This window comes from Nicotiana tabacum, chromosome 13, assembly GCF_000715075.1.
Source record: "Nicotiana tabacum cultivar K326 chromosome 13, ASM71507v2, whole genome shotgun sequence".
In the NCBI taxonomy this organism is placed as follows: Eukaryota; Viridiplantae; Streptophyta; class Magnoliopsida; order Solanales; family Solanaceae; genus Nicotiana; species Nicotiana tabacum.
Genome location: NC_134092.1, coordinates 30,158,330 through 30,230,418, shown reverse-complemented (window position 1 = coordinate 30,230,418; position 72,089 = coordinate 30,158,330). Strand labels below are relative to the sequence as shown.

Here is a 72,089-nt window from a genome sequence, read left to right as displayed (position 1 = left end):
AAATGAAAAAAGAAACATAAAAGTCAAGTGTTTGAAACAAATATTTATTTTACTTGGTTACTTTGGTAGGCCTATCGGAGGGGTTTAGGAACAAGATATACTGAAAAAGATCTTCTAAAATTCCGCTTCATCTCAATTGTCAAAGTTCTAACTTCTAAGCAATGAAAAGGAGTTAAATACACAAGGTATTTGTCCAATTTGACGTCTTTTTCCTTCTACTTTACTGAATACATAATGGTAATTGGTAAGTTCCACCTTGAAAGCAAATAAGAAGAATACCAAGTGAAGTGAGATAGGTATAATGTATTATTTTTTGTTTCCCTTTTAATTGAAGAGCGTGACTGCAGGACGGTTCCAAGAAATAGTATCTTTCGGTGGAGCTCTTTCGCACTAGTTAATATTAGCTATGAGTTTAACCTCTAATTTTCTTCAACAATAATCTTGTGGGATGTGATTTATGGGTACATATACTAGTACATAAGCTTTTCTTTTCCTCTAGCATATTTCGTTGAGATCTATATGTCACGATCCGGAATTTCCACCGTCGGGCCGTGATGACGCCTAACATTTCACTTGCTAGGCAAGCCAACGTTAGAGAATCATTAAGTCACTTCTTACACATTTCAGTAAATAACAGCAAATAAGCTAAAACGAGTTTAAAAATGAGTGCGAAAATATATAATAGCCTCAATATATATATATACACTACTACCCGGATCTGGAGTCACAATTCACGAACTTCTAAGATTTTTTTACAAATAAATGTCTGAAAGAAATATAATTATTTTCGAAAGGAAAGAAACAGTAAAATGCAATGTCTAGAAGAGGACTCCAGGGTCTGCGTATGCCGGCAGATCTACCTTGGGTCTCCTGTCGGATAAATCCAGCAACTAACCTCACGATCAACTAGGACCAGTACCAAAATCTCCACAAGAAGTGCAAAGTGCAGTATCAGTACAACCGACCCCATGTACTGGTAAGTGCCGAGCCTAACCTCGACGAAATAATGACGAGGCTAAGGCGGGTCACTCACACTACAACCTGTACGCAGTATATATAATAAAAGCAGAATAGGAAATGCAGCATAGAAAAAAGCAGTAAATTGCAAGAAATACAATAACTCCCGGAGATATATCAACAATGTTCAGAAATTTCTGATCCTTACGTACAAAAGATAATACCGTAAGGCTAACACAGCTCAGGGAAACATAAACACATAGGTTGTTGCGGCGCCGAACCGATCTCACCGTATCACAATAACACAATCATAGTTCACCCTTATTCCACCAAACAATCTACCCTTATTACACTTGTTGCGGTGTGCAACCCGTTCCCACCGTATCACAATAACACAATCATAGTTCACCCTTATTCCACCAAACAATCCACCCTTATTACACCTGTTGCGGTGTGCAACCCGTTCCTACCGTACAATATAAATTCACCCTTATTCTACCTCAATATATCACCCTTATTCCTCCTGTTGCGGCGTGCAACTCGATCCTACCATATCAACATTAATTACTCAGTATGTACAGAAATTTCACAATTTAAATCACAAAAACCCTTCACAATACTTAAACTCCAAACCGAAGCAAATAGAAAACCTGTACACCATGAAAATCCACATAAATAATACTACACAGCGAGACCAATTCAGAACCTACAACAGAAGGGTACTGGTAAACCACCTTAAGCAAATAACAGAAGATAATGAAACTATGGAAGAACTAATATCATTAACTGGAGGAAACAATGTCTGACACGTAGCAATTAGGCATGGGAACACAAGTAGAGTATGTAACAATTAAGACAGAGAGAGATACAATATGAGAAAATCGAGAGAAACAGGGAAAAAGATAAATTGGCGGCGCATAAGTACTCGTCACCTCACATATACGCCGCTCACATGAATTTCACATAGTAAATAGTCCAAGGGTTCCTAATTCCCCCAAGTCAAGGTTAGACACAACACTTACCTCGCTCCAAAGGTCACTCAATGCTCAATTACCGCTTTTCCTCTCTATCCACAAACGACTCAATAATATCAAATATTGCTAAAAAAATCAATTACAATGCATAAATTTATATTTCCCAAACTTTTCCCCAAAAAGTCAAAAATCGACCCCGGGCCCGCTTGGTCAAAATTCGAGGTTCAGACTAAAATTCATTCACCCATTCACCCCCGAGCCCGATTATATAATTTATTTTGAAATCCGACCTCAATTTGAGGTTTAAATTTTAATTATGCAAAAATCTCTAATTCTACCCAAACCTCCAATTTCCACCGTAAAAAACCTAGATTATTGGTTGAAATCTTAGAAAAAGTAGTGAAAGATTGAAAGAAACTAGTTTAGAATAACTTACCAATGATTTGGGGAAGAAAAGTTCTTTGGAAAATCGCCTCTAGGGTTCTTGAGTTTGAAAATTTAAAGAATGAACCAAAAATCCCATCTAAGTCATATTTGATCAGGTGCAGATGTCGCATTTGCGACCTTGCGAACCCCGCAAATGCGAAGAAACCATCGCAAATGCGAAGCTCTCCACACTTCAGTTTTCTTTGCAAATGCGAAGAATGGTTCGCAATTGCGAACAATGATCTCTGCAAATGTGACTATTTGATCGCATTTGCGATCACTGTCTCCCCCTGTCCTCTTCGCAAATGCGAACTCAGGCCTTCCCAACTATTCTTTGCAAATGCAATGTGTAGCTCGCAAATGCGAACTCGTCAGTGGTCGCAATTGCGATGATTGACCTCGTAATTGCGAGGACTGAGGCCTGCAATAAAACTGAAGCACACCAGCAATGCTCTAAGTTCAATTGATTTCACTCCGTAGCCTATCCGAAACTCACCCGAGCCATCGGGGCTCTAAATCAAAAGTGCACACAAGTCTAAAAATATCATACAAACTTGCTCGCGCGATCAAATCACCAAAATAACACCTAGAACTATGAATCGGACACCAAATCAAAGAAAACTTTCAAGAAGACTTTAAATCTTCTATTTTCACAACTGAACGTCCGAATCACGTCAAATCAATTCTGTTTCTCTTCAAATTCGACAAACAAGTCATAAATATTATAGTGGACCTGTACCGGACTCCAAAACTAAAATACGGACCCGATGTCAATAAATCCAAACATCAGTTAATTCTTAAAAACCATTAAACTTTCAGATTTTTAATTTTCAACAAAAAATTCATAACTCGAGTTAGGGACCTCTGAATTAGATTCTGGGCATACGTCCACGTCCCATATTTCGATACGGACCCACCAGGACCGTCAAAATATGGATCCGGATTCGTTTACTCAAAACGTTGACCGAAGTCAACTCAAATTAAGTTTTAAGGCAAGAATTTTTATTTTTATCAGTTTTTAACATATAAGCCTTCCGGAAGAACACTCGGACTGCGTACGTAAATCGAGAAAGGCTAAAATGAGGTTTTTGAGACCTCAAAATACAGAATTAGGTTCTAAAATATAAGATGACCTATCGGGTCATCACATTCTCCACGTCTAAAATAACCGTTCGTCCTCGAACGGACATAGAAAAATACTTGAACTGGTGAAAAGATGTGGATATCTACTCCGTATATCTGACTCGAACTCCCAAGTAACTGCCTCAGCAGGCTGACCTCTCCACTGCACTCGAACGGAATGATAACTCTTAGACCTCAGCTGTCGAACCTACCGAGATAGAATAACCACCGGCTCCTCCTCGTAAGTCAAATCCTTGTCCAACTGGAGAGAATTGAAATCTAACACGTGGGACAGATCGCTATGATACTTCCGAAGCATGGACACGTGGAACACCGGATGAACTGCTGATAACCCCGGTGGCAACACAATCGTGTAAGCCACCTCTCCCACTATCTCCAGAATTTCAAAAGGTCTGATATACCTAGGGCTAAACTTGCCCTTCTTTCCGAACCTCATTACACCCTTCATGGGTGATATCCAGAGCAACACTCTCTCCCCGACCATGAATGCAACATCACAAACTTTGCGGTCAGCATAACTTGTCTGCCTGGACTGAGCTGTGCAAAGTCAATCCTGAATAATCTTGACCTTATCCAAGGCATCCTATACTAGATCTGTACCCAACAACCAAGCCTCCTCCAGCTCGAACCACCTAACTGGCGACCGGCACCGCCTACCGTATAATGCCTCATAGAGAGCCATCTGAATGCTCGACTGGTAGCTGTTATTGTAGGCGAACTATGCAAGGGGCAAGAACTGATCCCACGATCCTCCAAAGTCTATAACACATGCGCGGAGCATATCCTCCAAGATCTGAATAGTGCGCTCGGACTGTCCGTCCGTGTGAGGATGAAATGTTGTGCTCGACTCAACCCACATGCCCAACTCACGCTGTACTGCCCTCCAGAAATGCGAGGTGAACTGCGTACCTCGATCAGAAATGATAGACACGGGCACACCATGAAGACGGACGACCTCGCGGATGTAAATCTCTGCCAACTACTCTGAAGAATAGGTAACTGCCACAGGTGAAATGCACTGACTTAGTCAGCCTGTCCATAATGACCCAAATGTCATCGAACTTCCTCTGAGTCCTTGGGAGTCCAACAACGAAATCCATAGTGATACGCTCCTACTTCCACTCAGGAATCTCTATATGCTGAAGCAAACCATCGAGTCTCCGATGCTCATACTTTACTTGCTGACAATTTAGACACCGAGCTACATAAGCAACTATATCCTTCTTCATCCTCCTCTACCAATAATGTTGTCGCAAGTCCTGATACATGTTGGCGGCGCCTGGATGAATAGAATACCAGAAACTGTGGGCCTCCTCAAGAATCAACTCACGAAGTCCATCCACATTAGGCACACAAACACGACCATGCATCCTCAAGACTCTGTCATCTCCAACAATAACCTGTTTGGCACCACCGTGCCGCACTGTCCCCCTAAGGAGCACTGTGTCCCTAAGGACTAACAAATGAGGGTCGTTATACTGCCGATCACTGATACACTTAAACAAGGAAGACTGAGCGATTGTACAAGCTAGAACACAATTGGGCTCTGAAATATCCAACCTCACAAACTGGTTGGCCAAAGTCTGAACATCTGATGCAAGCGGCCTCTCACTGACTGGAATGAACGCAAGGCTACCCATACTCGCTGCCTTTCTACTCAAGGCATCGTCCACCACATTGGCCTTCCCCGGGTGGTACAAAATAGTGATATCATAGTATTTCAATAGCTCCAACCACCTCCTCTGCCTCAAATTGAGATCCTTTTTCTTGAACAAATACTGAAGGCTCCGATGATCCGTGAAGACCTCACACGACAAGCCGTAAAGATAGTGCCTCCAAATCTTCAGCGCATGAACAATGGCTACCAAATCTAAGTCATGGACAGGGTAATTCTTCTCATGAACCTTTAACTGTCGCGACGCATATGCAATCACGCTGCCCTCCTACATCAATACTGCACCGAGCCCAACACGGGACGCATCACAATATACCATATAAGATCCTGAACCTGTGGGCAACACCAACACCGGCGTTGTAGTCAAAGCAGTCTTGAGTTTCTGAAAGCTCGCCTCACACTCGTTTGACCATCTGAACGGGGCACCCTTCTGGTTCAACCTGGTCAACGGGGCTGCTATAGATGAAACCCCCCCACAAATCGACGATAATAGCCCGCCAAACCCAAGAAACTCCTCATCTCCATAGCTGAAGTGGGTCTAGTCCAGTTCTAAACTGCCTCAATCTTCTTAGGATCTACTCGAATTCCCTCTGCTGATACAACGTGCCTCAAGAAAGCGACTGAATCCAACCAAAACTCGCACTTTGAAAACTTAGCATACAACTGGCTAGCTCTCAGAGTCTGAAGTACAACCCTGAGATGTTGCTCATGCTCCTCTCGACTACGGGAGTAGATCAAGATATCATCAATAAACATGATCATAAAGGAGTCCAAATAAGGCTTGAACACTCGGTTCATCAAATCCATGAATGCTGCTAGGGTTTTTGTCAACCCAAAGGACATCACCAGAAACTTATAATGCCTGTACCGAGTCCGAAAAGTTGTCTTAGGGACATCGGATGCCCTAATCCTCAACTGATGGTAGCCAGATCTCAAATCAATCTTCGAAAATACCTTGGCACCCTGAAGCTGATCAAATAAATCATCAATCCTCGGCAATGGATACTTGTTCTTGATGGTGACTTTGTTCAACTGCCGATAATCTATACACATCCTCATCGATCCATCTTTCTTCTTCACAAACAACACAGGTGCACCCTGATCACGCCCAGCTATGCCTTATAAAAAGGACTAAGCGATCGTTGCAAATATAATCCGGTTTATAAGTCCGGAGTCGAATCCCACGGAGAACTAAGGCTTAGCTACAGTTGTTCAATATTGCAAAGAAACACAAGTTCAAATAATTTTCTAGTTATAAAGATTTGATTTTTATTTCTACTAATTAACTAAAAAATATTATAAAGCAGTAAAATTATCAACTAACATGGATGAAATTCTATACAAGACTAAGGAGGTCTAGAGTTGTGATTTTCCCTATTGTCAGAATCCTTTCCGCTACGTTTTCTATAAATTTGCCTAAGTCTTCTCTATCGACCATGAGCACTCTAACTGTCGTAGCTCTCTCCCAAGTAATTACCACAATTTACTAGGCATATTCTCCCGAATTAGGCTAGCTGGCATTAAGTACAGCTCACTCAGATCGCATCAAGGTTTCGTTATCCCTAAACCCACCTTTAAACCTCCGTATTGATCCCTCATATACGTTTAGGAGTAATGTTGTTCAACAACTACCTAAATATGTACTCTCTCCCGAGTAATACATACTAAATAGGCACAGCTAATTGAGGGCCCTTCAATCAACCACAAGAATAATATAGTTGAACAAATAGAGAAAATACTACGGCAAATCTATATTAACGTAACAAGAAAATCATCCTTCAATAGGTTCCATCAAAACCCTAGATTAGGAAGTTAGCTACTCATACTCATAGTAACAATATCCCAAATATTTTGCATAATTAAAATACAGAGTAAAGATGAAAAGATATAGAAATAGATGATTCTAACTCCCAAGAGGTGATTCCACCAGCTCTCCTTGCCTCCAGCTGCCCAAAAACGTGGCTGCTGAAAAACCCTCCCTTCCAAGTGGTGTTTTAGGTCTATTTATATGTGTAGAAGAAACCCTAAACGTGTGGGCCGGGTCCTAGTCAAACCCGGAATGAATTAAGTCTTCAAAACTCGGATTGGACCTGGCGTTAGGCCTGGCGTCGCCAACCTAACGCCTGGAATTTGGCTGGCCTCGCCAGGCTAAAGCCTGGTCCAGCCTGGCCTTAGGTTGGCCTCGCCAGGCTAAAGCTTGGTCTCTCTTTTTCACTGATCTCGATCACACTTTCAACGTTTAAGTATCCCTTTTGCTCTACTTTCATCTCCAATTCACCTACACATAAAATAGACTCCATTATGCACAAATAAAGTGTAATGTATCATTAAAGCATGTAAAATGCAAGGCACATAATGTACAAAACTATGGAATTATAGCCACACATCAAATACCCCACACTTAAAAATTACTCGTCCTCGAGCAATCAAACTACACTTATAGATAAGGCCTTTTTAAGCAATTCTCCTAGCTCATTACACCAAGAATTTTTAAAATAGTTTAAGCACACAAGTGTGACATCCTCGCCTTAAGATTCGACTCACAAATACCATGTATTATTCACAATTCACTTACTTACTCCAATATGGATGTCAACAACATTACCTTTCCTTCATGAATCATGTGCCCTCACCCAATCAAAGAGCTTAGTTCCACACATAATGAATTTTAAGAACATAGGAACTCAAGATAGACAAAATTCACTCGCTCTCAGAAATAACATTCATATGCCACAAATGATGCACCATAGGCTTGCCCGTAGTGTAATACTCTACTAATCGAGTTCATTCAGTCTAAGATCAAGTAGGACTTTTATTGGTTGTAATGTAGGCTGCGGGTCGGGTAGGATACATTTGGATATGAGTGACTACACCTCCCTTAAGAACTTTAATACATATACTTTAACACATATCCCATACTTATGTCAAACCATAACTCCACCTTCACCTCAATATATATTAACTCCATATTTCTTTAAGCACAATTACATCAAGAGTCACCACTATCAAGGGATATTTTTCACAATAATACAACTAATTTTTTGTTTCTTTCTTTTTCAATTCAAGTGGCTCTTACTTTTTCAAACAGTGCACCTTTCTCCTTATTTCATTAGTTCCACACCAAAGCCGAATCAACCACCCCACACTTTAACTTTTACAAAGTTCATAACAATTCAAGTGCTCATGAGAGGTGAAAAGGTTCAAATATTTGGTCGATTAAAACAAAGGGGTACGACTTGTAATGTGGTTACCAAAGAAACAAGATTATAGGCCCAACGAGGTTAACTACGGTACATAACATTTAGGTGGGTAAACTTTTTATATCTGGCTTAACAAAGAAACGCCTATATCACTTCCTAGACTGAATAATACAACTATTTCGCTTTGCAAACACACGGGGTAAGTTCTAGACATCAAATGCAATGCATAGTATAAATACAAAACCGCACACATACATGGCACATAACTCACTCAAGATTGGTTTCATCGCGACATTCCAGTCAAAGCAGTTAAGCAAATTAGGAATCTACGATTTAAGGTACTTATGCGAGAGTCAAAACCCGAGCCTAAGCGTCACAACCATAGTACTAACTATTCTCAAGGCATAACAAATCTAAGAGATATTGCTTCAATTCAATTCATGGCACAATAGTTCCTATTCCTAAAAACAAATAAAACTAACTACACTCGGTTCAAACAAAACCCTTGGAAAAGAACCGCGGTACAAAGAAAAATCAAGGGAGAATTGCTACACTACCTAACAAAATAAAATCTTTTTGTCTTTTTCCTTTTGACTTAAATCCCTCAAGAAAATTGTCTAATAGATCCATCGTCGGGAAAAGTCCAATCTTTTCTATTTTTGTTATCTAAAAAAAAAATTCAATTAAACTAACATAATTAAAATAGCATAGAAAGTCACCTAGACAATCTCCTCACCCCACACTTAAAATTGTGCATTGTCCCCAATGCACACCATAACTAATAAGAGGGTAAAAGAGACTCCCTGGTAGGCCAAAGGCCGAAGCACTAGCAACTCATGGGGTACTCAGACTTCTCCCACGCTTGGTCCTTCGTGCGGGTACCTCACACTTAGTTCTAACCATCTGGTTTGCTGTTGCATCCTTCCAATAGCTTTACTTTCTATGCTCCTAGAAAAGCAAAAATTGACACTATAAAAATAATAAATAAAATAAAGCAGTAAAGCTGGGTTTACTCCCAACAAGCGCTTGATTTAACGTCGCGGCACGACACGAATCACTTTCTGCCTCCACTTTGAACATATAAATTGGACCCCAAGTTTTGATTCTGCTCTATGATCATGCTCCTGGGGTGGTGGAATGAATCTGACTGGCCCCATAAAACAATGTAGTATTCTGCACTTCTTAGCCTTTAGATGAGATGTGCATTCCCGACTTTCTGGCAAGAAGCATTTCAGAATGTAGGCGCCTTGTTCCTTATTCCTTGACTCCTCAAGTGGCTCGGATGACTCTATTTCTATATCATCATCCAAATACAATGTGGAAAAATGCTTGGAGTGTGGACCAATGCGTTCAACTACATGAACATTGGGACTGTCTACATCCTCAAAACTAATGACACTAGAGTCAACTAAATATGTATCATCAATGTCCTTACTTGACTCTAGTATCTCTTCTACAATATCGGCATCATCAAATTCTAGTTGGTTGGTTTGGTCAAATTCTACTCTCAACTCCTCCATTATAATGGCAATTTCTGCAGCCCATTCATGCTCTTCTTGGCTATTATCCACAATGTAAGCTTGTTGCACTTTACAAGGTTCAATTAGTTTATTAGCTTGAACCTCCAAGTTGTGAATAGTTGCCTCTTGCCTTTGTATCTGCAGTAATTTCTCATCGTATTGTTCCATGAGGCCCTTTAATATATCTTTGATCTCCTTCAGGTCAGCTTCCCAAGATTCTTTGTTCTTATTCACTTCACATGAAAATATAGAACCATCAAAGTAAGGGGTTGGGGAAGGATAAGACATATAAGCACAACCATAAAAGTGACCATCTTGACCACCACACATATTACACACATTCCACACATAAGATTGAGTTGGTGCACATAACTCGCTCTCAAGAATATTTTGATAATTTTGCCATGGGTGGTTTCCTCCACAATATGCATAAGGAGGATCAATAGTAGAATTACCAACATCAAAACTGTCATAATTCCAAGATGCCATGTTTCTAAAATCAACAAGTAAAACAAAAAAAAAAAATCAAATACAAGAAAAAAAAAATCAAACTTGCAACCTAGCAATATGTACACCTACATCTATAAGTGTTTCTTTATCAACCTAGCAATGTATTTCTTTGCAATATAAACACCTACAACTAAACCGTTAGTTCCCCGACAACGGCGCCAAAAGGACTAAGCGGTCGTTGCAAATATAATCCGGTTTATAAGTCCGGAGTCGAATCCCACGGAGAACTAAGGCTTAGCTACAGTTGTTCAATATTGCAAAGAAACACAAGTTCAAATAATTTTCTAGTTATAAAGATTTGATTTTTATTTCTACTAATTAACTAAAAAATATTATAAAGCAGTAAAATTATCAACTAACATGGATGAAATTCTATACAAGACTAAGGAGGTCTAGAGTTGTGATTTCCCCTATTGTCGGAATCCTTTCCGCTACGTTTCCTATAAATTTGCCTAAGTCTTCTCTATCGACCATGAGCACTCTAACTGTCGTAACTCTCTCCTGAGTAATTACCACAATTTACTAGGCATATTCTCCCGAATTAGGCTAGCTGGCATTAAGTACAGCTCACTCAGATTGCATCAAGGTTTCTTTATCCCTAAACCTACCTTTAAACCTCCGTATTGATCCCTCATATACGTTTAGGAGTAATGTTGTTCAACAACTACCTAAATATGTACTCTCTCCCGAGTAATACATACTAAATAGGCACAGATAATTGAGGGCCCTTTAATCAACCACAAGAATAATATAGTTGAACAAATAGAGAAAATACTACGGCAAATCTATATTAACGAAACAAGAAAATTATCCTTCAATAGGTTCCATCAAAACCCTAGATTAGGAAGTTAGCTACTCATACTCATAGTAACAATATCCCAAATATTTTGCATAATTAAAATACAGAGTAAAGATGAAAAGATATAGAAATAGATGATTCTAACTCCCAAGAGGTGATTCCACCAGCTCTCCTTGCCTTTAGCTACCCAAAAACGTGGCTACTGAAAAACCCTCCCTTCCAAGTGGTATTTTAGGTCTATTTATATGTGTAGAAGAAACCCTAAATGTGTGGGCCGGGTCCTAGTCAAACCCGGAACGAATTAAGTCTTCAAAACTCAGATTGGACCTGGCGTTAGGCCTGGTGTCGCCAGCCTAACGCCTGGAATTTGGCTGGCCTCGCCAGGCTAAAGCCTGGTTCAGCCTGGCCTTAGGCTGGCCTCGCCAGGCTAAAGCTTGGTCCAGCCTGGCCTTAGGCTGGCCTCGCCAGGCTATTTCACTGTTCTCGAGCACACTTTCAACGTTTAATTATCCCTTTTCTCTCCTTTTCACTGGTCTCGAGCACACTTTCAACGTTTAAGTATCCCTTTTGCTCTACTTTCATCTCCAATTCACCTACACATAAAATAGACTCCATTATACACAAATAAAGTGTAATTTATCATTAAAGCATGTAAAATGCAAGGCACATAATGTACGAAACTATGGAATTATAGCCATACATCACACCCCATGGCGAGACACTAGGTCTAATGAAGCCCTTATCAAGCAAATCTTGTAACTGTTCCTTCAATTCTTTCAACTCTGGCGGGGCTATACGGTATGGCAGAACGAAAATGGGCTGGGTGCTCGGAGCTAAGTCAATACAGAAATCGATATCCCTGTCGGGTGGCATACCTGATAGGTCTGCAAGAAAAACCTCTAGAAACTCACAAACAACTGGCACTGAATCCATGGAAGGAACCTCCGCATTGGAATCACAGACATAAGCCAAATACGCTAGACACCCCTTCTCAACCATACACCGAGCCTTCATATAAGAGATAACTGTGCTGGTAGAATGACGACGAGTCCCTCTCCACTCTAATCGAGGCAACCCCGGCAAGGCTAAGGTCACCGTCTTAGCGTGACAATCCAATATAGCATGATAAGGTTAATGCCAATCCATACCCAAAATGACATCAAAATCGACCATATCGAGAAGTAGAAGATCTACACGAGTCTCAAGACCCCTAATGGTGACCACACACGAACGATAAACACGATCTACAGCAATAGCATCCCCCACAGGTGTGCACACATACACAGGAGCACTCAAAGTATCATGAGGCACAACCAAATATGAAGCAAAATAGGATGACACATATCAGTAAGTAGATCCCGGATCAAATAGAACTGAAGCATCTCTACTGTAAACTGAAACAATACCTGTAATAACAACATCAGATGACTCAACCTCAGGCCTGGCTGGAAAAGCATAACATCGGGGTTGGGGCCCACCACTCTGAACCACATCCCTGGGACGGCCTCTAGCTGGCTGGCCTCCACCTCTAACGACCTGACCTCCACCTCTAACAGTCTGGCCTCTACCTCTGGCTGCATGACCTCTGCCTCTGGCTGTCTGAGCAGGTGGTGTAACAACTGGTGCCGGAACCATGGCACGAGAACCCTGATGCTGTGGCGGGACACCCACCACTCTAAGGACATGTCCTCCTGATATGCCCATAACCACCACACTCGAAACATCCATCTTGGTACTGTGGCTGTGGAAACTGAGACAGACCCGAACGGGCCGGATGACCATGGTAATAACTCTAAATAGGAGGTGCACTGATAGGAGCTGGTGGTGCACTGTAGGCTGGCTGTCCAGAATGAGGCACATAAGGACCACGATTCCCTGAAGCACTGTGGGATGCCTGAAGCGCTAAATGAAACGGCTTGGGAGGATGGCCCCTACCAAAAGTACCTCTGCCTCCAGATAAGGCACCGCTGAACCCACCGGAATGACGAGGTCTCTTGTCGGACCCCTGACCTCCCTGTGCAAGAACCACCTCGACTCGCCTGGCAACATTGGCAGCCGCCTAAAAAGAAATCTCACTCCCAGTCTCCTTAGCCATCTACAATCTGATAGGCTCAGCAAGTCCGTCAATAAACCTCCTCACCATCTCTCTCTTGGTAGGAAGCAGAAGAAGAGCATGGCGGGCCAAATCCACAAAATGGGTCTCATACTGGGTAACAGTCATACTGCCCTACTGGAGACGCTTGAACTGACGACAGTGCTCCTCTCTCAATGTGATAGGGAGAAACTTCTCTAGAAAGAGCTGAGAGAACTGGTCCCAAGTAAGAGCAGGCGACCCAGCTGGTCTGGTCAACAAATAATCCCTCCACCATTTCTTGGCGAAACCAGTCATCTGGAATGTAACAAAGTCGACCCCATTTGTCTCCACTATACCCATGTTCCGTAGTATATCTTGACAGCTGTCAAGATACTCCTGGAGATCCTCTGAAGTAGCACCACTGAAGTGAACTGGGAAGAGCTTGGTAAACCTGTCCAATCTCCACAAAGCCTCAGAAGACATAGCTGACCCATCATCGGTCTGTGCCGCAATAACCGGCTGAACTACTCCGACTGGATGAGCGGCTGGAGTCTGATACTGGGGAGCCATCTGCTCCGGAGTGTGAGTAGCAGGGGTCTGGGCTCCTCCTCTAGCCTGAGAGACGGCTGGTATCATGGGAAATGCGCCAGTCTAGGCCACACTCTCCATAAGGCCCACCAAACGGACCAAAGCGTCCTAAAGCACTAGGGTGGCAATGAAACCCTCCGGAACCTGAGCTGGTCCGGCAGGAATAGTCTGGGTTGGAACTTCCTCGTCAAACTCTACCTGAGGCTCCGCTGATCGGGCTCTGGGCTGAGCCTTGCCCCTGCCTCAGCCTCTGACACGACCTCGGCCTCGACCTCTAGCACGGCCTCGGCCTCGACCTCTGCCCCTCGTAGGAGCTGCTACTGGAGGCTCTGGCTGCTCAACTGAAGAAGCGGTACGTGTTCTCGCCATCTGCGAGAGAATAAGAATAGAAGAGTTCAAGCAGTATTGAGGAAACAAAATCGCACGACAGAGAAGAATAGAAGTGATATTTGTTCCTAAACTTCATAGCCTCTGGGGATTAAGTACAGATGTCTCCGTACCGATCCCCAAAACTCTACTAAGCTCGCTCGTGAATTGTGAGACTTAGGCAACCTAGTGCTATGATACCAACTTGTCACGACCCGAAATTTCTACCGTCGGGGCAGTGATGGCGCCTAACATTTCACTTGCTAGGCAAGCCAATGTTAGAAAATCATTAAGCCGTTTCTTATACATTTCAGTAAATAACAGCAAATCAGCTAAAACGAGTTTAAAAATGAGTGCGAAAATATATAATAGCCTCAATATATGTATATATATATATATATATATATATATATATATATATATATATATATATATATATATATATATATATATATATATATATATATATATATATATACTACTATTACCCGGATCTGGAGTCACAATTTACGAACTTCTAAAAAATTTCTACAAGTAACTGTCTGAAAGAAATACAATTGTTTTCAAAAGGAAAGAAACAGTAAAATGCAATGGCTAGAAGGGGACTCCAGGGTCTGTGGACGCCGGCAGATCTACCTTGGGTCTCCTGTCGGATGAATCCAGCAGCTAACCTCACGATCAACTTGGACCAGCACCAAAATCTGCACAAGCAGTGCAGAGTGCAGTATCAGTACAATCGACCTCATGTACTGGTAAGTGCCGAGTCTAACCTCGGCGAAGTAGTGACGAGGCTAAGGCGGGTCACTCACACTACAACTTGTACGCAGTATATATAATAAAAGCAGAATAGGAAATGCAGCATAGAAAAAAGCAGTAAATTGCAAGAAATACAACAACTCCCGGAGATATATCAACAATGTTCAGAAATTTCCGATCCTTAAGTGCAAAAGAGAATACCGTAAGGCTAACACAACTCAGGGAAACATAAACACATAGGTTATTGCGGCGCGCAACCCGATCCCACCGTATCACAATAACACAATTATAGTTCACCTTTATTCCACCAAACAATCCACCTTTATTATACATGTTGCACGAGTGCAAAAGAGAATACCGTAAGGCTAACACAACTCAGGGAAACATAAACACATAGGTTGTTGCAGCGCGCAACCCGATCCCACCGTATCACAATAACACAATTATAGTTCACCCTTATTCCACCAAACAATCCACCCTTATTACATCTGTTGCGGCGTGCAACCCGTTCCCACCATATCACAATAACACAATCATAGTTCACCCTTATTCCACCAAACAATCCACCCTTATTACACCTGTTGCGGCGTGCAACCCGTTCCCACCGTGTCACAATAACACAATCATAGTTCACCCTTATTCTACCAAACAATCCACCCTTATTACACCTGTTGCGGCGTGCAACCTGTTCCCACCGTATAGTATAAATTCACCCTTATTCCACCTCAATATATCACCCTTATTCCTCCTGTTGCGGCGTGTAACCTGATCCCACTATATCAACATTAATTACTCAGTATGTACAGAAATTTCACAATTTAAATCACAGAAACCCTTCACAATACTTAAACTCCAAACCGAAGCAAATAGATAACTTGTACACCATGAAAATCCACATAAATAATACTACACAGCGAGACCAATTCAGAACCTACAACAGAAGGGTACCGGTAAACCAGCTTAAGCAAATAGCAGAAGATAATGAAACTATTGAAGAACTAATATCATTAACCGGAGGAAACAATGGCTGACACGTAGCAATTAGGCATGGGAACACAAGTAGAGTATGTAACAATTAAGATAGGGAGAGAGACAATATGAGAAAATCGGGAGAAACAGGGAAAACAGATAAATTGGCGGCGCATAAGTACTCGTCACCTCACATATACGCCGCTCACATGAATTTCACATAGCAAATAGTCTGAGGGTTCCTAATTCCCTCAAGTCAAGGTTAGACACAACACTTACCTCGCTCCAAAGGCCACTCAATGCTCAATTATCGTTTTTCCTCTAGAATCCACCTCCAAACCACTCGTATCTATCCACAAACGACTCAATAATATCAAATATTGCTAAAGAAATCAATTACAATACATAAATATAGATTCCCCAAACTTTTCCCCAAAAAGTCAAAAATCGACCCGGGCCCGCTTGGTCAAAACCCGAGGTTCAGACCAAAATTCATTCACCCATTTACTCCCGAGCCCGATTATATAATTTATTTCGAAATCCGACCTCAATTCGAGGTCTAAATTTCAATTATGCAAAAATCCCTAATTCTACCCAAACCCCCAATTTCCACCATGAAAAACCTAGATTTTAGGTTGAAATCTTAGAAAAAATAGTGAAAGATTGAAAGAAACTAGTTTAGAATCACATACCAATTATTTGGGGAAGAAAAGTTCTTTGGAAAATCGCCTCTAGGGTTCTTGAGTTTGAAAATTTGAAGAATGAACCAGAAATTCCATCTAAGTCATATTTGATCAGGTGCAGATGTCGCATTTGTGACTTGGGGTTCGCAAATGCGATGAGTAGCTCGCAAATGCGAACCCATCAGTGGTCGCAATTGCGATGATTGACCTCGCAATTGCGAGGTGTAAGGCCTGCAATAAAACTGAAGCACGCCAACAATGCTCAAGTCCAATTTTTTCACTCCGTAGCCTTTCTGAATTTCACATGAGCCCTCGGGGCTCTAAACCAAAAGTGCACACAAGTCTAAAAACATCATACGAATTTACTCGCGCGATCAAATCGTCAAAATAACACCTAGAACTACGAATCGGACACCAAATCAAAGGAAATTTTCAAGAAGACTTTAAAACTTCTATTTTCACAACTGAACGTCTGAATCATGTCAAAGTAACTCCGTTTCTCACCAAATTCGACATACAAGTCATAATTATTATAGTGGACACATACCAGACTCCGAAACCAAAATACGGATCCGGTATCAATAAATCCAAACATCAGTTAATTCTTAAAAACCATTAAACTTACTGATTTTTAATTTTCAACAAAAAATTCATAGCTCGAGTTAGGGACCTCCGAATTCGATTCCAGGCATACGTCCAGGTCCCATATTTCGATACAGACCCACCGGGACCGTCAAAACACGGATCTGGGTCCGTTTACTCAAAACGTTGACCGAAGTCAACTCAAATTAATTTTTAAGGCAAAAATTCTTATTTTTATCAGTTTTTAACATATAAGCCTTCCGGAAGAACACCCGGACTGCGCACGCAAATCGAGGAAGGCTAAAATGAGGTTTTTGAAACCTCGAAACACAGAATTAGATTCTAAAATATAAGATGACCTATCAGGTCATCACACTATATCTAAGTAAGCTTATCTAATCGGCTATAGTTCTAAAGTACTTGAGAAGGTGAAGATATGATGGTAGACAAGGTAGGAAGGAGAGCCAAGGCAATCCAACCTTAACGACAGAACGTCCTGAATAATCAATTCATTTGTCAAGACAAAACATTCTCTCTTTGCCTTCGATCACATAAAAGAATAACTTTTACAGGCCTTTGTTTGTTAGACTAGATTACTAGTCACTGTAATGCGTCATGCCGACTTGGAGAGTGATAAAACATATTTTTGTTGCGTATAACCATGGAAGTTGATAAGATCTATCATCCGACACCACAGAAAGGCTAATAAATATCACTGCAAACAGAAGGTTACAATTGCTGCAGCCAGTCAAAATTTTCCAGTGTTTTTAGATTTATTGTATTAGAATGTAAAATGATTTTCTTGGGTTCATTAAAAACACAAACTGCAGCTGAAATAACGTTATCACTATTCTTTCCTTTGTCACCTATCAAAACGAAGCTTATTCCTGTAGTAAATTACATCTCCAGTGACCGTGCGAGAAGCGGCTTCTTTAATTGTCAGAGACCTTAAAAAATGTGTATGATAGGATTATATTGTTGATGCCATCCATTTTGGGGTCGGTTTCAAACTCAGGATCAATGTAAAAGAAAACCTACAAATGAAAGTTGATTATTTGTTAAATGGTAGGAACACAGGGATTGAAGTAATAATCTTCAGGCCAATGAAAGCTGATAGGTTACTTACAGGCATGTCAATCTGCTCCCCAGGAAGCAATTTCTGTTCCTCAAAGCAAAAACACTGTATTTTATTGAAATACACAGCAGCCTGAAGAGACAAAGATTATGTTTCCCATTAGAAACTTTGATGTAAGTGCCCTTATGGATACATAGTACTGCCCTGCACCTACTTATCGAAAAAATATAACTTGCACCTTGCAGCACCATAGAAAACCAAACAAGTATTATGCCAATGTGTAGTGGAAGCAACTAGATTTTTATAAAAAAAACTCCTTTCTAAAATGGCTAAAACATTTTGCAAACAGCGAGTTGATTGTTAAGAAAAATTGACACTAATTCCTCTTTAGGCATGGCGACAAATACCAAAAGAATCTAGTTGACCAATAGCAGAAGAATTTAATTACCATATACTGACGATAAAAGGTGACATTGTGAGACTAAAACCTAGACTGGAGAGAAGGTTCATAGAAGAATAAGCACCTTACTGATGAAAGTAACTTATCATATAATCTACAAAAAGTTCAAGAATACAATGATGAGAAACTTTTTTGATTTTGTACAATGATGAGAAACTTCCACTGAGCGAAAGACGAAATTCCAAGTTGTATCTCATATTAATCATTTCCGTTTTTGGGCCACTAGGAGGAGATGACAATAATGTCCTGCAAAGGCGCAAACCCCTTTCAGATTGACAGCTTTTACTTTTATCTCATTCTTCAAAAGAAATATGAGTTGAACCAATGTTCCTAGGTGGTACAGGAACTGCATGCTCAATAAGAGGAGGTCAAGGGAGTAACGGACTTGATAAGCGTGGTTGCAAGTAAAATTAATGTTGGATAGGGAACACACTAAGCCTTGTTCCTTTAGAACCTATGACTGCTGTTACCTTCTCCTTTTTTTCCCCAAATCTGAAGGAAGTTAGACACAATTTCAAGTTCTCAGTGGCTTGAGGGGAGCAGAAACACTATTAAATCCATTCAATAAGAGATGCGGCTATTTTTGGGAAGTTCATGTTAGTGGTCCAATTTTCTGATGAGCAGGGATTAAGACGGGTATTATTTCAATTATATAAGAAGTCAATGTAAAAATTAAATTGTCTGGACAGTTATGTCATGAGAAGCCATCCACATGCTGAAGAATTTTTACAGCGACCAAACTACAAACTTTCGTCTCTGCTTAATTCCTAAATGGGGCTTCCAGAACTAAGAGCTTTAGCATAATCCATCAGCTATTTAATAATACAATTCAAAGGTATCAGCCTCTTGACTTCTCAAATAAAATCAGCTCAGGTCTTTTTTTTTATAAGGTAAAATTTATTAAAAACCAGTACCAAGATACTACTGCAACAAGTACGAAAGGAGCATGACTTGTTTTACATTAAAGATTCAGAGATACTAACAAGTCCAGCAAATCAGCCATATTCAATACAATATTTCCCTTCTGACCAATAATACAGAAGCTGAACGCATTTATGTTTAGCTACTGATATAGATTCCATTATATCTTCAAAGCACCTCCTGTTTCTTTCACCCATACAGTCCAGATAATGCATGAAGGTATTCACATCCACAGCTTCTTCTGGTATCAACCAACTTTAAGTGATTACCAGCAACCTAATAAGCTTTTGAAATCCGTGGCACCACCTATTGCACTCCCCGCATATTTGAAAATATAACCCAGATCCGCCATGTGTAATTGCAATGAAGGAATAAATGTTCAGCAGACTCAAAGGCCCCTTCACAAAAATAACATTTACTGCATAACTTAAAACCTCTCCTCTGCAGATTCTCTTGGGTCAAACACGCCCCATGTGATACCAGCCATCCAAAACAAACCACTTTGAGCAAGGCTTTTCCAGATCATCTTCCAAGGCCAGGTTGCATCAAAGTCCCCAGACTGTTTCTGTAACATTCTGTAAAAAGAATTTACAGTATAGATAGCATCTCTGTTGCCCACCCAGCGCAGAGAGTCTTCTTTATTCTTATCCAAACAAAGAGCATCCAACTTCTGCAGGAATAAGCTAACCTCTGCCATTTCTCAATCACAGAAGTTTCTCCTAAAATGGAAATTTTCATTCAGCCTCATCAAAGCACTCAGCCATCAGAGCATCAGAATTGATGACCAAGCTGTACAAGCCCGAGTATTGATCCTTAAGCAGTCCTTCTCCAGACCAATTATCACTCCATAACTTGATTCTTCTTCCATTGCCCACATTTTTTTAATAAGGTAAACGTTTATTAATAAGGTACCAAGATGGTACAAAATGGTACAAGAGGCAGCCCAGATAACAACATTCTCATACTGTCCTCTCCTTCCTAACATCTCCAGAAAGTCCATACACCAATTCTGATCTACTAAATTACTACAATTTTTTTCTGGTCAAAACTAAATTACTACAGATTATGAAGACGTATTTTAAATTCTAACAATGTGATTCCTATGCCCTTCAAAGCAAGCCTTGTTCCTTTCCAGCCATAAGGTCCATAGAATGTACAATGGAATGGTTCTCCATATCTGTTTCAGCCTTCTAGATACTCTTTGAGATTGCCAAGCTTCTATTAGACCCCTTACAGTTTGAGGCATTAGCCAAGATATGCCACAAATGCTGAAAAATAGATCCCAGCATTGCCTAGATACACTACAATGGAGGAGAAGATGATTTACTGATTCCTGTTCTTCTTCACACAAGTAATATCTATTGCACAACCTTGAAACCTCTTTTCCGCAAGTCCACAAGAAATCTTTACTGGTTTGGAGTCCAATGAACTTCTCTACCATACTTAATCTCAACAACAGCTTTCCATAAAGCCTCTTTGCCATCACTGAATCTCCAGAGACATTTACATAGCAAACTCTTGTTGTGAAGCTTAAGGTTTCTCACCCCAAAGTCCACCTCCTTCCTCATCTCTTCTCACTGTATCCAATTTCCCTAAGTGAGTCCTTCTATTCATTGTATTGCCATCCCAGAGAAAGTCTCTTCTTATTTTGTCAAGCTGTTTCTCCACCTTGGCAGGAATGGGGAGTAAAGACATACGATAAGTAGGAATACCATCCAATATAGTATTGATAGTATTGACTAAAGGCAACCTTCCACCAATGGAAAGATATTGTTTTTTCCTAGGAACCAGCTTTCTTTCACATTATTCAATAACATCCTGCCATATCCTGCTGTCCTTCAACTTTGAACCCACTGGTAACCCACAAGATAGGTGGTAAGCAGCTTCTCAGTTTTGCACCCGAGTATGTCTGCCAGGTCTTCAATGTCATTTTCCAGCATTAATGGAGAGAATGAAGCTCCTGGACAGATTAATTTTAAGGCCTGACACAGCCTCGAAAGCCAGCAAAACAACTCTCAAATGCAGAAACTGTTCTTTTCCTGCACCGTACAGCAAAAGTGTGTCATCGGCATATAGTATATGTGAAATTTCCACCTTTCTTCCATCAGATCCCTCTATGCTAAAACCCTTAATCCATCCCTTTTCTGTAGCATTTTAAGCATAACGCTTAGAATTTCCATCACAAGCAGAAACAGATGAGGGCAGAGGGATGCTTCAAACCCCTCTGTGACTTAAAAAAAGCCTTCCCAACTACCATCACTTAATACTGAAAATCTTCCTTTGGAGATGAGGTTTTCATCCATTTATCTCCAAAGTTCAACTATAAAATCTCCAGAAGACATGACCAACTCACGTGATTGTAAGCTTTTTCTAGGTCAAGCTTACAAACCACCCGAGCCAAACCTTAAGGTCTATAATTTTTTTTTAATTTTAAAAAGATCACCTGAAGGTGGTAGGAGTAATTCGAACAACCATGCCTTCTGCCACCTAATGTGTGAACTAGACAATTAAATATGGCTCTACTAGGGTGACTATGCTATGAAATTGAAAAGGCATATCACCATTTTTGTTGCCATTTCATGCATTTCTCACAACAATGTGATTTTGAGCAAAGGAACAGAACTACAAAATATATAACATTCAACTGTTAACAAAAAGGTAGACAAACAATCTCTACAAAGTTCCAAATAGGGCAGTGACATGGGATCTCATCCTTCACTTCTTACTTTCAGGCAGAAGCCTAGTAGCTAGGAGTGTCAAATGTGGCCCAAAAATTGAACGACCTGCCCAGAGTTTCATGGGTTGGGCATAAGATTATTTAGTAATGGGCTGATTCTTAACCCACCCAATATAACCCGTTTTAAAATGATACCCCAGTACTATGCCAATTGAAACCGTTTACTAACCTGAATGTCTCCCACTTCTTCACGCTTTTTTTCCCAAAATCAATTTCTCTTCGGCACTCCTCAGAGTTACCTCTCATGCCATCTCTCTCTCTCTTTCTCTCACTCTCTCCTCAGTACTACTCAGTGGACACGCCGAAGAGACTGAACACCAAAGGCTTTGTTGATTCCTCCATTTTCTTCAACAAAGTAAAGTGTGCCCTATTTTTTCTCCTTCTTTGCACTTTGTTCCCATTTTTCCACTGTTCCCAATTCGAAAAAGTAGGAAAAAATGCCAGCATTTATACAGGATAATCACAAGTCAGTTATAAATCTACTCTTTTTTTAATATTATAAATCTGCTCGATAATCAATTCCATGGAAAGTTCAAATAAAAGGGTAATTTCATGTCTTATCCTAATAGGTCCTAAGAGTCATGCTCTCTATTAATCAAAACATCAGTACAATTAACTTTACATATGCAGAATCACATGTGAAGACAGAACTATAGAGGATGCAGTCAGGGATTCTTGCACTCATATGGTAAAAGAAAGAAAAGAGGCAATAATAAGAGATTGTCTTCATGCGCTTTGGCCTACGACTTAGAATGGGGTCAGAGTCACCAAGATTTCTCTTGGACTTGGTGAGACCTTGTCTGGTCTCTGAAGATTGGCGTGCTAAAAGCACGAATTGGGAGCCCTTGCACAAAGATGGAATGTGCATCCATCTGTTCTTGGTGGTGACATTCAGGGACTTTCTCCAAAGAAGGAATATGAGATAGAGAGAGAGAGAGAGAGGCGCCGCATGTGGCAGAGTAATGAGCAACACGTGATGTGTGTTCTTGTTAAAGTGTGTGACCATCTCATCTAAAAGCTTAGGCTGTTAGAGAGACATTTTATCAGTTCTGTTCATCCACAGTTATACAGAGAAGCATAAAATGAGAGAAACTAGTTTGGTCTCATGATGTGTGTTGCATTCATTCACAGTTATCTGAGAGTATAAAATGTGAGAAGCATAATAAACTTGATAAAGTTTCAGGTTTCATATATACAAAATATCGTTTTGGTTTAGGGCTTAGGAATAGTTATGTTGACAAAGAACCAAGATAATATGGATCATGACAGGCAATCTAAAGTTTTCAAAAAAAATTGTGAAACTTGATATTAACATGAGTAGAAGCTTTAGACCAATGACCTAAACTGGAATGACTACCACAACTTTTATTGTTTACATTCACTAACAAATTCGATTGGTCTCGTGATGTTTGTTCTGTTCATACACAGTTCTTAGAAGCACAATATGTGAGAAACACATTAACTAATAAGAATCGAATAAGATTTGTAACTGTTTTGGAAAATATTGTATTCAAAACAATTTTTTTTTAAAAATAGTTCTCAATATATAGCATAAGCGGCATTGATGATAAAAGTAGTCATAAACGATTAAAATGTGAGAAATATCAATGTGTAACATTTTTTCAATTTGACTTAACTTTGTGATCTATGCCGTTCAAGAATTGGAAAATGTGGATTCCAATGGATTTATATTGTTTGAGATGCCTCTGGACTTGAGAGTTGAAGATATAACTTTCAGTGCAATTGTTGCAGACGACTTCCACCAAAGTTTTCAAATTAGAGAAGCTGGTGAGTTCTTCGTAGCAACCTAAGAACCTATGTTGCTCAGACTCTCTGAAAATGTCACTAGATGCGCGTCAAATCCTGCAAAAGTAGTGTATGTTTGGAGGATCCGACACGGGTACGGCATCAGGAGAGTCCGTGCAATGTAGCTCAGAACGTGCGACGCACACATATACATACAATAGACAGATGCCTCAGATGCATATTGCTCATTTTCCTTCCATATGCGGTGCCTCTATCTCTCATATTCTTTCGTTAGCAAAAGTTGTCGACTGTCACCACCAAGGACAAATGACTTCCATTCCATCCTTGTGCAAGAGCTCCCAATCGTACTTTTAGCATGTCAATCTTCAGAGCCCATATAAGGTCTCACCAAGTCCAAAGAAAATCTTGGTGATTTTGACCCCATTTTTTTTTAGGCCAAAACGCACAAAGAGAATTCTCGCTTTTGCCTCTTTTCTTTCTTTTACGACTTGAGTGCAAGAATCCCTGACTGCATCCTATAGTTTTCAAATTAGAGAAGCTGGTGAGTTCTTCGTAGCAGCCTAAGAACCTATGTTGCTCAGGCTCTCTGAAAATGTCGCTAGATGCGAGTCAAATCCTGCAAAAGTAGTGTATTTTTAGAGGATCTGACACGGGTACGGCATCAGAAGAGTCCGTGCAATGTAGCTCAGAACGTGCGACACACACATATACATACAATAGACACATGCCTCAGATGCATATTGCTCATTTCCCTGCCATATGCGGTGCCTCTATCTCTCATATTCTTTCATTAGCGAAAGTTGTCGTCTGTGACCACCAAGGACAAATGACTTCCATTCCATCTTTGTGCAAGAGCTCCCAATCGTACTTTTAGTATGTCAATCTTCGGAGCCCATATAAGGTCTCACCAAGTCCAAAGAAAATCTTGGCGATTTTGACCCCATTTTTTTTAGGCCAAAACGCACAAAGAGAATTCTCGCTTTTGCCTCTTTTCTTTCTTTTACGACTTGAGTGCAAGAATCCCTGACCGCATCCTATAGTATTCAAATTAGAGAAGCTGGTGAGTTCTTCGTAGCAGCCTAAGAACCTATGTTGCTCAGGCTCTCTGAAAATATCGCTAGATGCGAGTCAAATCCTGCAAAAGTAGTGTATTTTTAGAGGATCTGACACGGGTACGGCATCAGGAGAGTCCGTGCAATGTAGCTCAGAACGTGCGACACACGCATATACATACAATAGACACATGCCTCAGATGCATATTGCTCATTTCCCTGCCATATGCGGTGCCTCTATCTCTCATATTCTTTCGTTAGAGAAAGTTGTCGTCTGTGACCACCAAGGACAAATGACTTCCATTCCATCTTTGTGCAAGAGCTCCCAATCGTACTTTTAGTATGCCAATTTTCGGAGCCCATATAAGGTCTCACCAAGTCCAAAGAAAATCTTGGTGATTTTGACCCCATTTTTTTTAGGCCAAAACGCACAAAGACAATTCTCGCTTTTGCCTCTTTTCTTTCTTTTACGACTTGAGTGCAAGAATTCCTGACTGCATCCTATAGTTTTCAAATTAGAGAAGCTGGTGAGTTCTTCGTAGCAGCCTAAGAACCTATGTTGCTCAGGCTCTCTGAAAATGTCGCTAGATGCGAGTCAAATCCTACAAAAGTAGTGTATTTTTGGAGGATCCGACACGGGTACCGCATCAGGAGAGTCCGTGCAATGTAGCTCAGAACGTGCGACACACGCATATACATACAATAGACACATGCCACAGATGCATATTGCTCATTTCCCTGCCATATGCGGTGCCTCTATCTCTCATATTCTTTCGTTAGCGAAAGTTGTCGACTGTCACCACCAAGGACAAATGACTTCCATTCCATCCTTGTGCAAGAGCTCTCAATCGTACTTTTAACATGTCAATCTTCATAGCCCACATAAGGTCTCACCAAGTCCAAAGAAAATCTTGATGATTTTGACCCCATTTTTTTTTAGGCCAAAACGCACAAAGACAATTCTCACTTTTGCCTCTTTTCTTTCTTTTACGACTTGAATGCAAGAATCCCTGACTGCATCCTATAGTTTTCAAATTAGAGAAGCTGGTGAGTTCTTCGTAGCAGCCTAACGCTGGCAAGTGGGCCGGTCCAGGCCCGGGACCGGCCCGGGACCGCGGGCCAGGACCGTTAGGATCGGTTTTAATGGGCCTGGGCCGGTCCTATGCTTTGGGCCCGGCAGGGACCGAACCGGTCCCTTCGCGGGCCAAACGATCCCAACGGTCAACTTTTGTAAAAAAAAAAAAAAAAAAAATTGTTCTATAAGATGTAGTACTATATATATTAATATTTAAATTTTAGCAACATATGAATATAGCATATATTAATATAGTATATGTAAATATAGCATTAATATGTATACATATGTTGTTGTTGCTACAACTTAAGTATTATCTTTAATTAGCTTTTAACTTTCTGACTGTGTAAATATTTCATGTAATGGCAGTTTTCGAATTCAAACTCTTCTTAAATACAATATCTATAGGTGATTTAAATAGGAGTACTAAACTTGGAAATGGTTGCAGGCTAACTGAATTTAAGTGAATCATTTCATATCTTTTCTTAAAAGCATCCAAAGAAGTAGAGATTTTCTAAAAAGAATAAGATGTTAAAAAAATAGTAAAAATAAGGAAAAAGTAAGTTAAAAAAGGTTACTTTACTTAATTGTTGTCTAATTGTTTGCTGAAGTGTGAACAATTGCAACCATTACCTCGTAAGTCTCATCCTTAGCATGTGTTAATTAAAGTCTCACAGGGCTCTAAACATTATTATAAAATAATTTGCAAAGCACAAAAATTTTCTTGATTGCTCGATAAGATTCTCAAGATTATTGTTAATTATTCGATAAATGTCTTTTGTCCACCAACCAGCAAACATGATATAATTTAGCATTAATATGTATATGTTAATATAGCATATGTATACATATGTTGTTGTTGCTACAACTTAAGTATTAATATAGCACTACATCTTATAGAACTATATATAATTTTAACATCCTTTTCTCTATAATTTCTATTTAATTTTTTTTAAAAATCCGTTGGGCCCACTTAGCCCATTCAGCCCGCGGGCCGGGACCGTTTAACCCGGGACCAAACAGTCCCGGGCCGATCCCTACAAAAAGACCGTTTGGCCTGGGACCGTTTGGGACCGGCCCACTTGGCCCGTTTAGGCCCAGGACCGGCCCACTTGTCACCCTTATAGCAGCCTAAGAACCTATGTTGCTCAGGCTCTCTGAAAATGTCGCTAGATGCGAGTCAAATCCTGCAAAAGTAGTGTATTTTTGGAGGATCTGACACGGGTACGGCATCAGGAGAGTCCGTGCAATGTAGCTCAGAACGTGCGACACACACATATACATACAATAGACACATGCCTCAGATGCATATTGCTCATTTCCCTGCCATATGCGGTGCCTCTATCTCTCATATTCTTTCGTTAGCGAAAGTTGTCGTCTGTCACCACCAAGGACAAATGACTTCCATTCCATCTTTGTGCAAGAGCTCCCAATCGTACTTTTAGTATGTCAATCTTCGGAGCCCATATAAGGTCTCACCAAGTCCAAAAAAAATCTTGGTGATTTTGACCCCATTTTTTTTAGGCCAAAACGCACAAAGACAATTCTCGCTTTTGCCTCTTTTCTTTCTTTTACGACTTGAGTGCAAGAATCTCTGACTGCATCCTATAGTTTTCAAATTAGAGAAGCTGGTGAGTTCTTCGTAGCAGCCTAAGAACCTATGTTGCTCAGGCTCTCTGAAAATGTCGCTAGATGCGAGTCAAATCCTGCAAAAGTAGTGTATTTTTGGAGGATCCGACACGGGTACCGCATCAGGAGAGTCCGTGCAATGTAGCTCAGAACGTGCGACACACACATATACATACAATAGACACATGCCTCAAATGCATATTGCTCATTTCCCTGCCATATGCGGTGCCTCTATCTCTCATATTCTTTCGTTAGCGAAAGTTGTCGACTGTCACCACCAAGGACGAATGACTTCCATTCCATCTTTGTGCAAGAGCTCTCAATTGTACTTTTAGCATGTCAATCTTCAGAGCCCACATAAGGTCTCACCAAGTCCAAAGAAAATCTTTGTGATTTTGACCCCATTTTTTTTAGGCCAAAACGCACAAAGACAATTCTTGCTTTTGCTTCTTTTCTTTCTTTTACGACTTGAGTGCAAGAATCCCTGACTGCATCCTCTATAGTTCTTTATGTACATGTGCTTCTGTATATGTTAAGTTAATTGTACTGATGTTTTGATTCATTAGTTTGAGAGCATGACCCTTAGGACATATACGTTTTACATATTATGCCTATGGGATTTGAAAATGTTCAATCTGAAGTTATTGTTGTATTAACACAGTACTGTATATGTAATTAAATGTTGGTAAGTGCCTCTGCTTTCCCATTTAGAGATCCTAGATGTTCGTCGGAATTAACACCCCCTCCCCCCTGGTGATTCATCTGAATATTACTTAGAGAAGCATAGTAGTATGTTTTAATTATCTTGATTGTGTGATGATTGTTCTGCATAGTTCAAAATTTATCTGAGCGTATAGCCTTCTGTATTAATTGTTAATAAGTTCCGTCATTACTGTTTTTATGTAATTTTAGCTTGATCCAAGTAGTCTGATATCCATGTTGAAAAAATTGTAGTCTGATTAAGCCATTACCAAGGAGCTAATTCGTTCAGAACTCAGTTGACTACTTCTATAGAGAAGGCAGAGCGTTCTTGGCTCAGCATTATAGCACATAGGGCTTCGACGCTACTACAGCGCTTCGCTAACTCGAAGCGCCTCGCTATAAGAATCTAGCTTTGCTAATGCTCGGCTAAGTCATGATTTCTGTGTTGAAAAAAATTATAGTATGATATCTAGAGAAAAGGCATAAATACCCTCTTGCACATCTAATCTTCATGGGGGTCTTACTATCCCCCTGAACTATTTCAAAGTGGATTTAATTCCACCCTGAAAAGTCACAACCAGTAATCTATCTAGTGGAGAAGTACACACGCTTGAAATGTGTATTTCACCCATTAATTTTTTTTTCCCTCCTTCCTTTTTTCCTCCACTATTCACATTTGTCGGAGATTGGTCGGAGGTGTCATTTCCGGGTTGTCGCATCTTCATTTAACATTTTGAGACGCACCCTATTGAAAAAGAGAACATAATATCCTCTAATTACACTCGTATCTTCTTCATCTTCATCATTTTCTCCATCCTCTATAATAAAAAGAAACATTCAAAAATTCCATTCATAACACACCGCCTGTGATAATACATCCACAGCCACGCAAGACCCTTTGTTTCAATCTAGGCACGCTGTAAACCACACCCTCCAAAGAAATCCTTAAGGTCATAACAAAGATAACGACCCTTTTTTTGTACTCATAATTTATTTTAAATATTTTGTGAAAAAACACAAATGCTTGGATAAATCTAGTGCTCGCCACTCCACTTTGAAGTATAGTGGAAACAAAGATTCTTCAAACCGGAGACCGATGGCCAGAATAAATGTCGGAAACGTGTGATTAGGTTATCTGGCAAATGGATCTTTGATAATAGTTCACATCCACCGTATAAAGAGAAGAGAATGACTCTGTCCCAATTTATATCGCACCATTCGGATTTCAAAAGTCAAACGAGTTTTTTTTACCGTGATTTTTTCATATAGCTTTTAAATATTTTGAATTGTTAATTGTGGTGCTTGTAGTACTTTTTACTTAGTTTTCAAATATGTAAATTTTATTTCAAGAAACTTAAAAATTCTATGTCCGTATTCACGGTCAAAATTAAGAAATTTGTCTCTTAAAATCCCAACGGTGCCATATAAATTGGGACATAAGGAGTAGGAAATATATATTTACTATAGAAAATGTTAAAAAATAATTCTTTACATTTTTATTGCATCTCACTCTCTCAAAGAGAGTGAATTTCACTTACTGCCACATTAGCGCCTAGGGTGGAATTAATTCCATTTCGAAATAGTTCAGGAGGGTAATAGGACCCCTACAAAGATTAGGTGTAGCTGGAAATCCAACCTTAGTTCAGGGGGTTCTTATGCCTATTCCACTGATAGCTATGTTAAAAATAAGTAGTGCGATAATTTCATTTTTGTATTTCTTATCTCAAGATACTATAGTACTTTTTTAGTTTTGTGGAATGAGTGAGTAATTAATTTGTTCGAAAAAAAGGACAAAAATTGGGTCAAGTTGGATGGGTCACGACCCAACGCATTTCAGCCCAACCCCTTTTAGCCCAAGTAACCTTGGGGCGGGTTAATGACCCTTCCATTTATTGGTTTGACCCATTTTGAACAGCTTCAGCCCAACCAACCCATTTGACACCCCTAGTCCTAGTAGTCATTCTATCTTTTCTACTCTTTTTCCTTTCCTTTTTATTGGTGGTCGGGGTAGGCGAGAGAGGGAAGGACGGCGGTTATGTTACTTATGGTATAGTTAAAACCCTAGTGTTGGTAAATGTTTTTGAACAAAAGTGAGTAGCACCATGTTGGTGCCAACATCAATGAAAGATCACTCTCACACGGTGGCATCATAGCTCAATACTTAAAAAAAAAATTGTTTATGACTTATAATACGTTCTTTTGAGAGTAGACTCATAACTAGAAGACTAGTTTAACAGAAAAACTATCAGTATGATAAGAAGAACCTAGAGTTTTTAGATGTTCCAAAGAGGAAACATTGAAAATATAACAATAGGTGGAGGGACTAGGAAGTTCTATCTTCAAGTTCACATAAAATGTCTAAAGTTTGCATTGGATGGTGGAGAACTAGGAGGGAGTGGGGAAAACACGTTGACATCTGATTATATAAATGTATACCTTCATGGGGGTAACATTGTATGTTGATACGCCTGTAATAGGAGTCGAGCTTCGATTTTCAGCCGTGTAAAAGGCAAGAGCGCTCTCTCCCGGTTTTACTCTTACCTGCATAGCAAGACAAGGAGAAGGACATCAAGTGGAAATAGAAAGCATGCCAAACAATAAGTACGTTGACTAACTATTTACGAACATAGCACATGCCTATAACAGAAAAGGCACCTCTCGCTGTGTCGGAATAAACTTCCAAGGCATTCCATCTGCTACATCAGCATTAAATTGTACAGCAATCTCCCTATGGCCATATACAAGAGCTAGATAAAAAATGTGATGCAGAACAACAAAAAAGAATCTTCCTTTAAAAATATATGATACTAGAAATCCCATTAGTGTCAAAATTTGACCCCAAAAGAAAAGATAAATAGATATTCGGAACTCGAATACTTCTATAATGATATTGGCCGCACAACTGCATGCATGAGATGCAAGAGAGAAAACGCATTGCAGCAAACTGGTATTTCAACTTCAAAAAAGCAGATTCTCGAATGAAAAGATTGCACTTCTAGTTGAAAGTTAGAATAACTAAAAAGATGGCAAAAAAGCTATGGAACTGTTATCTGACAGTTTTACAAGTTCTCTGTAGTATTTGCTTCACTAAAAAGCACTATCTATTAGGCAAGACGACATAAAGAATTGGGAGGAAAAAGGTTTCAAATAAGCCTGTTCCCTATACCTGCTTCCGTGGCCAAAAGACTAGATAAACTACGTAGAGAGTTCTTGTGGAAAGGGAACAAAAAAACATAGAACTTTCAATTTGGTAAGATGGGAGAAAGCTACTACAGACAGGAAAATGGGTTGCCTTAAAGAGTAAAGAATTTTTGAAGATTCAAACTCCAGTTTATTACAACAATGGCTCTGGAGATTCAGCAAGGAGGAAGAAGCACTTCGGGGAACCATTATTGCAGTTAAATACAGACTACTAAACCCGTGGACTACTAAACAATCTCATAATCACGGTCCCTATGGTTTATGGAGACACATCAGAAATTACATTCATTTTTGATAACCCAGAAATCACTGGAGTTCATTTCATTCCAACTCCTCACTGCAAGCTGGAAATGGCATGAAGATAGCTTTCTTGAAGGATCTTTGACTTGGGGAATCAAGTTTAACGGAGCAATTTCCTCTTCTTTTCGGTATTGAAAGAAATCAGAATGCTACTATCTCTGATTACTGGAATGAGCACTGCTGGAACTTCATTTTCAGACAGCATCAATGATCGGAAAATGGACAGTGTCACCTCCCTATGCTCCAGCTACAGAACTGCATGCTATTGCCAACCAAACCTGACTCTCTACTGTGGAAAGGTGACTCTAAAGTAAGGTTCACTGTTAGAGGTTGTTCTGAGGCAACTCTAATGTTACCATCCCTAACTGGCCATGGAAGCATATTTGCAAGATCAAAGCCCCTCAGAAGGTGGAATGTTTCACATGGTTGGTGGCCCAATGAGTGTGTCTAACTCAAGGAAATCTACAGAGAAGAGGGGTTAACGTTTGCAGCAGATGTTCACTGTGCGAAAGGCAAACTGAGGGTGTCAACCACCTTTTTATTCACTGCTCCTTCAACACACAGATATGGGACTTTATTCTGAATATTGTTGGGGTTAACTGGTCAATATCGAGGACAACTAAAGAGTTACTGCAATGCTAGTCAAGGAAAAGGCTGGGAAAGGTAAAGATGAAGACTTCAAACCAACTTCCTGCAACAGTCTGGTGGACCATTTGGGAGGAAAGGAATGCAAGAATTTTTTAACGCGAACCCGAATCTGTGAGTAGCACTAAGTGCATATTTTTTTCTCTACTTTTTTTGTGTAATGTAGCAATTGCAAATGTATTTCTCAGTTTCTCTACTCAGTTGTTATATCAATAATACTTATCTTAACAACTAAAAAAACTTTCAAATGTTTCATAAACCAAAAATAGTTGCAAATTACAATTTAAAGGATCTTCAGTCAAGCACCATATGAAAATACCTGGAAGTAACTCTTCCATCTTTCGCATGCCGTGCAATCTTTTCTTCAACACTCTGTAAGGTGGTAATTTTCATTACTTTCAAGAGAACTCCGACAGCCTATCTACAACCAGATCAATAAAGAATAACTTACCTCCCGACGTTGAACTGTACCTCCATATCCTGTGGCTTGACAGAATCTCCTGTACAGAGGAACTGCAGCATAACTAGCCCCCACCATCGCAAAAACTAAACCTGTCAAGTAAAAGAGCATCTTCTTTGATTTCTTCTCTGTTGCAGTAGCCTGAGTTGCATAATGATGATGAAGATTCAACATTGGCCAAGCCCTAACTGTACTCTGCCCTCTTAAAAAAGGCAACCCTTTACAGTTATGAAGTGTAGATCTTTTAAACTCACACCTTGATGTGAAACCTCGACATCCAAGACCAAAGAGTTGTCCATGTCTGATGTCAATTGGCCCACGGTTTCTATCTTTTGACACTACAATTCCAAGATAGTCCCTGAATCAAAGAGGAATAGATTGAGCAACTTGGGACACAATCGACGACCATTATTAACTCGTTGCTATGCAAACTTGCAAAGAAGCAACCATATATGCCATTACAAAAGAACAATCAAGTGAAAAACGAAATAGCTCATCACTCACCTGGATGCGGAAAGTGGATAATAATGAGTCCTGTTTAAAGAAAGAAAAAGATTGAGTCTTCCAGAAAGCCTAGAAAGTGACATCTTCCGAGAAATTGGAAGCTACCCCGTAATCAAAATACATTCAACAGCATCTGTAGGAAAAGATATTACACCCCAATTAATAGAACTGCATATTATGTTGCTTTGCTGCTGAAGACGGTAGACAAAATAACATAAAGTATCTACAGTAAGAGGTGGCAAATGGGTGGGCTGGGTCTAACTTGGGGTCAAAGCAGGTCAAATCAATAAATGGTTCATAACCCAACTAGCCCAAAGTTTGCTTGGGTCAAAACGGGTTGGTCAAAGATGGGGCAAATAATATTATAACCCAACCCAACATTGAAAAAACTTCCTTCCTTATAAATATGAGAACCTTACCAAGTATAAAAGCTAACCCCAGTGCAACGTAAGACTTGAAACATAATATATGGTTTTAGAACACCTATAAACAAGGTGCTTCAATGTTTTCAGAGTGTTCTGAAAGAAAATGTACTCCCTTGATTTTATATTGTCACTTTTGTTTACCGGTAATTGAAAATAGGTTTGTTCATTTTCTAAAAGTAAAGTATCGATATTTGTAAACTAACTGATAAGTATTCTAAGCTGTACGTTATATTAAAATAATGAAATAATACATCTAAATATCACTAAAAGCTTATAAATATGATTGCCGAAAAATGAGAAGTGATAATTCAAGCAGTATCTATTTTCATTAGAATGCTTTTCTTTTTCTTTTTGTTATTGCCTCTAAAACTTTAGACAGTGAAACAAGAAATCAACACACTTCATTCAATTCACCAAGTGTTCTAGAACCACACATTATCAAATGCATAAAAACTTTACATGACTAATTGATATCATCAGAATTCACAATATTACATTAATCAAAGTTAACTCCAACACGGAAAAGAAAAGAAAATAAAAGAAAAACATCACTTTTGATGAAGAAAAAATACAAATCAAATCCAGCATCAGATATACCAGCATAAAATCCAGTACCTTAATCCGTTGGGTCTCTTTGAGAAACCGATAGAGGAAGTCAGAAGAGCTTGATCTCTATGAGATATCAGTAAATGAGAAACTAAACCTGTTGGGTTGTGTGGAATTTCAACCCGCCGGGTTACATGATTTAATCCCAATTCTGACCCACTATGTTCATGGGTCATGTTGGGTCAACCCATTAGCTGTTTTAATAATAACACAACCCATTTAAGTTCAGGCAGGTTCGGCCGATTACACAATAATGATCTATTTTCGCCACATCTAATCTACACTTTCACACATAAAAAAGCAGGTCGGGTGTTAGATACTCATAAAGAGACTTCTCACTCATTTACATGAGCTCATAATACAGGAAAAGAGCTATCTTTGCACCTTCTTAAGCTTCTTACTCCTAAATTAAAGACCAAATAAAGCTCCACTTTACAACAAAGTTTAAAGTGCAATAAAAAGTATTCAAGGTCCATATATAGAAGCAGAAGAATAAAAATCTCCTGATAACACGATAAGCACTTTTTCTTTTCAGAATCACCTATATTACTAATAATAAGAGGCACATTACACCATCACATACTTGTTATCACATGAGATAAATTCACATTTTACCATTAAAGAATAATTGGAAATGGGGTTTAGGGAACTTACAACAGAGCTTCACCGTAGAAAGAGTTGGGTGAGGAAATTACAGAGATGAAGAGGAGTGTATTGGCTGACAAAGGGAGAGTCGTGGCGGGTCATTAGACCAGACGACATTTGGGCTTTTTGCGAGTCCACGGGCCCAATTTATCTGTTTGTTTTCGGGAAGTGAACAGCTAGCTAGTAATAAGACATCTTATTTACTTTTAAGTTACTGTTTAAAATGTCTTTAGTCACTCCCATAATAAACTTTTACTCGCCCGAATGAAAATACACTTTTTTTAAGCTACTGTTTAAAATGTCTTTAGTCACTCCTATAATAAACTTTTACTCGCCCGAATAAAAATACACTTCTGCTTATAATAACTTATGAGTTTATTACTGTAAGTTCAGGACTAGTTATCCTTAATTTATGAGCTTGTAAGTCTAAGTTTAAGACTACCTGTCTCCTTAATTTATGTGCTTTAACTCTAAGTTAAGGACCAAGTATCCTTAATTTTTGAACTTCCAACTCTAAGTTTAGGACCAAGTATCCTTAAATTATGAACTTGTTACTGTAAGTTCAAGACTAGCTGTCTTTAATTTATGAACTTGTATGTCTAAGTTTTTATTCTTGTAACTCTAAGTTTAGGACTATCTGTCCTTAATTTCTGTGATTGTAACTCTAAGTAACGGAGGGAGTACACTTTACAAAATAAAAGGTTTTCCCAAATATTCGACATTCCACTTCCTTGCCTTTACCTTTTCTCTTTACTCAATTTACGAAAAAAACGTTCTGAACATAATCAGTACAACAAAGAGAACTGCTTTACACTTTCCACTGCAATTCATATGATATTATTGAGACTTTTTTCTAAAAACCAACATTAGACAATGGCTACCGCCCAAAGTTAACCATATTCTGAAAATGAAACACCACAATCCTACAACAGTTAACCAGGGGATGAAAAAGACCCAAGGATTCGCTTTTCATTGCTAAGCGCATTATATTTAGCACCTAAGCATATCAGTTGCCCTCATATTCTCATCACTATCCTCCAAAGGAAAATAGTGGAACCTTCAAACATGAAATAAACGTCTCACTCGAACTACAACGCGAAGCCCTTCAAATATTCTGGATCTCGCTTTGCTCGTTCCTGGAATTTCTTGAACCAGCGATCCAATATATCCATAGGCACCACCAGCTTACTGCCATCCACCCCACAAAACGACTGCATAAAATTGAACAAGTTTTCACCAACTTTCAATGCCAACCTCTCGATTTTCTTCTCTGCAGTGACATCAAGGGAGGGAAGTGCTGCAAGGTCCTCAACTGAGACACCTATCTTGGCAGAGACTGGAGTTGCATCGGCAGTGAGCTGCAGTTGGCCACCGGGCTCTGGCCAAGGGAGCGACAGCACGGCAGAGGGTCGTGTCAGCGTGACTGCACCACAAAAGAGGAAAGGTGAGCCAGGGGATTGGATATACACAGCGAGGGCCTTGTCTGGTGGCAGCGTGAAGTTGTTGATGAGGAATATGCAGACTTCCCGAATTGAATCGTATGCTTCCCCTGCACGCGTAACGTTAGAACTGTCAGGCGAAAAGCATAAACAGTCTTCGATTGTGTGTGATGGAACTTACCAACAAAGGTGTTCATGTCAAGGACCCAATGGGTTGTGCCAATTTGAGCAAAGGTGGAGATATCCATAGGGAAGCTTCGGTTCGGGAACACCACTCCAAACATTGTTAGTTACTTTATTTCTTGTGCCTTTTTCCTGATGAGAAGAAGAAAGGAACTGCGGTTAGGAAATAGATTTTCACAGCATCTAACCAACCACAAGCAGATGTTTCGAATTGATTCAAACTCAGAGCAACATCTGACCGACCACAAGCCGATGTTTCGAATTGATTCAAACTGAAAACAGCCATAAGATATCTGAAGTTGCACAAAACTGCCTAGATTGTAGTTTTAGGTAAAGATCATAATCTAATTTAAAGTTGCTACTTTGCGTTCCACACAAAAACAATGCAAAATTAAGTCACACTTGCTCACAACCTTTGAAATTATGTTAGCAAAATGCACAATGAAAAGAGAAAAGCTCATATATTCTTGCAAAAAGCCCCAAAAAGACGCATCTGATACTGCTGCATGGCCTAAACTTACTTTAAGAACATAAATCAAAGAATGCAAGAAAGGAAAATTAGGGAGCAATCTAAGATCAAAATCTGAAAGAAAACTTACCCGCACACGACACTTTACACCAAACTAATGGACGCAAGATGTGTCTTGCATGTACACTTTTATTATCACACAACGACTAAGTTTTATTACTACAGAACGATTAAGTGATATGTATTCTCATAAATTTGACTCCAAAGATAAATTGTTCAGTTTGGTGTAAACATCGGGTGCGTATAAAGTATACCTAGGAAAACACTAGGGACCAATCCTCCTACACCAACTCTATTGGATTAACCAAAAGGGTGGACAAACTACCCCTCTTTCTTTCTAGAGTACAAAATTAGATTTAAATATTCCCAGGAGTCGGGACAACATTTGGGAGTCATCCTTTTACACCAACTCTATTAGATTAAATAAAAGGGTGAAAAAACTACCTCTTTTTTCCTTTCTTTCTATAATACAAAATTTGGACATGATAATATACAACGCAATAAACCAGTTAAATTTACAATCATACGCAGTGTTTTAAAAGGCGTGGGCGTAAGGCGGGGCATTTTACATGTGGCTCAGCGGGGCGTAAGCCCCATAGGTATTTAATTTTTAATATTTTATAAAATAATATAATGACAGTTAATATTTATAAACAGGTAAAATTGCATAAAAATTGAAGAAAACTATATATATGTGTGCTCCATCCCCACACAAAACTAATCAAAACAATCTATTATACGTTACTTACAATCACAAGTAATTTGAGTCTAAAAGAATAAAGTTTTCTATATGGAGGAACAAAAAGGATGATTAACCTGCAATTTGAACTTTGAATTTGCTGCTATGAAGAAAAATGTAATTCTCTTTCTATTTGTAAAAAAAATTAAATATTCGTTGCTTTTGGGAGATATTAGCAAACTAGTGGATAAGATAAAAAATTGGGAAAACCATGAATTAGGGCTTAAATCAATAAAAAAAGTCTTTACTTTTAAATTTAATACTTTTGAGTTCCTTTTTAAACCTTTTGAGTAATTACCAAACTGACTTTTGAGAATTTGGGTATTATATGAATGACTAATTCAACAAATTTTGTTTTAATTTGAAAAAGTCTCTGGGGCTTACTCCTTACTAAAAAAATGCGCCCCGAACGCCCGGGCGTACGCCTCTTGAGACTTTCGCCCCACACCATCGCCCCGGGGCGTTTTTGGTACGCCTCGCCCCGGGGCTCGCCCCAGAAACGCCTTTTAAAACAAAGATCATACGTAATAGCATTAATCCTTGTTCACTTTTCAACTCTGGAAACATCAAAGCATGTGGAACTAGGACATAGAAGTGTAAACGTGTAAGTTGAACCAACTAAAACATACAAATAACACACCAAGGACATTAAAAAGGGAATGCTGATTCAATATAAAATGATGTGTTAACAAACTGGTTTACAGGAAACTGAAAGAAAAAAAACCCATGAAAACTCATCTGTGATCCGCATAAGGAGGAAATTTTCTTTAGCAAGATAGCCCCTTGAAGGCACACTTCACGCCAAAATGGTATAGTGAACTTATCACATCCCCTTTTACAACATCCAGATTTTAAACCTAGCTCTAGCACAAATTCACAATAATTATGCCATACTTGAAACTACCATAGCTCTATGAGGAGGTTTTATGGGAAAACCATCAGCTAAAGACAGAGCTTAATAAGCTAAAACCCACAAAATTTCCACTGGAATCACCATAAAAGTAAATCAATCCACTAAGCCTCAATCCCAAATTAGTTAGAATCCACCATATGAATTATCTGTATCTATTTCATTCTACTCAGGTCATAATTACTCCCAAACTTTAAAAGATGATTCTTATGGCAAGTTCTTTTCCAGACTAATTCTGACACTTGCATACAACACCAAAAAAAGGAAAAAAATGACAGTTAATAATAAAAAGAGAATGTAGAGGGTACTAAAAATTGAGTTGATTCTGTACCTGAAGTTGTGAATTTGTCCCAGCTATACAGCGACGGAGAAAATTAATGGGTACCTTTCGATTTTAACATATATGATAGGGTTTTTGGTGGGTTTATGCAGACGGAAGAAAAGGGACGAAGATAGAGGAACAACAGATTGAAGATGTTATGTAGAAATGACGGGAAGATGAAGTATAAAAATCCAGAAAGATCTAGAACATTTGCAGTCGACTACGTTTTTTTTTCCCTTCATTTATAGTCGACTATAAGTACTTACCAAAAAAAAGATGCAAGTATAGAAAGAAAAATTTGCATTAGAAAGCTTTTTTAGAAACTAAAAACTACTCTAAATTCCTAGCCTTACTGTAATAACCCGACCTCTCTCGTTTTGTGAATTTTTGATTCCTATAGGTTGGAATTATAATTGTAAATATTTACGGACACTTTATTTGATGGTCGCCATTTAACCTGTACTACTTTTAAAAAAAAGTTTAACTAATATCCAAAGTACAAATAATTTTATGCCTTTTCCTCCTTTTTTTTTTTCTTTTTCTTATTTGTCTCTGCGAAAACGAAGGTGACGATGGATTTACATGGAGTTTGTGAGCAAATTTTAAGGTGATTTATAATATTTTATAGTAGTGAGTTGTTGTGACATTCCTTTCTTTGCTATTGCTTAAGGCTTCTTCTTCTTCTTAATTGTAAAATGAGTTTGTTAGATTTATTGTTATTTTGGTAAGTTGATGAATGTGGTTATGTTCTTTATGATATTTGGAGGTTATGTTTTAATTGAGCTCATTTGGAGTAGGTTTAGGTGTTGAATCATGTGTTGGATTGTTGAAATTCGAAGAACAAGTTTCTATTTCTGGATAATTTGCACTTTAGACCCATTTGGCCGTAAGTGCATGAAAACATTAGTTGCACTTCAAACTTATTTGGCCTTAAGTGCATTTAAGTGTAAAAATTACACTTTAATTTTAATTGGCCTTAAGTACATTACACTTCAGACTAAAAAAAATTTCTTTAACTTTAGACCCGATAAGTCTAAAGTTGATCCTAAAGTGGGTAGATTTGTAAAATTTTATGCTAAGCGGGTATAACTTCAATGGTGATCCTAAAATTGGGTATAGATGCAGATGTCCCACTATAATTTATGACTTACCGGTACGATTTAAGTTGAGGCCGAAAAAGTTTAGACACTTTCACGGTCAAGTTAAAATTTAAAATTTATAAGTGATAACCTATTTTGTATAAGTAAATAAGTTTATAATATATCATAATTAAGTAAAATTTTCATATGAAAATAGCTGCTGAAAATGTGATGTTTAATGGTGCTAGATCACGATTGCGCCTTTGCCTCGCTTATGGGCCGGCCATCGCAATGGCGAAGGACTGGTCGCGATAGCGAGGGATAGTCAACTTTGTTGACTCCTGCAAATGTCTTCAGCGTGTAAAAATTGAACGAGGCGCTCCATTTGGTCGCCCCCATTTAACATATACCCATTTATTTTAAAAGTTTTAACTTGTACCCACTGTTTAAACACCTTCAATTCCTCCTTCCTTTTTAGAATGCTGAAGAATTCTAATTTTAATTGCTACTGAAACACGTTTGATTCCATGTGCTTTTACTAATGGTCTTGTTTTATATGAGTATTGTTTTTCAAATTTCCTGATAATTCCATTATTCTAAGGCTAAAATATATAATAAATAGTAGTTAGCAACTAGATCTTAATGACAACTTGTCATTGTTGTTTTAGAACTTCAGTTCTAAGAATGCTGAAGTTCAGCAAATATAAACAAAAACTTCAGCTCTAAGAATGCTGAAGTTCAGCAAATATAAACAAAAACGTCAGCTCCTAGAATGTTGAAGTTCAGTAAATACAAAATAAACTTCAGTCCTGAAGTTCATGACAAACATAACAAAGCTTCAGCTAAAACATGCTGAAATTCAGCAAATATTGAACAAAACTTCAGCTAAAACATGTTGAAGTTCAGCAAATACAGGACAAAACTTCAGCTAAAACATGCTGAAGTTCCACAAATACAGAACACAACTTCAGCTACTAGAATGCTTAAGTCCAGCAACACATGATGTTGTTTTATTGAATTAAAGTTTGCCATTTGCACTATGAACTGAAGTTTGCGTGATTGCTTTTGCAAGTCAGGCCAAACTTCATGCAAAAATATCTGAAGTTTTGCTACACTTCAGGCAAAAATTTTTGCTACTTCAGGCCCGTCTGCCTGAAGTTACGCAAAAAGTGGGTACGCTTGTAATTCTTTTTGCAAAGCGGGTATAAGTTAAAACGTGACCCAAAAAGCGGGTATAGATGCAAATTCCCCCCTTCAGCGTGAACACAAGAAAGGCCCAACCAGATTCTTCCACTATAGTGAGGTCTTAGTTATAAATTATCACGCCCCCAAAATCCCACCTAAGATAGTCGTAATGGCACATATTCTCTAAAATTAGGTAAGCCTAATATTCATGAATAACTTAACAAAAATAACGAATTAAGATGATAAAATAAATTGATAAAACTCATAATAACTCCCAAACAAAACATCTGTAGCAAAATTTCCAAAACGGGTGGAACTGAGTCATAAGCTCTATACAACAACAACAACAACCTAGTAAAATCTCATAAGTGGCGTCTGGAAAGAGTAGTGTATATGCATACCTTACCTCTACCCCGAGGGGGTAGAGAAACTGTTTCTGATAGACTCTCGGCTCAAGAAAACGAAAAGAGATAATATATCAATACCATCAATAAAAACCATAGAAATAATAACATCACACGAACCTCATAAGCTCTATAGAAATAATCTAGAAATCTCTAATATAATACTGTCTAAATAGAAGATAAACAATATTAGGAGTAATGACTGAATGTGACTCCGAGGCCTGCGGACGTCGAACAGGTATACCTTGAAACCTCCAAAAAGATAATTGAACAATCACTGGCATCCGACACAGGAGGATGTACCTGGATCTCCATAAAAATGTGCAGAAGTATAGTATGAGTATACCACAACGGTACCCACTAAGTATCAAACATAACCTTGGTAGAGTATGACGAGGCCAGGTCAAGACACCTACTGTCACAGCCCTAAATTCACTCCGTAGGATGTCGTGATGGCATCTAGTCTCTAAGGCTAGGTAAGCCTATCAATGCGGAATAACTGAATATAAAACTGAAATTTAATCCTTAACAGTCAAATAAATAAAAACTACAATTTAATAATTTCAACTCCCAAAATCCGGTAGGAATAAGTCACAAGCTTATAAAAAAAATTTCTCAATGTCTCTATATATCAGAGTCTAAAGAAAATAAAGAAGCAACATAATAAGGATAGAAGGGGACTCCGGAGTCTGCGGACGCTGACAGATATACCTCGAAGTCTCCGTACACATGTAGCTCACTGATATCTGGACTGGTAGTAAGTACATGGATCTGCACAAAAAGATGTGAATAAGCATAGTATGAGTACACCACAGCGGTACCCAATAAGTGCCAAGCCTAACCTCGGTAGAGTAGTGACGAGGTCAGGTCAGGCCCTACTGGAATAATAAAAGACATGGTGAAATGTTAAATAATGTAATAACAATAAATAACAATGGAAATGAATCAAGTAAGTAGTATGTCACCATTAAATTATACAGAATAAGGGCAAATAATACCTCATGGAAAGAAAATAAAAATTTACAATTTTAAGAAAAATCACGACAATAATCAAAGGTAAATGCATCCATAAAGAAATATCAACAAGGGCACTCCCGAAGTACCGCCTCGTAGTCCCAAATCATAAATAATTTCACAATATCTCATTTTCTTATATCACTACGGGAGCCTTCACATTTAATTTTAAAGAAAATATTTTTTCCGAAATAGCATCATGCGTTTTAGCCACCCTTATCACACCGCATGACTTCTAGTAGTTCCCCTACTAGCCACGCGTATCAAGCCACCCTTATCTCACTGCATGCGTTTCAACACCCAGACCTTATACCACCGCATGCTTATCAATATCACAATATATCATAATTTACACCTCAAGTGTCCAAATATTTTAACTTGCCAAAATAAATCAACAACAAGAATATTTTTCACAATAAGGAGCTCACGGCTCAATCACAATAAGTACAAAGTCTCACAAAATATTCAGCAAAATAATATCCATTATTTTCACAATACGGAGCTCACAGCTCAATCACAATGAATACAAAAATCTTCACAAAATATTCAGCAAAAATAATATCTCTACAAATTTAACATCTTGACTTAACATCAAATTTTTAAATGTAAAATACTTCATTTTTAATAATATTTAATTAAAAAAAATTCAACCTTCAAATGATGCACAGAATAAAAGAAAATAAAGTTTCAACTAAACAAGTAAAACAATTAGTAGGAAAAATGTCAGGCAAATTTAAGAATATAAAATAGATCAATGATGATGAATATAATAAGATAAAATAATTTAATTAATATGCATCAGTAATCTTACATAATTTAAAGACATAATCTTCCATATTTAGCCCGTGCACACACTCGTCACCTCGTTTACATGACTTTCGACACATTAGAATTATCACATCAATACCAATCCTAGGAAAAATTTCCCCCACACAAGGTTAGACAGGTCACTTACCTCAAATCGCGCTCAATCAGTCAAATAGTATGCCTTTTCCTCGATTTTTCGACTTCGATCGGCTCGAATCTAGTCATAATTAATTCGATTCAATCAATACAAATTGTAAGAATAAATTTCATATGAAAATATAAATTTTCTACAAAAATCCGAAATTTAACCCAAAAATCGCACGTGGGGCCCATGTCTCGGAACCCGACAAAAGTTACAAAATATGAACGCTCATTCAATCACGAGTTCAACCATATAAATTTTACTAAAATCTGACATCAACTCGACCCTCAAATCTTCAATTTAAACCAAGAGGGTTTTCTAAATCTTCCAACATAATTCACCAATTAAATGTTAAAAATAACCATGGATTCGGGTAATTTGACCAATAATGAGTTAAGAACGCTTACCCCATTATTTTCCTTGAAAATCTCCTGAAAATCACCTATTCCCGAGCTCCAATTTGGTAAAAAGGGAAAATGAGAACTTAAACATTCTGTCCAGTGGTTTCTTCTTCGCGAACGCGTCCAGTGCCTCGCGTTCACGAAGCACAAATTTGCTGCCTAGAAATTTCTTCATCGCAAACGCGGCCAGTGTCTCACGTTCGCAAAGCACAAAATGTTGATTTCTTCTTCACGAACGCGATACTGCCCTCGCGAATGCGTAGGCCAAAAGCGTGAAGTCCAAGTCTGCCCCACTCTTCTTCTTCGCGAACGCGACTGCCCTCTCGCGTTCGCGATGCACACTCACCCAAACCTTCGCGAACGCGAAGAACAAATCTTCGTCTACCTCTAGGTACTCTTCGCGAACGCGAGACCTCCCTCACGAACGTGAAGAAGGAAACCCGTAGCAGCAGTTTCAAGCTCTAGAAATGCGCCGAACATGATCCGAATTACGCCCGAGGCCCTCGGGACCTCAAACAATCATACCAACAAGTCCTAAACACATCAAATAATGCTAAAATCACAAATCACACCCCAATTCAAGCTTAATGAAACTTAAGAATTTTCAACTTCTACATTCGATGCCGAAACCTATTAAATCAAGTCCGATTGACCTCAAATTTTGCACACAAGTCATAAATGACATAATAGAGCTATGAAAATTTTCATAACTGGATTCCGACCCCGATAGCAAAAAGTCAATTCCCCAGTCAAACTTCCAAACTTAAATTTCTATTTTAGTCATTTCAAGCCTAATTTAACTACGGACTTCCAAATAAAATTCCGGACACCAAAATCACCATACGGAGCTGTTGGAATCATCAAAATTCTATTCCGTGGTCATTACATATAGGTCGACATCCAGCCAACCTTTTAAACTTAAGTTTTAAACTTTGGAACTAAGTGCTCCAATTCATTCTAAAAACTTTACCAGACCCGAACCAATTACTTCGACAAGTCACATAACAATTATAAAGTACAGAATGAGCAGTAAATGGGGAGATATGGCTACAACTTTTAAAACGACTGGCCGGGTCGTTACATCCTCCCCCTCTTAAACAAATGTTCGTCCTCGAACGGGTTTAGAATTATACCTGGAGTAGTGAAAAGATGAGGATAACAGCTACAAATATCATGCTCGGTCTCCCAAGTCGCCTCCTCGACCGGATGACCCCTCCACTGTACTTTTACTGAGGCGATGCTCTTCGATCTCAACTTTCTAACCTGTCTGTCCAAAATGGTCACTGGTTCCTCGACATAAGATAGATCCTTGTCCAACTGGACTGAACTGAAGTCTAACACATGAGATGGATCGCTGTGATACTTCCGGAGCATGAAAACATGGAACACTAGATGAACTGCAGAGAGACTAGGTGGTAGTGCAAGTTTGTAAGCCACCTCTCCAACTCTCTCAAGAATCTCAAAAGGTCTGATATACCCCGAGATCAACTTGCCCTTCTCTCCGAACCTCATAACACCCTTCATAGGCGAAACTCAGAGCAAGACCCGTTCACCAACCATGAATGCAACATCACGAACCTTCCGATCTGCATAACTCTTTTGTCTAGATTAAGCTGTACGAAGCCGATCCTGAATCAATTTAACCTTTTCCAAAGCATCTTGAACCAAGTCTGTACCCAATAGTCTAGCTTCGCCCGGCTCGAACCAAGCTACTGGAGACCTGCACCGCCTACCATACAAGGACTTATACGGAGCCATCTGAATGCTTGACTGGTAGCTGTTATTGTAAGCAAACTCCGCAAGTGGCAAGAACTGATCCCAAGAACCCCCAAAATCTATCACACACGCACGAAGCATGTCCTCTAGTATCTGAATAGTGCGTTCGGACTGCCCGTCCGTTTGAGGGTGAAATGCTGCACTCAACCCTACCCGAGTACCCAACTCTCGATGTACGGCTCTCCAGAACCGTGATGTAAACTGCGTACCCCAGTCAGAGATGATAGATACCGATATGCCATGAAGCCTAACAATCTCGCGAATGTAAACCTGAGCCAACTGCTCCGAAGAGTAAGTAGTAAACACAGGAATGAAATGAGCTGACTTGGTCAACCTATCCACAATTACCCAAACTGCATCGAATTTCCTTTGAGTCTGTGGGAGCCCAAAAACGAAATCCATAGTGATCCGCTCCCATTTCCACTCTGGAATCTCTAACTTCTAAAGCAATCCACCTGGTCGCTGATGCTCATATTTCACCTGCTGACAAATTAGGCACCGAGCTACATATTCTATATGTATTTCTTCATACGCCTCCACCAATAGTGTTGACTCAAGTCCTGATACATCTTCGCGGCACCTGGATGAATGGAGTACCGCGAACTGTGAGCCTCCCGGAGAATCATCTCACGCAATCCATCTACATTAGGTACATATTGCCTGCCCTGCATCCGTAATACACCATCATCTCCAGTACTGACTTCCTTGGCATCACCGTGCTAAACTGTGTCCTTAAGGACAAGCAGATGGGGGTCATCATACTGACGCTCTCTGATACGATCATAAAGAGAAGACTGGGAAACCACACAAGCCAAAACTCGGCTCAGCTCGGAAATATCTAATCTAACAAACTAGTTGGCCAAGACCTGAACATCCAAGGCTGAAGGCCTCTCAGCTACTGGTAGATAGGCTAAGCTGCCCAAACTTTCCGCCTTACGATTCAAGGCATCGGCCACTACATTGGCTTTTTCGGGATGATAGAGAATGGTGACATCGTAATCCTTAAGCAACTCTAACCGCCTCCGTTGTCGCAAATTAAGATCTTTCTGTATAAACAGATGTTGTAGACTCCGATGATTAGTATAAACCTCACAATGGACACCGTACAAATAATGCCGCCAAATTTTCAAGGCATAAACAATAGGTGCTAACTCAAGGTTGTGGACCAGATAATTCTTCTCATTTACCTTTAACTGTCTGGACGTATAGGCAATCACCCTACCATCTTGCATCAGCACTGCGCCGAGTCCAATGCGCGACATATCATAATACATAGTATAAGACCCTGAACCTGTAGGCAATACCAATACTGGGGCTATAGTCAAAGCTGTCTTGAGCTTTTGAAAGCTCTCCTCACATTCCTCGGTCTACCTGAATGGAGCACCCTTCTGGGTCAATTTTGTCATAGGTGCAACAATAGAAGAGAAACCCTGTACAAATCGGCGATAATACCCCGCCAAGCCAAGAAAACTCTGGATCTCAGTAGCTTATGACGGTCTAGGCCAACTCTGCACTGCTTCAATTTTCTTCAGATCTACCTTGATCCCTTCGCACGAAATTATATGACCCAAGAATCCCACTAACTCAAGCCAGAATTCATACTTTAAAATTTTTGCATATAACTTATTTTCTCTCAAAGTCTGAAGCACAATTCTCAAGTGCTGCTCATGATCCTCTCAACTCCGGGAATACACCAGAATGTCTCAATAAATACAATGATGAAGGAGTCAAGATAGGGATGAAATACACTGTTCATCAGATGCATAAATGTTGCTAGGGCATTGGTCAGCCCAAAAGACATCACAAGGAATTCGTAATGACCATACTGAGTCCTGAAAGCAGTCTTCGGGATATCTGGTTCCCAAATCTTCAACTGATGATAGCCTGAAAGCAAGTCAATTTTATAGAATACACCCTAAAGCTGATCAAATAGGTCATCAATACGTGGCAATGGATACATGTTCTTCACTGTAACCTTGTTCAACTGGCGGTAATCAATACACATCCGCAAAGAACTATCATTCTTCTTCACAAATAAGACAGGAGCACCCCAAGGCGATACACTGGGCCGAACAAAACCCTTATCAAGAAGCTCCTGTAACTGCTCTTTTAATTCTTTCAATTCTGTTGGGACCATAAGATATGGTGGAATAGAAATGGGCTGAGTGCCCGGTAATAAATCAATGCCAAAGTCAATATCCCTGTCGGGCGGCATACCTAGAAGATCCACTAGAAATACATCTGGAAAATCCCTTACTATAGGAACTGACTCCACGGTAGGAGTATCAACACTAACATCTCTCATATAGGCCAGATATGCATCGCATCCCTTCTCAACCATTTATTGAGCCTTAAGAAATGAAACAACCCTGCTAGGAACATGATCCAAGGTACCTCTCCACTCTACCGCGGTAGACCTGGCATTGCCAAATTCACCGTCTTGGCGTGACAATCAAGGATAGCATGATAGGGCGAAAACCAGTCCATGCCCAAAATAATATTAAAATCCACCATACTGAGCAATAATAAATTAGCTCTGGTCTCAAAACCACGGATAACAATCAAACACGACCGATACATGCGGTCAACAATAATAGATTCACCCACGGGTGTAGATACATTAGCAGAAGAACTCAAAGAATCACAGGATACGCCCAAATACGGGGCAAAATAAGATGACACATAAGAATAAGTGGATCCTGGATCAAATAAGACTGATGCATCTTTATGACAAACTGGAACAATACCCGTGATAATAGAATCAGATGCAACTGCCTTCGTCCTAGCAGGAAGGGCATAATATCTGGCCTGGCCTCCCCCTTTAGGGCGACCTCTACCTGTCCAACATCCACCTCTAACTGGTTGTGCAGGTGGGGTGGCAACTGGTGTCTTAATCATGGCCTGAGAAGCCTGAGGGCCCTGTGGAATAGGTGGGGCCTAAAAAATCTGTGGAGGTGCACCCCTTCTAAGTCTGGGGCAATCCCTCATGATATGACGAGTGTCACCGCATTCAAAACAAGCCCTCGGAGGACGTGGCTACTGGGACTGGATCGGGGCTGATCGACTGGACTGCCCGCTGAAAGCACCCCGTACAAGAGGCACAGTAGACACTGGCGGTGCATAATATGGAACATGGGGTCTGGGAGTAGCCAGAATACCACTAGAAGCTGGAAGTGCTGAATGAATAGGATGGCTCACATAGCCTCTACCATGACGGGCTGCAGCTGGGACACGAGAACTGTTATATGTGCCAGAATCTCGAGCTCTCTTAGCTTCCCTCTCTTCTCTCTCCCGAGTCCGCATACCCTCTAATCTCCTAGAAATTGACACCACCTGTTAGTATGTGATGTCCATATCTAGTTCTAGGGCCATACTGAATCTGATACTAGGGTAGAGCCCCTCAATAAATTGGCGAACCCGCTCTCGAATAGTAGTAACCAAGGCTGGTGCATGCCTAGCCAAATCACTGAATCGGGCCGCATACTCTGACATGGTCATAGAGCCCTTAGGCAGTTGCTCAAACTCTGCGCGCCATGCATCTCTAAGACTCTGAGGAACATAGTCCCTCAAGAACATATCTAAGAATTGAGTCCAAGTGAGTGAAGCTGCCTCAGCCGGACTATCCAACTCATATGCCCGCCACCACTGGTAGGCCGCTCCTCTAAGCTGAACTGTCGTGAAAGAAACCCCACTGGAATCCACAATACCCATAGTATGGAGGATACAGTGACATTCCTCAAGAATACCCTGAGCATCATCTGAAGCCAAACCGATGAAAGTGGGAGGGTGGTACTTGTCACACCTCCTTTTTCCCGAGGGGATAAGGGATATGGGAGTTTTTCCAATTTAAGTGACATTATTCGAAATGAGATTATTTATTTATTCAGAGTCGCCACTTGGAATAATTTATGCTGTCCCAAGTCACCAATTTATTTTAGAATCCCAAATCAAGGAAATTTGACTCTTATTTTTGGTCTGCGAACACAGAAGACTGGGATGCTCACAGCACTTCTTGTACCTCTCGAGCCTGAGTTGCTCCTCCTCCCAAACTGTTGCCCTAGCCTCAGTATAACTTCTGGAGCATGGTCAACCTGGGCCCGTGGCTATGGGGTACGGGCGGCGGGAGTCTGTACTCCTCCCTCGGCCTGAGATGTGGCAGGAGCAAGTGGAATTAACCCTGCCTGAGCTAGAGTGCCAAACATGCTCAAAAACTGGGCAAGAGTTTCCTGAAGTGCAGGAGTAGTAACAAGCGTCACAGGTGCCTGTTCTCCAACTGGAGCTACTGGTGGTTCCTCTGCAGCAACTCATGCACGTGTCTTGGATGCACCACGTGGTCTTCCACGGCCTCTGGCTCAGCCTCTGCCCCGACCTCGGCCTCTTGCGGCTCCAACAGAGGGCGCGGATGTCTGATCATCGAATCCAGTTGTGCGTGTCCTCACCATTTGTGAGAGAATAGAAAGACAATGGTTTAAAATTTTGAAGTAAATAAATGCGCACGATAAGAAATCAAAGAAGTGACTATTTTCCTAACAGTTCCATAGCCTCCCGAAGATAAGTACAGACGTCTCCGTACCGATCCGCGATACTCTACTAAACCTGCTTGTGACTCATAACACCTATGAACCTAGAGCTCTGATACCAACTTGTCATGACCCCAAATTCACTCCGTAGGATATCTTGATGGCACCTAGTCTCTAAGACTAGGTAAGCCTATCAATGCAGAATATAATTGAATATAAAACTAAAATTTAATCCTTAACAGTCGAATAAATAAAAACTATAATTTAACAATTTCAACTCCCAAAACCCGGTAGGAATAAGTCATAAGCTTCTAAAACATTTTCCTCAATGTCTCTATATATCAGAGTCTAAAGAAAATAAAGAAGCAACATAATAAGGATAGAAGGGAACTCCGGAGTCTGCGGACACTGGCAGATATACCTCGAAGTCTTCGTACACAGGTAACTCACTGATATCTGGGCTGGTAGGAAGTACCTGGATCTGCACAAAAAGATGTGCAGAAGTGTAGTATGAGTACACCACAGCGGTACCCAGTAAGTGCCAAGCCTAACCTTGGTAGAGTAGCGACGAGGTCAGGTCAGGCCCTACTGAAATAATAAAAGACATGATGAATTATTTAACAATATAATAACAATTAATAACAATGGAAATGAATCAAGTAAGTAGTATGTCACCATTAAATTACACAGAATAAGGGCAAATAATACCTTATGGAAAGAAAACATAAATTTACAACTTTAAGAAAAATCACGACAATAATCGAAGGAAAATGCAGCCATAAAGAAATATCAACAAGGGCACTCCCGAGGTACCGCCTCTGTCACGCCCTAAACTCAGGGAGCGCGATCGGCGCTCAACCGAGAGAACCCGGCCGAGCAAGCCTATTAGACTTACTTCTACCCAAACTCATCCATGAATAAAGAGGAGATGTACTCCATTAATCAATCAATGAAAATAATTTGTTAACAACTTCCTTTTCATTCCCATTAGTAGCTTCATTCATAATTTTCAAAACATTACGAGTTTATAGAATTAATGAAAAACATAATTTTCAAGTACCAATATTTCTAGTTCAATTCCCAACATCAACCATAACCCACAACCTATCTACGGAGCCTCAAAATACAATATAAGAGTAATATGGAAATTCCGGCAATAAGGCCCCGATTATACCTCAAAACACTGTACATGAGAAACAAAAGATACATGACCCCGAAATGAAGTTGGGCTCTCCAAATCAACTGAAAAGAGTGTACTGCTATCACTGATCAATGCCGCCTGCTAAAGAACCACCTGCATCCATTAAAGATGCAGCGCCTCCGGCAAAAGGGACATTAGTACTGTCGAATAGCACTAGTATGTATAGCTAAAAATCCTCTTTCAAAATAGAATGCCCATATAATAAAAGGCAACACATAGAAACAATAAGTCACAATCAACAACATCCAAACGTCCAGTTAAAACATAATAATTTTCAAAATACAAACTTCATATATAATTTTGGTTGGGAGATCATTAGCACCGATATACCACCGTCTTTGTTAGCACGGAGTCCGATCACGCCCGATCGGCTAGGCCATCTCCCCATGAACAATGTGGTTTGACACGTGATGCGAAAGAAAGTTGTTACCAAGAGTAGTACCACCATATGCGCAATATGGCGTCTGATCTCCACCCGATCAGTTAGGCCGCCTTCCCACATATGCCGTGTGGGTTGACTTTTCCAATCCACAAAGGTTCCGGTTTCATCCAAATTAAGGGGAATAATATCACAATCCACCCCTACACCGGCACATGTAGTTTCAGGTGCGGGCCTTATGACCCACCCTTCCTCGGTATTACTAATGATGCTCCCAAAAATAGTTTTGATTTGATTTGCAAACAAAAATATCATAAATACAATTGTGCTCACCTCAACATCTTTCACATTTTATGAATTCTCATTAGTATTTTCAGTCATTCACAACGACAATATTTCCTTGGCTCATTAGGCCATTCACAAGATTCTTTATTCCTGGCACGATGGTCGTATTTCATATTCCACACTTTCACCTCTTTCAATTTCAAAGATCACCATCAAGTATCAACATATAGGATATTTTAAAAATCATATACTTCAAATCCATTTGAAATGGAAACTTGAAACACAAATGGTTTCTTCCCAAAGAATGAAGCATACCAACCAATAATAGAAACACACATGAAAAATCATAAACAGTCAATACACCATTTACTCTTGCAATACTCTCCCCCAGAAATGACAATGTACAATTTCAACACATGAGTATATAGAACTCGAATCACACTGGATATAATTATAAATCAAAGCATTAGTTAAAGCAGCCACTAATGGGCATGAATTTAGTACAAAAGCTTTTAGACAATTCTATCTTTCATTGAAACACGACTCAAAGCTATAACCTTTTAATACATAACCCACACTTTGAAACTTACAGAAACATTATGGAATTCAATTCCAAGAGAGAAAGTTTAGCCAACATACCTTAATTGCGCTTCTTTAGACTCTATAATTTTTTGGAACCCTCAGCAACCTCAATCTATTTTAGCAATATACAAATTGAACCCAAAATTAGGAAAACGTTCATGGTTCTAGTTCACTCCTTATTTTTCCCACACTCTTTATCACATGCATGCAAGATGAATAACTCTCACACCCATGGACCATCTTATTAATACCCCATTATAGCTATGTTTGAAATTAAGAGTTGGGGTGATGAAGTCTTACCTTTTTGGATAAAGAATTTGGTACTCTACTTGAATATTTCCAATCTTTGAGTGATGGTTGAAGATTAATTGGTGGGAATTAGGCCCTCCCTCTAGAACACTCTCTCTCTCTCACACACTAGAAATATGAGAAATGAGCTTCAAAATGGACTAAATGTGTGTTTGAACGGAATGGGGGTCGGGTTTTAAATTAAGAAAAAGGTGCCCCAACACAGGTCTGCGGTCACATATGCAACCGCATAATGGTTATGCGGTCCGCAAAGTGACCGCAGACCTGTGTTGGATGGGGCCTGAACTTACGACCCAGGTATGCGACCAGTATGCGGTCCGCATACTCGTTCTGCGGTCGCATAATGCACCGCAGAACTCCCTCCGCTAAAATTCAAGAGGAATTATGCGATCGATATGCGGTCCGCATATCGATTATGCGGTCGCATAATCAACCACAAAACTGGCCTCAAGTTGGCCAAACTTACTGCTTCACTCTGCGACCATTATGCGGTCCGCAGAGTGATTATGCGGCCGTATAATGCGCCGTAGAAATGCGTTCTTCTGCGAAACATTTTCCTCTCAGTCCGTAGGGTACTATTCAATCCAAAAAGTCTGAACCACGAAACCCCGAGTTTTTAGTTTAAATTTTTACGGGTCCTTACAGCCTCGTAGTTCCAAATCATAAATAAATTCACAATATCTCATTTCCTTATATCACTGTAGGAGCCTTCACATTTAATTTTAAAGAATTATTTTTCTGAAATAGCATCCCGCGTTTTAGCCACCCTTATCACACCGCATGACTTCTAGTAGTTTCCCTACTAGCCACGCGTATCAAGCCACCCTTATCTCACCGCATGCGTTTTAACACCCAGATATTATACCATCGCATGCGTATCAATATCACAATATATCACAATTTGCACCTCAAGTGTCCAAATATTTTAACTTGCCAAAATAAATCAACAACAAGAATATTTTCCACATTAAGGAGCTCACGGTTCAATCACAATAAGAACAAAGTCTCACAAAATATTCAGCAAAATAATATCCATTATTTTCACAATACGGAGCTCACGGCTCAATCACAATGAATACAAAAATCTTTACAAAATATTCAGCAAAAATAATATTTCCACAAATTTAACATTTTGACTTAACATCAAATTTTTAAATGTTAAATACTTCATTTTTAATAATATTTAATTTAAAAAAAATCAACCTTCAAATGATGCAGAGAATAAAAGAAAACAAAGTTTCAACTAAACAGGTAAAACAATTAGTAGGAAAAATGTGAGGCAAATTTCAGAATATAAAATAGATCAATGATTATGAATATAACAAGATAAAATAATTTAATTAATATGCATCAGTAATCTTACACAATTTAAAGACATAATCTTCCACATTTAGCCCGTGCACACACTCGTCACCTCATTTACACGACTTTCAACACATTAGAATTATCACATCAATACCAATCCTAGGGGGAACTCTCCCCCCCCCCCAGGTTAGACAAGTCACTTACCTCAAACCGCGCTCAATCAGTCAAGTAGTATGCCTTTTCCTTGATTTTTCGACTCCGATCGGCTTGAATCTAGTCATAATTAATTCGATTCAATCAATACAAATTGTAGGAATAAATTCCATATGAAAATATAAATTTTCTACAAAAATCCGAAATTTAACCCAAAAATCGCCCGTGGGGACCACGTCTCGGAACCCGACAAAAGTTATAAAATATGAACACCCATTCAACCACGAGTTCAACCATAAAAATTTTACTAAAATCCGACATCAACTCGACCCTCAAATCTTCAATTTAAACCAAGAGGGTTTTCTAAATCTTCCAACTTAATTCACTAATTAAATATTAAAAACAATCATGGATTTGGGTAATTTGACCAATATTAAGTTAAGAACACTTTCCCCTTTGTTTTTCTTGAAAATATCCCGAAAACCGCCTATTCCCGAGCTCCAATTTGGTAAAAATGGAAAATGGGACTCGTCCCATTTTCATAACTTAAACATTCTGTCCAACGGTTTCTTCTTCGCGAACGCGTTCAGTGCCTCGCGTTTGCGAAGCACAAATTTGCTGCCTAGAAATTTCTTCATCGCGAACGCGATACTGTCCCTCGCGAATGTGTAGGCCAAAAGCGTGAAGTCCAAGTGTGCCCCTCTTTTCTTCTTCGCGAACGTGACTGCCCTCTCACGTTCGCGATGCACACTCGCCCAAACCTTCGCGAACGCGAAGAACAAATCTTCGTCTGCCTCCAGGTATTCTTCGCGAACGTTAGACCTCTCTCGCGAACGAGAAGAAGGAAACCAGTAGCAGCAGGTTCAGCAGTTTCAAGCTCTTGAAATGCGCCGAACATGATCCGAATTACGCTCGAGGCCTTCGGGACCTCAACCAATCATACCAACAAGTCCTAAAATATCATATGGACTTAGTCGAAACCTTAAATCACATCAAATAACACTAAAATCACAAATCACACCCCAATTCAAGCTTAATAAAACTTAAGAATTTTCAATTTCTACATTCGATGCCAAAACCTAATAAATCAAGTCCGATTGACCTCAAATTTTGCACACAGGTCATAAATAACATAACAGAGTTATGAAAATTTTCATAACTGGATTCCGACCCCGATATCAAAAAGTCAATTCCCCGGTCAAACTTCCAAACTTAAATTCCTATTTTAGCCATTTCAAGCATAATTTAACTACGAACTTCCAAATAAAAATTCCGAACACGCTCTTAAGTCCAAAATCACCATACAGAGCTGTTGGAATCATCAAAATTCTATTCCGATGTCGTTACACATAGGTCGACATCCAGCCAACCTTTTCAGCTTAAGTTTTAAACTTTGAAACTAAGTGTTCCAATTTAATCTAAAAACCTTACCGGACCCGAACCAATTACCCCGGCAAGTCACCCGATCGTTATAAAGTATAGAATGATCAGTAAATGGGGAAATATGGCTACAACTTTTAAAATAACTGGACGGGTCGTTACACCTACTAGGACAAGATAAGCGGAACAAAGTATAAAAATGACAAATAACGAAAAATGAGGAAGTAAATAATAACAAAGCAGTTTAATAATGTAAGCTAATGACAGAATTTAAAGTAGGAAGACAACAAGAAGGGAACACATGATGAGAACCACAAGTAATCAAATACAGACAAAAATAGGTAAGACAAGGAGGAAAACAACGAGAATTGTTCAACCAATAAACTTTTTCAACATGGAATGTACAACAAGAATCACAACCGAGGTACTGTCTCGTATTCACAGTTCACAACTCAAATCATAATCTTTTCTTATATCACCGCGTTAGCCTTGCATTTAGTTTTGAAAATTATTTTTCCGAAATACCTACACGCGTTTTTAGTCCCCTTATCTCACCGCGTGGCTTCAAGTAATTCTCTTACTAGCAACACGCATATAAATCGCACTTTATCACACCGCATGCATATCAACCTCTATCCTTATACCACTACATGCGTATCAATATCACAACACAACAACAACTCGTACCAAATGTGCCCATATGACACAACACTTTGCCAAAATCACAATACTAAAGTTACCATAACGTATAGCCATGGATCAACCACAATGTGTACAAGAATCTCAATAATAGCATAAATGAATGAGAATTACTCAACAACAAAAGATATCTCAATAATCAACAACTTCAACCTCAATGTGATAATAACTTTCATAGCTTCAACTTCAATAGCAATAATAAAGGTATTCCCAAGAAACGACCACTTCAAATTTCGTAGTATAACATAAGCTTAACAACAAAAGAGATATGAAATAGAAACTACGTCTAAATGCATGAGAATAATTCAATACGAAGAGACATTATGTAATAACAACTTCAATTAGGAATAACTCAACAAATAAAGACACATGCCAATAAGAGAGATAACAACATTAATTAAAGCATATAAGCATATGTTTGACAATAAAAGAAAAAGTATGTGATAACAACATCAAGTAAAACATGTAAGAGCAATTTAACAATAGAATATATAACATGATATTACGATTTCCAAGTAAATGCATGAACGAGCCTAAGAGTCTAAACCGGTCATATTACCACATATAAGCCATGTACATACTCGTCACCTCATGTACACGCCTTTCACATGATCAAATAGTGCAATTAAACCCAAATCCTAAGGGGTAGTTCCCTCCATCTCCCCCTCCCTCCATAAAGTTAAGCAAGATACTTACCTCAAGCAAGCTAAATCTATCCCTTAATAAGCCTTTCCCGTGAATATCTAACTTCGGACAGATCGAATCTAGTCAAAATAACTTAATACCATAAATACAAGAGATAAGAAGAAATTCCTAATAATAAAGTTTCAATCTTTAAAGAAAATCAAAAAGTCAACTCAAAAAGTCGACCCCAGGCTCACACCTCGGAACCCGACATAACTTAAAATATCTGAATACCTATTCCGATACGATTCCAACCATACTAAAATTATCCAATTCCGAACTCAGATCGATCTTCAAATCCTCAATTTATGGTTTAGGAAAGTTTTACAAAAATTTCTAATTTCTCCAACTCAAATCACTAATTAAATAATTAAAACAATGATGGAATCATAAATAATAAATCCGCGTAAGAAATACTTATCCCAATCCAATCCTTGAAAATTTCCTCCAAAATCGCCCAAATCCGAGCTCTCTAACTCAAAATATGAAAAATAAAATAAAATCCTCGAACTCCTCTATTTCAGCCCAGGCATTTCGCATCTGCGGGCTTAATGTCGCATCTGCGGAAATTCTATCACAGATGCGGCTTCAACTTAAACTCAGCAATTTCTGCTTTTGCGGACAAAAAACGCATCTTGGTTTTCGCTTCTGCGGACCTCTATGTGCTTCTGCAGCCATGAACTGCACCTGTGGTCCCTCAATGCTCGCCCAAATTCCGCTTCGCGAACCAGTCGCCGCTTTTGCACGTGCGCACCTGCGCCCAGGTGTGGACACATGTGACTTTCCCTTGTCTATCCTCCCTTCGCTTCTGCGATCTTCAGTCGCATAGATCGCACTTGTGGCTCAGCACCTGCGGCCAAGCCCCCCGCAGGTGCGATTACACCAGAACTCGGATTCTTCAACAGTCTTCTTAAGTCCAAAATGAATTCGAAATTAGTCCGAATCACACCCGGGCCTTTCGGGACCCTACCTACACATACCACCAAGTCCCAAAACATAACACGAACCTACTCGAGACCTTAAATTATATCAAACAACATTAAATCTATGGATCATACCTCAATTAAAGCCTATTGAATCAATGAACATTCAACTTCTAAGATTAATACCGAATCATATCATACCAACTCCGAATGAGCTCAAATTTTGCATGCAAGTCCCAAATAACACAACAGACCTATACCAACTCTCGAAATCATAATCCGAACCCGATATCAATAAAGTCAACCCTCGGTCAAACCTATCAATCTTCCAAACCTTCAACTTTCGTCAAAAAGCCTCAAACTAACCTACAGACCTCCAAATCAATATTCGGACATATGCCTAAGTCCGAAATCACCATACGAAACTATTGGAACCATAAAAACTCCATTCCGGAGTTGTCTACACAAAAGTCAAATTCTTATCAACTCTTTCAACTTAAACTTCAAACTTTGGGACTAAGTGTCCCAATTCACTCCGAAACTCACCCGAAATATTACAACAAAAAGGTCTTTTACCGGCAATTATTTAGCGACAATACATCAATTGCCGCTAATTGATTCTTTAGGTTAAAATATTAGTGGCACATTAATATTAACCGGTAGAAGCAACCCTTTTACCGACAATAAAGAAGAATGACCAACATAGAGGATAATCGGAAAATCATGATAAACTTTGAGGCTTTCCATGTTACACATTGCTATAGAGAGTATAATAGAGCCGTGGACGCACTGGTTAAAGAAGGTTCAGAACCAAACCAACCACCCTGACAAGTTACATAACAATAATTGAACATAGAGGAGGCAATAAATAGGAAAAAAGGCTAAAATACTCAAAACGACCGGCCAGGTCGTTGCATAAATGTAAGAGCTCGTCTCACGCTTGAATGTCCTGATAGCAATTGAATTTCTGGATTATGATGGTATTCGTGTGTAAACAGATCAATTCGCTATTTTAGACCTTATTTTCACCATTTTTTACACATTAACTACGGGTAAGAGCTATTTTGGACTAGGAATTCACTTATTGGACTAAGGTAATTATTTAGTTCAATTGTTTATATTTAATACTTAATTATGTATAAATTTTTACTCTTTAAACATGAAGATTCGGGACTAAAATAGTGATTTTAAGCCCCAAGTTTCTAAAATTAAAAATTAATATTTTGAACACCTAAAAGGGTTTCAATTGAAAATTCAATTATTTATTTGAACTCTACAACATATATGTGACCCAAAAATATAATTTATTCAGAGGTTGGACCATGTTGATCGGGAGTTAATTTTTTCTATTGACTGACTTTAACCGAGGTTTAAATTATGAAAACTAAGTTCAATGGATAGGTTTAACATTATTGTGTGTGTGTGATTTTCTTGCATAGATCAGAGTTGTTTGAAAGAAATTGGACGCGAGAAAGCTATTTTTGAGTAGTAGCTTAGCTCAAATTGAGGCAAGTTAAGATTTTGACCTCTTTAGGGTAACTTTTCCAACTAAATCATATTATATACAACAACAACAATAACAACCTAGTATAATCATACTAGTGGGGTCTGGAGAGGCTAGTTTGTACGTAGACCTTACCCCTACCCTGGGGTAGAGAGGCTGTTTCCGATAGACCCTCAGCTCCCTCCCTCCAAGAACTCCCTACTTTGCTCTTGGGTGACTCGAACTCACAACCTCTTGATTGGAAGTGGAGGGTCCTCACCACTAGAGAAACTCACTCTTATCTAAATCATATTATATAGGGCGATTGTGTATGTAAGACAAACATATACACAAGAATCAGTTTATGATATGGTTGTATTGTTGCTAAGCTTATGTGCATGGTGCGTCATACCTGTTATCGGCTATATATGCTTGTTCTTTGTGCTAAAATAAAGTTATGCTAGAATAAAATTTCACTACTGGAAAATGGCAGCATCTCGACCGCCAAAACGGTCGGAAATCGATCGGAAATCACGAATTTCCGACTACTTTCCGACCGAAATTGGTCGGTCGGAAAACAGTTGGTCGAAAAATAATTTCCGACTGAATCCGCCGGTGATTTCCGACCAAAGTAGTCAGAACATTCAAAAGGTCATACGGCCAAATATTTTTAAATTTTCGACCAAAGTGGTCGGAATATTAAATACCGAATCGATCGTAATAATATAAATAAAAATAATTATTTATTTAAAATTAAATAATAAAAATATATAATTTCCGACCGAATCGGTCGAAAATTAAAAATTAAAAAATAAAATTTATTTAATTTTTGACGGAATCCATCGAAAATTGTTAAATAATAATTTGTTTTTAAATTTTAACCGAATCGGTCGGAAATCTGGGAGTTTAGGGTAAAATCTGGGCAGCTGTCCGGCTGTTTCCGTCGGAAATCAGTCGGAATTTTCTGTAAAATTGGGCAGAATTCTGCCCAATTTTTAGGTACACCACCTATCAAACTATTATAATACAATAACGCCAACAACCAATCAACAAATATAATATCTAAACTAACAATATCGACCATTAACACAACCTAAAACAATAATTCTAACCATTAACACAATCTAAAGCAACAATTCCAACCATTAAACCTAACAAATTTGGGCATAAAAATATCCAAATAGTAGCCCACATTCAAGTTTAAAAATAAAACATAAAGTTGCTTCTCACAATATTTCATAAAAAGGATAATTCAAAACTTTTTCATACCAGAAATTTTTATAAACAAAAACCCGGAGTTGAATTCAAAATAAAATGCGGAAAGATAGCCCCAAACATGGGGGTATCACTAAGTCATGAGCATCTAGATATCCAGTCTAATAAAAACAGTGTCTAAGTATCAATACAAAAAAGAAAAAAAACATAGAAGGAGAGACAAGGTCCGCGGACGCCGACAGGTACCTCGTAGTCTCCGGTACTCGATCGCGCACGAACTCAACGACTTCCGTGATCAAACACACCTGGATCTGCACATGAATGGTGTAGCATGAGTACAACTAACTCAGCAAGTAACAGAAATAAATAAGGAACAGAGAAGCAGTGGCGAGCTATACAATTACAGTTCATTTTCAATAATTCCAGCAAAGAATAGACATGTTTTCACATCCGGCAGTTTAAGTCCAATCAATTTTATACAGTTGAAGTTCAGGTAATCAGATATAGAATCTTTCAGAAATTTCACAACGATGATAGATATCAACTAAGTGCATCAACAAATGAAAAAGCAAGTACAGCCTCTCAGGGCAACAGTCACTCAACTCGTCACAACAGCTCAAATCACTCGGCTCTCAGCCCTCAGTACTCACACTCAATAGGTACATGCGCTCACTGGAGATGTGCAGACTCCGGAGGGGCTCTTTTCAGCCCAAGCACTATATCGTTGCGGCTTGCAGCCCGACCCAATCATATAAGTAGCCATAAGGCTCGTTGCGGCATGCAACCCGATCCACAGTCCATAAATAGCCATAAGGCTCGTTGCGGCGTGTAATCCGATCCATATACCCTCACATATCTCACAACTCGGCACTTAGGCTCTATCTCAGTCACTAACCTCTCCAGCCCTCTCGGGCTTTCAGAAATCATACAAATCAGCCAAAAGAGTTAATAACAAGTGTCAACAAGAAAGACAAAAGGAAACAGATATATGACTCGCAAGTAGTAGTGTGACTGAATTCAAGACAGCAAATAGCAGTTTATCAACTACTCAACCACTGCGGGTCCCAACAGTGATAACATATGACCCAAGCATGGCTTCTAACATTAATGACAGTCAAATTCTAGAAGACAGAGGGAACATGTAATTAACAATAAGCTATTTGACTTTACAGTTTCACGGGACGGACCAAGTCCCAATCCCGCACGGTGCACGCCCGTCACCTAACATGTGCGTCACCTCCAAAATAATCATATCATACCAAAATCCAGGGTTTCATACCCTCACGACCAGATTTAAAACTGTTACTTACCTCAAACCACGCAAAAATCCTACTCCGCAATGCCTTTGCCCCTCGAATCAATCTCCATACACCCCGAATCTAGCCACAAACAGTACGATATAATTAATATAGGCCTAAAGAATCAATTTCACAAGAAAAATATGAAATTATAAGCCAAAATCTAAAATAGGATCAAATCGGCCCCCGGGACCACGTCTCGAAATTCAATAAAAGTCACAAAATGTGAACACCCATCCACTCATGAGTCCAACCATACAAGAATTACTCAAATCCAACCTCAAATCACCTTCCAAAACTCGAAATTTTAGCCTATGAAGTTTCTACCATTTCCCTACAAATTTACAACTCAAATCCCTAATTAGATGATGAAAATAGCAATAGATTCATGAAATATAGTCCAATACGAGTTAGAATTACTTACCCCAACAATCTTCTTGAAGAAACCTCGAAATGTCGTCTCACATCGAGCTCTCAAAGTCCCAAAATCGAAATGGGAATCAAACCCTCAAAATCGGATATGCGGACCTACTGTCGCACCTGCGGAATTTTCCTCACAGGTGCGGAAATGACTTAAGGGACTGGGTCCGCATCTACGAGCAAGTGGTCGCACCTGCGGACAAAGGTCCGCTTTTGCCATCTTCCCCTATATCTCACTCTCCGCATCTGCGGAGCTTCGAGCGCATCTGCAGGCTCGCATATGCGGAAATATTCTCGCACCTGCGACCCCTATGCATCTCATCAACTCCCGCTTTTGTGCTCCTTCACCCGCACGTGCGATTATGCACCTGCGGTCTCCGCACCGCAGCTGCGAAACCACCAGATATCAGAAAACTTCAGCCATTTGCCTAAGTCCAATTTCAAACCGTTAAGCATCTGAAACACCCCCGAGGCCACCGGGACCTCAACCAAATATACCAACAAGTCTTAAAACACCATGCAAACTTAGTCGAGCCCTCAAAACACGTCAAACAACAACAAAAACACGAATCACCCTCCAATCCAAACTTAATGAACTTCTAAATTTCCAAATTCTACAAACGATGCCGAATCATACCAAACCACGCTCGATTGACCTCAAATTTGCACACAAGTCATATACAACATTATGGACCTACTCCGACTTCCGGAATTGGAATCCGACCCCGATTTCAAAAAGTCAATCCCCCGGTCAAACTTTTCAAAAATTTGACTTTCGCCATTTCAAGCCTAAATTAGCTACAGATCTTAGATTCACAGTCTGGACACGCTCCTAAGTCCAAAATCACCCAACGGAGCGAACAGAACTGACGGAACTCCATTTCAGAGTTGTCTTCACACAATTCTAACTACGGTCAAACTTTTAAGACTTAAGCTTCCGTTTTAGGGACTAAGTGTCCCAAAACACTCCGAAACCAAAAACAAGACCTCCCGGCAAGTCACATAAGCAAAAAAAAATACGGGGAAAGCAGTAAATAGGGGATCAGGTCTAATACACTTAAAAACAACTGGCCGGGTCATTACATCCTCTCCCTCTTAAAACAATCGTTCATCCTCGAACGAGCATAGAGACATACCTGAAGTGGTGGAAAGATGAGGATAACGGCTGCGCATATCATGCTCGGTTTTCCAAGTCGCCTCCTCAACCTGCTGACCCCTCCACTGAACCTTGACAGAGGCAATATTCTTCGACCTCAGCTTTTGAACCTGCCTATCTAAGATCGCCACTAGCTCCTCAGCATAAGATAAATCCTTGTCCAACTGGACTGAGCTGAAATCCAACACGTGAGACGGATCGCCGTGATACTTCCGAAGCATAGAAACATGGAATACTGGATGAACTCTTGCTAGACTGGGAGGCAAGGCAAGCTCATAAGCAACCTCCCCAACACGTCGCAATACCTCAAATGGGCCGATAAACCTCAGGATCAGCTTGCCATTCTTTCCGAACCTTATAACACCCTTCATGGGTGACACCCAGAGCAAGACCCGCTCTCCAACCATGAATGCAACACCGCGAACCTTCCGATCCGCATAACACTTCTGTCTAGACTGGGCTATGCGCAGTCTATCCTGAATCACCTTAACCTTCTCTAGAGCATCCTGAACCAAGTCTGTACCCAATAATCTAGCCTCGCCCAGCTCTAATCAACCCACCGGAGACCTACATCGCCTACCATATAGAGCCTCATACGGTGCCATCTAGATGCTCGACTGGTAACTGTTGTTGTAAGAAAACTCCGCTAGAGGCAAGAACTTATCCCACGAACCTCCAAACTCCATCACAAAAGCACAGAGCATATCCTTTAATATCTGAATAGTGCGCTCGGACTGTCCGTCCGTTTGAGGGTGAAATAATGTACTCAACTCCACTCGAGTACCCAACTCATGTTGTATGGCCTTCCAGAACCGTGATGTAAACTACGTACCCCGGTCAGAGATGATAGATACCGGTACGCCATGAAGCCTGGCGATCTCGCTAATATACACTCGAGCCAGCTGCTCAGAAGAATAGGTAGTCATCACAGGAATGAAATGAGCTGACTTGGTCAGCCTATCCTCAATCACCCAAACTGCATCAAACTTCCGCTGAGTTCGTGGAAGCCCAACAATGAAATCCATAGTGATCTGCTCCTATTTCCACTCTGGAATCTCTAACTTCTGTAAGCACGTAATTTTTGACCCGCACATTAGAATTACCTTTAATAGTCCTAGTATTTTTTAGAATATTTATTTGAGTTTATTTCTATAGGATTTCACTTTATTATTAATTTTTATTCTATTTTTTAAAGCACAAAAATTAAAAAAATACAAAAATAGTTTTATTTTCTCTATTTAATTCAAGTATTAGGTATTTTTAGAAAAATAATTATTTTTAATCAATTTTTATTTTTAGTATAATCCTTGAAAATACCAAAAAATAGTTTCATGTCAAAATATAATTATTTTAATTAATTAGGATTGATTTTACATTTTTATGGTGTTATTTTAGAAAAGAAATTAATATGTTTTTTAGTCAAATTGCAAGAATTGTAGAATTAAAGGGCTAATTTTATAACCTAATACACTTCAACTTGGCAAGCCCATATCTGAACCCAATAGCTCAAGCCCATACCCACTCCCCATTTGACCTAACCTAATTCCTACTCCCTACAAAAAGGGACTCTAGCGACAAACTTTTAATGGGGGGAAGCTAAGAGAAAGAGAAAACAGCAGCCATAGCTCTCACTCTCTTTAAGAAAAATCTCCAATTTTCTTCACTATTCTGCAAGTCAAGCCCGTCACTCTTAGAACAATCAGGGATTCACCCAAAAAAATCCCCAAAAAAGAACGACCCCCCAATTTCAAGAACGGACTGACCCACCTCCAGCAACAAGCAGTTGATTCACCCCTACCTCCCTTCACCTCACCGCTGCCGACGTCCAGCCGGAAAACCCAAGAGCTAGCGACTCCACCCTTCTCCATATCCCTACAGCCCAAACGCACTCATGTAGATACACAAGAGAGAACACAACTGCTGTTTTCTTGGAAAAAACATACACACTCCACTCCAATCTCTGCTATTTTCTGATGCTTCGTTGTTTTGCAAAGAAAGTTATTTCTTCCGATTCAAGCTTAATTTGAGAGATGGGTTTGGATGTGAGTTCCCTATTTGAACTCGAGATGAGTCGTCCGTGAGTGTCGTGGTTTGGCTAGCGATTCTTGTTGCCGAGATTTCGGGTTTCTTTGCCGAGCTTGGGTCGCGATTCATTTCTCCGGCATATTTCGGGACCCGATTTGGTGCTAGTGTCCATTTGCTCACTGTACGTCCTAACATGGAGTTTTTTTTAATACATTGAAGAGATTTCTACTTTAAGGTCTACTCTTTTTCCACTGTTAATATTGTTTCATGAATTGTTGATTTGTGTTTTCCTTGTTCATTTATTTATTCTTGTTGCAGTTATTTTTCTATAAATAAAAATTCATTGAACTTTATATTATGAATTATCAATGTCCCTTATAGGTTAGGCTTCATATTTTACATAAAAGAATAAGAGAAAAGTAAAGCTTTGTTTGCACTTTCGTCAAAATATATCTCTGTTTGGGATCATCAATACTATTAAATAACGTTTTAATTTTCCTTTGACCAGGAGTAGAATTGTGATGTAGTCTAGTTATTTGGATTTAGAAAGTTACTTTTAATTAGATTTAAAAAGGGCTCGCTTTAAATGCATGAAATAAGAAATTAAAAATGAAATGAGCGATTTTGAACATCGTAGCCTGCTTTAGGCACGATTCATAAATAAATCATCGTGACTATGGGTACGGTTCCCGTGGCAGAGTCACGATACGTAATTCAATTTGGGTGTGCATTTCATGTGACCCGACTATAACTTCGAATAATATTAAAATAAACACGTCGTAAATCGCGGGTGTATTTCATGTGGCACGATTTGCAACGTGTACCAAAAACAAGCGAGTGCGCGATATCACGACTTGTTCAAACAAATTTCATAAATATTAAAAGCGGTTAAAAAATTAAAAATGCACAATGGGTTTTAAACATGTAGTAAATCAGATAATTAGGCCAAGTATTAATTGTTAAGCGACCATGCTAAAATCACGGAACTGGAAAATGCCTCACGCTTTCTCCTGGGTTAACATAATTTCTTATCCGGTCTTCTGTGTTTGCGGACGGTGAAAATAGAGTCAATTTCTTTGATTTGGGATTTAAAATAAACCGGTGACTTGGGACATCATAAATTATTCCAAGTGGTGACTCTGATTAATTAAATAATCCCATTTCGAAAAATGTCACTTTAATTGAAAATATTTCCCTATCCTTTCGGAAAAAAGGAGGTGTGACAGCTTTGGCGACTCTGCTGGGGAATAGAATCCAAAATCTCTGATTCAGGGTTCAGAATTCAAGCTTAGAATAGATGTTTTGATTGGTTTTTATGATTGTTTGATTTTTACGTGTTTGAACCTAATGTTCTAAATACCTCTTTTTACCGCTTTGATATTGTTTGAACTGTATATAAAACTGTTACGAAACCCTTCTTCTCTCTGAGTCTTCTAAATCTTCTGGGAAGCGTGCGCTTCGCGTGATTTTCTTTTCTGTTAGAGTCGTATCCTAATTTTAGAATGAGGTTCGGACAAATTGCAAAGCCGGTGAAGCTTCTGTATTCCCGATACGCTGCACCCCCCTCCCCGACTCGAGTTGTCCGCTCGGATAAGCCAGGTCTAGAACAGCACACCCAGGATTTAAACCTAGAATAACTAAGCCTCATGCCGGATCCATAGTAGGTACGCTTGTTTGAATCATGTGCATTTGACTTTGGGGACTCAACATAGGGGTTGGGTTCGTCTAGGACAGGTGTACCCCAAAATAAAAAGACCATCCTGATGCATTTTACGTACTACTTGTTACATTTGTTTATTCTGGTTTGCATGTTGACTAACTTCTAGAATAAGGAAAGAAAATCAAGAAAAATAGGAGGGAGAAATTGACTTGGTTCCTGAAAATCCCGGTATTTGAAAAAAAAAAAAGAAGGAAAATATGATCCTGAAACTCTGCCTAATTTTTGGAAGGTTGTCATAAATGAATCCAAATTTTCAAAAATGACATTTTCCCCGGTCCTGAAAAACTGCCGAACTACGCGGGTCTGATTCTCACCGGATGTGAGATACGTAGGCAAACCTCATCGGTTCCGGCCCACAATTTTCAAAAAATTCAAAAATATTTTTCTTTACTTCCTTCTTTAGAAAGTCTTTCTTTTAGACCCCAATTATTAAAAAAATACAAAAACATTTTCTTTTTACTTTCTTCTCAAAATCCAAAAATATTTTCATTCTTCTTTCGAAAATTGAATAGAAAATTCAAGATTCAAAAATATATATATATATTTTTTTCTTTAGAAGTATTTCTTTCATAAATTCAAAATAAAAGTTCATAAATCCAAAAATATTTCCTTTCTTATTTAGAAGTTTTTCTTTCGAAATTCTGGAAAAAAAAATCGAAACTCAAAAAAAAATATTTTCTTTATTCTTTAGAATTCTTTCTTTTCAAAAATTCAAAATAAAAAAAAAATTGAAATCCAAAAATATTTTCTTTCTTCTTTATAAGTCTTTCTTTCGGAAATTAGAAAAAAAAGGAGTTAGTTTATTTCCTTTATTCATGATTTACCCGAACTATGCATACCTGATTCTCGTCTTTCGAGGCGGGATACGTAGGCAACCCACATAGGGTCCGGTCTTCCTAGTGAGTCTTAAGTTCTTGGCTTCGAGGGTCGTAGCCAAATCTTTGATGTCTAGCCAGGTTTGGCCACATCGGTCATTTTTGCAAATAGGGATATTTTCGCTAAAGTGGCTTGTTAACCCATGTCTCAGAGTCCTAAGTCCACAACAAGATGTTCTCTTAGTTTAAGGTCTATTATTGTTGAATTTGCATGATTTGCTATTTTTCGGCCACATAGGCCATTTCTGCAAAGTGGGATCATTTTTGCAAAGCAATTTTAGGGACCACGATTCCTGAGAGTTTATGAGCTTTCATGAGATGGTTTGGATCCACTTACCAGAGGTTGAGCATGACGGACGCCCTAGGACTATCCCATTCAGGACTGTTGCCTTAAGAAGCTATTTGAGGAGACTTTATATTTTTGAGTCTGTTTTCATATTTTCTTTTACTTTATGGTCTTGTCCAGTAGTATTGAGTCTTGTAGGTGGTGTTAGAGTCTGTCGTAGTCTAGCTGAGTCAAGAATAGTGCAGATCTCAATCCTTTCTCGTGCCAAAGGGACTTGTTTGTGGTTTTAATTTGGTCATTCTTTCAGATAGACCGGTTCAACCCGGGGTTTTGGATCGTATTTTGCTTGTCTTGTTCAAACCCCGTGTCCTTTTTACCTTTCTCTCTTAAATAAAATCTTTTACCCCTTCCCCATTATTATTTCATTTTCTCATTCTTATTCACTACTGCTCACCATCTTCTAGCCTAATTAATGTGACATGCGTCTTGACCAGTAGCAAGGTTTGGACATCAACACAAACTTTCAGGTAACGAGTCATAAGATAATGAAGTTTCAAGGGAAAAGATTACAATGAACTTCACATTCAGAAAGAGGCAGGTTTTTGAGCTAATGATAAGTAACTCAAGGGCTTAGTGGAAGAGAGAAAATTTCCAGTGGAATCTGAAGTAGTTGTCACGACCCAATTTTCCCTCCGTTGGGTATCGTGATGGCACCTAGTCTTAGGGACTAGGTAAGCCTAACAATAATTAAAATAATAATATTATTTAAATATAATCTCTTAAAATTCCCATAACCGGTAGTACAAGTCATAAGCTCTATAGAGTGTTTGCTAGAAAACTCTAAATACAACTGTCCAGAAATAAGAATAAACAGTGCAAAACGAAAATTAGAAGGTGACTCCGAAGCCTGCGAACGCAGCAGCAGGTTTACTTTGAGTCTCCACAGCAATAGTCCACACAACTAGCTAACGAACAAATACCTGGATCTGCACAAAAAAATACAGAAGAGTAGCATGAGCACACCACAGTGGTACCTAGTAAGTATCAAGACTAACCTCGGTAGAGTAGTGGCGAGGAACAGTCAAGACACCCACTAGTCTAATAAACCGAACTGATATAAGTACATGAATAACAGAAGTATGATGTCTACATAAAGACTATGCAATATGGCTCACAATACATTAATGGCATTAAAACAAGAAACAACAAGTATCAGCGGAATATTATGAAAATGACGCAGACAAAGTGAATGGAACACAGCCTAAATCCGGAATCACGAATACAACAAGGACAAGTAATAACTCAGTAATTACAACCGCTTTTACATCACGTTTTAGTCAACAACTCCATGAGGTACCGAACCTCGGACAATTCACAACTCACGGGTCTCAATACCTCAACCCTAACACTTGGCATCTTGTACCCTCATAACACCTCATAACCACACTGACGACTCACGTGCCAATAGAGCCATTCTCACATAGAAGACAAGTAAACAAGGGTGAGCATCTATGCTCAACAATATCAAGAACACCTCTTATCCGATAAGAGTGCTTAACTACGTGTATGCTTGTCCAAGTGTCCTAACATAGTCCATACCAGCAAATAAACATAAGGAAGAAGAAGAACGGACAACACGTAGAATATTTCCTCATAGCTTTTACAAGATAAAGCTCACACAAGTACGTATACCACTACACAAATATCAACAACAAGAATGCCTCCAGGCCATAAATCATCACAAATCAATCCCTGACACAGCCCACCTTGTCTCTCCACGTGTGTAATAGTAACATAAATGCCCGCCTTGTCTCGCCACACGTGCATAATAATGTTCCCACCTTGTCTCGCCACATGTGCAACCCACACATATATATATCCCACCTTGTCAGGCCGCATGTGCAAATATCAATAGTAATAATAGCACGGCAGAAACCTCGTGCAACCCCATAACAATAACCGCACGGCAGAAACCTCATGTATCATCACAACAAACAGAATAACAACAATGGCAATAATACAAAGTACGACAAGTAAATCAACTCAAGAACTTTTAAATCACAGGAAAATATGGGACCAAATCACAAGAAATAACCACAGTCTGAAATGCTAGGCGTAAAGCGAACAACTCAACAAAGGGAAAACTAAGGTGTAGCAACGAATCTCACAATATACACTTCAACAACAGGGAAGCTAACACGAATCCAATAATGCCAAATAAAACAAGTCGACTAAGATATAAGATATCTACTTCTTTTATGGTTGAGGAAATTACGAAGGATATTCAACAATTCAATTAAGGATGACAGCGGAAAAATAATCATAACCTCAATTAAGACTCAATAATTATAGGATGAAATAATATAAATCTCAAATAAAGATAAGCAGTTATGAAAAGATAGCATGGCTATAAAAGAGATAATAGTTTCAATTAAGGCACATATGAATCAAGTAACGATAATAGTAGATCATGAAGCAATTTATTCTAATTAAGCAGGTAGATGTGAATCTAGTAATTAAGATATATAATCATAACAAGAACAACTGCATGTTCAAAGAATACAAGGACCTAAGAACCATAAAAGGCTAACTTTCCACAAATATGTCCGTGCACGCACTCGTCACCTCGTGCACACGGGCTACAATCAACATAGAAGACAGCGAAAAAAATAATCATAACCTCAATTAAGACTAAATAATTATAGGATGAAATAATTATAACCTCAATTCAACAAATTACATATCATGAATACAACCACAATAGACTCATCTTATTAGTGAAATTAATATTTTAACAAAAATTCCGAAAGCCGCCCTAAAAAGTCGACCCGGGCC

General features: G+C 39.2%; 2 protein-coding genes across 3 annotated transcripts; both read right to left on the bottom strand.

The window, feature by feature from the left end:
* Positions 1 to 17,910: 17,910 nt before the first annotated feature.
* LOC107798055 (cytochrome c oxidase assembly protein COX11, mitochondrial) lies at positions 17,911 to 35,590 on the bottom strand. 2 transcript variants are annotated; one of them, XM_016620992.2, is made up of 8 exons: positions 35,436 to 35,590; positions 33,751 to 33,883; positions 33,238 to 33,604; positions 33,106 to 33,158; positions 31,296 to 31,368; positions 31,077 to 31,181; positions 18,349 to 18,429; positions 17,911 to 18,256 (listed from the first exon to the last, which is right to left on the bottom strand). In XM_016620992.2, exons 2-8 carry the CDS (start codon positions 33,831 to 33,833, stop codon positions 18,155 to 18,157), a joined length of 864 nt encoding a protein of 287 aa, XP_016476478.1. In that variant the 5' UTR covers positions 33,834 to 33,883; positions 35,436 to 35,590; the 3' UTR covers positions 17,911 to 18,154. The 2 variants fall into 2 exon arrangements, with proteins under 2 accessions (XP_016476478.1, XP_016476479.1); XM_016620993.2 differs by lacking the exon at positions 35,436 to 35,590 and adding an exon at positions 34,791 to 34,946.
* Positions 35,591 to 36,215: 625 nt separating this feature from the next.
* LOC107798056 (protein OPI10 homolog) lies at positions 36,216 to 39,772 on the bottom strand. Its single transcript, XM_016620996.2, has 3 exons — positions 39,558 to 39,772; positions 37,047 to 37,180; positions 36,216 to 36,975 (listed from the first exon to the last, which is right to left on the bottom strand). Exons 2-3 carry the CDS (start codon positions 37,147 to 37,149, stop codon positions 36,515 to 36,517), a joined length of 564 nt encoding a protein of 187 aa, XP_016476482.1. The 5' UTR covers positions 37,150 to 37,180; positions 39,558 to 39,772; the 3' UTR covers positions 36,216 to 36,514.
* Between the last annotated feature and the right edge of the window lie 32,317 nt (positions 39,773 to 72,089).

Bases quoted from the DNA above. Each gene is read 5' to 3' on its own strand.
- LOC107798055 (XM_016620992.2), bottom strand. From the start codon at position 33,833: ATGTCACTTTCTAGGCTTTCTGGAAGACTCAATCTTTTTCTTTCTTTA. The intron at 31,182-31,295 runs GTGCCTTTTCTG...CTTGCTATGCAG, and splicing joins TTATTCCGACACAGCGAGAG to GTAAGAGTAAAACCGGGAGA. The intron at 18,430-31,076 runs GTATACATTTAT...TTGTCTCTTCAG, and splicing joins ACAATGTTACCCCCATGAAG to GCTGCTGTGTATTTCAATAA.
- LOC107798056 (XM_016620996.2), bottom strand. From the start codon at position 37,149: ATGTTTGGAGTGGTGTTCCCGAACCGAAGCTTCCCTATGGATATCTCC. The intron at 36,976-37,046 runs GTAAGTTCCATC...TTACGCGTGCAG, and splicing joins TGACATGAACACCTTTGTTG to GGGAAGCATACGATTCAATT.